The sequence below is a fragment of the Pantherophis guttatus genome, chromosome 8 (assembly GCF_059756535.1).
Source record: "Pantherophis guttatus breed Tessera chromosome 8, ASM5975653v1, whole genome shotgun sequence".
Lineage (NCBI taxonomy): Eukaryota > Metazoa > Chordata > Lepidosauria > Squamata > Colubridae > Pantherophis > Pantherophis guttatus.
Window position 1 is genome coordinate 35999492 of NC_142070.1, and position 72089 is coordinate 36071580.

A 72089-nucleotide genomic window follows, 5' to 3' on the forward strand; every position below is an offset into this window, starting at 1 on the left:
AACTCAACATCATTCACATTGAGAGGGACTCTCCCTACCACACCTGGCCCTGCCTCACCCGTCCCCTCCCAGCCACTCCTTGTATTGCCCAGTCCCTCGCCTCATCTTGCTTTGCCCGGCTGCTTGCTTCACCTCCTGGCCTTTCACCTTGCCTCACCAACCTGGCTGGTTGACAAGTATTTGTATAACCCAAACAGACAATTCATTCCTAATATTATATAAATGCAGTCAATTCTTTCTATGGTGCTGCAAAATTCACCAGCATTTACCCAACTTGCTATTGACAATGGAAACAATTTTATTAATCTAGAAGCAAGTAATCATTTGCTGGCTGACTAGATTCTCTATTTTCTACCACCATTAGCTCAGATAGCTATATGTTTGTTCCCTAACCATATATTTACAAGTAAGCAGCTCCACCCTTGGCATGTAATGTAGTCTAATAATGTAGTTTTAATTCACTCACATTATCAGAAATTTCAATTTCTTATTTAGTCATTCATTTTACGCTGCATTTAAGAGCTAGTAAAAAGCATAGTAAAGTCATCCTCACAGTAATTCTATTCTTCCTACTGAGTCCAATTAACTTGAAACTTCCAACCATCTGCTACTGAAATCATTATCCAAACTAAATAAAAGATTATAAAGTGTATCCTTAGTATCATGTTAATTTTAAATAAATTGAATTTCCATTCATTATTTCTACTGTGCCATGTTAGTGTATCATTGTACATCAAGCAACCTATATGCTACTGATCATAAAAAAAGTCTATATTGTTGTCTATCATGTACTTCCTGAAGTTTCTGTTTAATGAAAACTAATAAAATATGTACAAAGTCCCATTCTTTCTAGTTTCATTCTTGCTTTAAATATATATACTGTATGTATATGCATATATTTATATACATCCCACACAAAATGCTTTTATGATATTTGTGAATCTAACCATTTCACTGCCTCAAGCATAATGTAAATCTCTTATCCAAAAATAAGTCTTTTGCACTTTTATTCTGCAATTGCTTACATTATTTCGTTTCTGATTGCTTTATAAATTAATAACTTAGTGCTATATACCAATGGTAATCTGGTTTGTGTAACAATTATGTAAAGATCATAATCCAGATTTAGAATCTGTTTGAATTTCTAAAATAATATTACAGCAATAAGTCTTAACTTTTTATTGTTTCCATTACATTTCTTTTAACTTTTCCCTGCATCATAACAAAGAATAGGAAATTTGCCTTCTTTGGAAAAAAATATGGGCACATGTTTAGTGATGATGCAGAAGTATGAATAAATTCAAAGTTTGAACCTTGTTACTATAAAAGTGCTTTTAAATTACTAAGACCTTCAATATAATTAAGCATGGATAACTACAGTGGATAAAGAAGTTCTTCCAAAATATGCATTCATCTCCCAAAGCACTGGTTCTGATGAATTATTTTGACTTCTTTTTCTTAACAGTCAACAATGTGTTTACGTGGTCTGGACTAACCAATTAAAAATGACAACTTTGGAATTATACTATGTATTTAAATGGCAGGCAGAGACTCTTTGAATTAATGCTGTGAATATAATTTAGTGCAGTAAGCAGGGTTCAATGTTTGCTATATTGGAAGGACCATTATCTTTATTGGCCAGAGGCATCAAACTTTTTGTTTATTCTGTGTTTCTTATATATTTAGATGATTTATATTCCATCCTTAGTACTGTTGTATCATAATTTTGTTTGTTTGTTTGTTTAGTGTCTTCAAGTCATTTTTGAATATTGATGACTACCTGAGCAAGTTTTCTTGGTGTTATTTTTAGAATATTTTGTCATTGTTTTGCCATTGCATGCTTTCTGGGGCTGAGAAACAGTGACTGGCTAAGGTTACCCAGCTGACTTTATGCATAAGACAGGACTAGAATTCATAGTCTCCAATGTGCTCACATTTGCAAATTGGTAGTGAAGGTACATGAATAGCAGCCCTGTTCCGGAACCAGTGGAGGTGGAAAACAGGCCTATTTTCAGAGAGCCCTGGAGCCCAGATAGGTGGAAAACGGGCCACCTAGAGGCCCATGGAGGATAAAAATGGACCTATTTCCTGCCTCCAGAGAGCCTCCAGAGCCCAGGGAGGTGGAAAACAGGCCCTCCACAGCCCGAGGAGGCTGCAGGGAGGTAGGTAATTAGTACCTTCCAGCTAAGCGAGAAGCCTTGCAGTGTCTCCTTAATTTAGCTTTGTCTGCTAGACAAAAAATAAATCAATTCTGCCTTCATTTGCCCTTCTTTAAGCTCCCTGAATAAATTATAGCTCATGCATACACAAGCGCAAAAGTCTTAAAAACTTTTGTTTTAAGCGGCGCCCCCTGCGGTCTGTTTTTGCTCCCAGGTGGGTGCAGGAGGCCGAGTGCTGCCTGTCACACACCCCTGGCCATGCCTACCATGGCTATGCCCATGCAGCCGGTCATTAGGACAGAGAACCATTTGTTAATTTATTTGAATCCCACCACTGGCTAAAGTCCCAATATGCTAATTTATCTACTTTTATTTTTTATATTAAAAGAAATGGCATTATTAATTTAACAGATTATTTATAGTGTACTGTGTTATGCTATGCTATGCTATGCCATGCCATGCCATGCCATGCCATGCCATGCCATATCATATCATATCATATCATATCATATCATATCATATCATATTTAATGTGCTAAGGCTTGTTTCTTTAGAAGAAAAACATATTTTTCTTCCCAAACCAGATTCTTTATTAATTCAACCAAATAACTCTGAGTATTTCTCAATGGAGTCACAATGCAATTGGATAGCACAATTATTTCAGAAAAGAGTAACACAATTCAAGTATAATTTATTACAAATATTTCATGTTTGCTTGAGAGAAAGAGGAAACTTAAAATACCTGACTTTGAAGAAGTTTATTTTATATCCTGGGGCAGAGCCAAAGGAATTAATCGTCCTGAGAAATACACTTAATGGAGTGTAAGGCTCAGCAGACTACTGGATCTTTAATAAATATCTAGCTGTAGCCTCTAATTATTAAGATACAAAATTCAATTTCCTCAGCAAATTTACTACTACAATAATTCTTATTGCACTCATCTTTTCAGAACTTTATTTTAAGCAACATTCACTCTGGATTAAGGCAGATCTTCATCATATATAAATCTATTCCACTATTATAAGTTGGAACCATTGGACAGATAGACAGAGTTTGCAAGTTTGATTAGAATTCCAGGTAATAAAAACAATTCTAATTCCTTATTTTATACCTCCCTTTACTCTTGAATATTTCATTTAGTATATGCTAAGCATTCCTCATAAAGATTATAATAACTATTTTAGTTTATTAATGCCATATTAAAAATTAAATGCTAAACAGAGTTCAGAAGTACTTAAAATTATTGATCCATATCTAAGTGTCAAAAGTTAAGATATTGTACAAAAGTTAAGATATAGTAAAATATCTAAGTGCCCGAGCCCACTGTAACAATATTGCCAAAAAGACATTAAGAGTTGTTAACATAATCTTGCATAGCTTCTTCTCTGGTAATGTTGTACTACTAACTAGAGCATACAAAACATTTGCTAGACCAATTCTTGAATACAGCTCATCTGTCTGGAAATCGCACTGCATATCGGACATAAACACAATCAAGAGAGTCCAGAGATATTTTATGAGAAGAGTCCTCCATTCCTCTAACCGCAATAAAATATATTATGCCACCAGACTCCAAATTTTGGGCTTAGACAACTTAGAACTATGCCGACTTCAGTCTGACCTAAGCATAGCACATAAAATTATCTGCCACAATGTCCTTCTTGTCAATGATTACTTCAGTTTAATAATAGATACAAACTTATGGTAAACCATTCCAAACTCGATTGCAGAAAATATGACTTCAGTAACAGAGTGGTCAATACCTGGAATGCACTACCTGATTCTATAAATTCTTCCCCAAATCACCAAAATTTTAACCTTAAACTGTCTACTGTGACCTCACCCCATTCCTAAGAAGTCTGTAAGGGGCGTGCATAAGTGCACCAGCGTGCCTACCATCCCTGTCCTAATATTCCTTTTTACTTACTCTTTTCATGTATTCAAATTATGTTTATACTTTTACCTTTTATCTTATATATGCTTGACAAATAAACTTATGATTATGATTATGAATTTGGATTTTCTCATAGTATTTATTAACCATAACCTTAAGGACCAGGCTGCAGTTGGCATGATATTTCATATCATTACTCCATAATAACTAATAAAAAAGGCCAAATCCATATATTAATTCCAAGATAGGTTACAATTTTCTAGGAAAAAATGTTGAAATTATGAAAGACATTCTGGATTATGATATAAAAAGTAAATGTCCTTGTTTCACAGATTAACTCATTCTAGAATTCAAATCATTAGTTAGTTTCCTTTGTCAAAATTTAATGTATGTATATATTCCTATATATACAAAAATATATCTATATGATAATTTATTTCCAACATTTGAACTTTTGTACAGTGAAAGATAAATGTATCATTGTAATAATTTATTGTTATAGCATAGAAAATTGATGTGCCTAGTAGATGAAAATTACAAAGTAATATTTAATATGTTAAGTCTATACTGAATTTCATTAATGAGTATATTAATAGCAGCTATGAAAAACCTCTCAAAATAATTGGAAGTTGTTTTATTGAGAGAAAAGCACTGAGATTAATTACTAAAAATAATGTTACAAAATATTTACAGTATAAAAATAGAGAATGATAACTTCTGCTGTGCCTACTCATCATCTATCATAATTGTAATATTTTCTTTAATTTGGGGGGGACAAAAAGAGAAATGTTCAGAATGATTAAATACTACAATACTAAACTATATTATTTCAAACTATTGTTTTTAAGAGATACATATATACATATGTTTCAGTTTGAAGAATAAAAGGAAAGAAGTTCTCTGTCTCAATATTCTATTTTTAAAAGCCTAATATAACTTCTGTAACAATTGTAAACAAAACATAAATTAGAATTTTATTCTAAATTGGATTAACATTTGGCAACAGCAAAGTGCAATTAAAATTTGTGGAGGGAGAAGTGTATCACAGAGTGAGATAGTGATATCAAATGAATAGAACTGTGCAATATATGGACATTCTCTTAGGAGAATAAGAGAATTGGAATCTCTCTCTCTCTCTCTCTCTCTCTCTCTCCCCCCCCTCCACTCCATGTTTTCAATCTAAACATAATTGAGATTATGAACTGAACCACTGTTTTCAATGACACTTTCTGCTGAAGTTCAATAACAAGATCAGGAGGAAATCTAGTAGCATTTTTTAAAAGAATCTGCTGGTTTTTTTCTGCTGTCTCTGCCTATGAAGCTTTATGTATATTAGTAAGAATTGTTAAGGAATGGGACTAGCAAGTTATACCCAAACATATACAATTAATATTTTCATTTTCTTCATAGATTTTTTGCATTACAGATCATGATGATGATTATAATGATGATTTATGGTCAGTTAGTTTGGAAAATTATCATTCTGGCTTTATTTAAAAATAGGATTCAGTTTATTTTGAAGAGACAAAGGAAAAGGGAATATACTTCAATAAATTTGAAACTAGTTTCTATGAAAGAAAACATTACTTTTCCACTTGAAATAGCACATACATGTCAATGTCTTCTATCTCATTGCATTCCTTTAGCCTTTGAAAGCCAAAGCTTTCATGTTCATTTCATTAAAAAAGATGAAAGAATATATCTTTCCATTAAAGTAATTTTATATAGCCTTTAATAGACACTTTATAGTGTGTCTTCTATTTTTTTTTAATCCTCAAAGTTGTATTCAAATATGTAGCTATGATTGGGTAATGATAATGAAAGGATTTTTTGTCTGAAAATTCTATATTCTTTACTAATATCATACAAAGCAAGTTTTTGATATCATTTCCCAATTTTTCTTTCTGAGTTCAAGTAGTTAGGAAATAAGTTGCTTTTCTGTATGAGGACCTTTTATATTTCAATAGCCTTATATTTATCTTATATTATCTTGATCTATAATAGTTTTAACCAGTGGTGGGATTCTGCCGGTTCTAGGGAGTTCGGCCGAACCCTTTGTTAAATTGCTGGCTCGCCCCACCCCTTGCCCCGCCCCTCCGCACTACTATTTATTGCCAATAAATGGGGCGAGTAAGCCAGCAATTTAACAAACGGTTCGGTGTTTTTTTGTAATTTATTGGCCCCGCAGCACACCGAACTGTTTGTTAAATTGCTGGCTCGCCCGTCCCTCGCCCCGCCCCGCCTCCCACCCACACGGCGCCAGCCTACCGTAGCCAGGGGTAGGCAATTGTGGCTCTTTTACAACCTGTGGCCTTCAACTTCCAGAATTCCTGAGACAGCTTGGCTGTCTCAGGAATTCTGGGAGTTGAAGGCCACAGGTTGTAAAAGAGCCACAATTGCCCACCCCTTCCCTAGCCTGAGTTCCGCTGCCTGGGATCCACGTGGGCTGCCACGTGGTTCCCCACCGGCTCTGGACGCAAGAGAGCAGGATGGAGAAAGCAGCTTCCATGCCTTCACTCACCCTCGCTCTCTGCTCTGTTGGATCGCTAGCCATTTGCTTACCCCGCCCACTCCCAATCTATTGCTGCCTCCGGAGTCCCAGCTGATGGCTAGAGGAAAAAAAACTGTTCAAATTCTTGCCACGGGGCTTCAAAGGGCCGCCCTATAGCCAGTGGTGGGATTCTGCCGGTTCTAGGAGCCGAACCGTCTGTTAAATTGCTGGCTTGCCCCGCCCCTCCGCACCACTATTTATTGCCAATTTTGGTAATTTTTTTGTAATTTTATTGGCCCGCGGAGCTTCAGCATAGGCTAATTAACCCTTGCTTAGATCGGCTCCCGAGTCTCGGCTGATTTGTCTCAGCTGTTTTGCTCAGGGCTCTGCTGCTTGCTGGAGCAATTTTTTTTCCCCTAGCTATCCTGAAAAATGAAACTGAAACTGCTTTGCTGTTGCTGCAACATTGGATAATTAGGCAGGCAGATTTCTTTTCTTTTTCCTCAACAAAAAAGGTAGGTGCAAACAATGGGAAATTTAGGGAAAAAGAGGAGAGTTCAAGATTTTAAAACACAAAAGAAAAAAAGCTCTATTTAACTAGGGAATTGTAATAATTGAGATACTATTAATTGTATATTTCTGAAAGCAGAAATGGTTAAGTTGTGGTTTGGAGGAATATAGGGGGAAATTATTTGGTTTATTATTATTGGTAAATATAATTAATTGATTTGTAAGAAATTGGATTGCATGGAAATAATTGGAATATTCATGTTCATATTGATTAATATACAAAAAAGGTAGTTATATAACTAATTGATTTATATAAAAATGTTGAATTTATATTAAACAACTAATATTACATAATTAACCAATGTGAGGATGGATATAAAAATATATGACAATGGGAAGGGGTATAATATAGAATAGAAGGGAAAAAATTGAATTTGATTAAGATTAGAGATGAGGATGAAGGGTAATATTGGTTTTTTACAAAAATAGATGAGGAATAAATATGGCAAAAAGGAAATATAGAAATTGTAAATTTAATTGAAATGACTAAACACTTTAAATTTGTGAACCAGCCAAATATTCTGTTCAAAGAAAATACATTGTGTGTTTCTAATTATTGTTATTTATTCATATTTGTTCTCTTTTAGTCTTTAAAGTTTAACAATTCATTCTTTTATCTTAATATCTTTATATTTGTTTGGGGTTGGCTTTCTTCCCTTTCATCTTTTTTATTGTACAGCAATCTTTCTCCTCAAACCTACCACCTCTCTCTTTTCTTTCCTTCTTACTTTCTCTTCCTCCCCCTCTTCTTCTCCTTCCTACTTCCTCTTCCTTTCTCCTTCTCCTCCTCTCTTCCTCCCTCTCTTCCCCTCCCTCCTACTCTAATTTTCCTTCCCTTCCTTCATCCCTCTCTATTGCTGTATCCTTTTGTGCATATGGACTACTCAGAGGGCTGAAAAAGTTATTTCTGACTGGTCCTCACACTTTTGACCAGTCCTCGAACTTACGACTGTCCTCACATTTTACGTTTTTGCCCTATCTTGTCACCATGGTGAAGAGAAGCAGTTGTGAAATGAGTGACATGGTTGTTAAGAAAGCTGCACGGGCATAAATGTGAGGATGGTCATAAGTGTGAGGACCGGTCAAAAGTGCGAAGCCCAGTCAGAAATGACTTTTTTTCAGCCCTCTGAGTAATCCCTATGCACATAGGCACGCCCACCCGGTCACATGACCAGCTAGCCACGTCTACACAGTCACATGACCAGCTAGCCATGCCTACACAGTCACATGACCAGCTAGCCACGCCCACCCAGTCACATGATTGCCAAGCCACATCCCCAACTAAGCCACACCCACAGAACCTGTTGTTAAAAAAATTGAATCCCACCACTGGTTTTAACTGTTATCTTTATCCATTGTTGGAATGGATTGATGGTCAAATAATTATTCAATTTTATCATCAGACTTGTATTTATACAATTAATCTTCCACCTGCATTTAAGAACCCTTTTAGGTATTTACCAACCCTTTTCACAACTACACCTAGTCTCTTTATTGTAGACTGAAGATGTCCAGATTTTATAGTTTCTGATTTCCAGATCCCTCATCATTCTCCCAGTTCTCCTTGAAATTCATCCAGCCAGGATTCTCCGATCTTGAACATTAGATTTTTCTTACCTAAGTGCAGCATCTTAAACCCATCACTCTTGAATATCGAACTACCTGTATTGGATATGGCCCAGCATTCAACTCTGCCAAGGTTTCTTAAGTTATTATTTAACCTCTAAAGTGTTAGTCAGTAACATTTGCTTTGTTCCATCATAAACCTGATAGATATACCATTTATTCACCTTCTATATCTTTGAGAGATGATACTAGGACAATGAGAAACATTTATAAGCACCCCTAACAATCCACCAGACTTCATAGTTATAGCCATAACACTCACAAGGACACAAGATAATTACAAATATTATTATTATTATTATTATTATTATTATTATTATTATTATTATTATTATTATTATTATTATTAAATTAAATTTTTATACTGCCCTTCTCCCGAAGGACTCAGGGTGGTGAAATGCCAAGATTAAAATACATACAATATGAAAATTAAAATAGTTTAAATAATAATTAAATCAGTTTGGCTTTCGCAATTTAAAACCCATTACCCATAAAATTAACCCATTAAAATATTCTAAGCCAGCCCGGCTTGCTGAAATAAGAAAGTCTTCAGCACCCGATGGAAAGTACAGAGGTCCGGGAACAGTCATATCCCTGGGGGTAGCTCGTTCCAGATGGCGGGTGCCCCCACAGAGAAGGCTCTCCCCCTGGGGGTCACCAGTCAACATTGCTTGACCGACTGAGGAAGAGACCTTCTCTATGGGAGCGTATTGGCTGGTGGGAGGTTAATTGTGGCAGAAGGTGGTCTCGTAGATACCCAGGCCCTAAGCCATGGAGCACTTTAAAGATGAGAACCAATACCTTGAAGTGCACCCGGAAGACCACCGGAAGCCAGTGCAGCTCGCGCAGGAGAGGTGTTACATGCGAGCACAATGCCGCCCCCATAATCACCCGCACAGCCGCATTCTGGACCAGTTGGAGCCTCCAGGTGTTGCTCAATGGGAGCCCCATGTAGAGAGCATTACAGTAGTCCAGGTGGGAAGTAATGAGGGCATGAGTGACCATGCATAAGGAGTCCCGATCCAGAAAGGGGCGCAACTGGCGTATCAGGCGAACCTGATAAAAAGCCCCCCTGGCGACGGCCATCATATGCTCTTCTAAAGACAGCCGTGCATCCAGGAAGATGCCCAAGTTATGAGCCCGCTCCATTGGGGGCCAATGACTCGCCCCCAGTAGCCAGCGATGGCACCAGCTGGCTATATCGGGACGCTGGCAACCACAACCATTTGGTCTTGGATGGGTTGATTCGGAGCCTGTTCCTCCCCATCCAGACCCGCAGGGCCTCCAGGCACTGGCACATCACTTCAAGGGCATAATTGGGGTGGTCTGGGGTGGAGATGTACAGCTGAGTGTCATCAGTGTACAGATGGCATTGTACCCCAAAACCACGGATGATCTCACCCAGCGGCTTCACATAAACCGACCCTTGCGGCAGCCCACAAACAAGGCAACCTCTGGGCCCCTGCCAACACGGACTGCAACCGGTCAGAGAGATAGGAGGAGAACCACCATAACACGGTGCCTCCCACTCCCAACCCCTCCAGCCGGCGCAGCATGATACCATGGTCGATGGTATCAAAAGCCACTGAGAGGTCTAACAGGACCAGAACAAAGGAACAGCCCCTGTCCCGAGCCCTCCAGAGATCATCAACCAATGCGACCAATGCCGTTTCCATGCTGTACCCATATTGCCAAATGTTTTCCTGAGATCAGAGTACACCATATCAAAAACATTCACTCAGTCAGTCTGTCATAAAAATAGAAAAGATTAGTTTTACATGGCTTATTCTTGCCAAACCAACAAACTCCTAGAAATACATTAACAGCATAGCTAAAGATGTATATTTGAATAGAATTCAGTGTTATTGTTATTATTCTGCAGAGTAAACTGAACTTTCTTTAATTTTCTAATTCATTTAGCATACATGCATTCTTATCAGATAGCCTCAATAGCCTGTCTTCATTTTCATTTCCACAAATTGATAAGCTGTCTGAATTTGTAATTTTTAACAAAATTAAAATATGCCCATTTATTGTTTATTTTGAGAGTAAAACCTAGAAATCAGAAAAATCAAAGCAAAACCATATAGGGATGTTATGGAGAATCATTGTAACCCTTAGCAAATTGCCTTTATTTGACGGTTCTAAGAACTATAGACTCCAAATGCTCTGGACCTCTTACATACCACATAGATCTACAATAATTTGATCTTTCAAAATAATATCCATCTATATTAGCCTTTAGCTTTTGAAAGTGAAAGAAGTGAAAAAAGATTCATCAATATGTTGCAGCCTATCTATCTCATTCATTCTACCTTCATCCAGTTTCATTTTTTATTGGCTAGCATCATTCCCATCTTCTAATTCCTGGCTCAAATGCTTTGCTGGGGCTGGGCCCTTAAGGAAGCCATTTATGGAAAACAGGATCATTGTAACTATATTAACTTTCCTGCAAGAAAGAAAGTTTGGTATGATAGGGAACAACAGAAAGGAACAGAAATATCTTGAGTGTACCAAGACAATCATTTCCCTAGTGCAATCCTGAGCTGCATTCATGTGGATATCATAACTGAAATTATTATACAAAGCCAACATAATGATACAACTTTGCAATATCACCTGACGTAGAAGCACAATAGAAATTTTGATTGTGATAGGAACCCACTGAGGACAGAGAAAAGAAAAGGGAAAGAAAAAGATCATGTTTTAGGAAAAAGTCATTATCAGAAATTGACTTTCTCAGTTTCAATCTACTTGCCATATAAAAAGAAACAATGAATATGGAGACTGAAAATCTTTCATTAATTGTGATACTCATATGAGTTGTCTGTTTTAAAGCATTTTAGAATGTGCGATATATATTACATACCCTTTTCATCAGTTGCCTCTGGTATCTAATACAAGAGTAAGTATTGAGAGATATAAAACTATCTAGTATTGTTGAGAAAATGACACAGGTTTCAAAAATGACTTAAGGAAAATGATAGAACTGCACTTGAAACCATATGAGTGAAAATAGATGTGCTATGACATGTAAATAAATGCAAAGGTGACAAGAAAGTTTTATTGAATATGTACCAACATTATTTACATTCAATATCAAACAATTTACAATATGCCTAATATTATGGCAAGTCAACATTACAGTAATGTCTGGATCTGTGAATTGGAAGGAAATTGTTCAAATATTACTTGGTTAGTTTTTGTGGCAATATTCTACATTATTACTTCTGGCATTGAAATTTAAAATCTAATCAGAACAGGCCATGTATATATTTGACACTGGTACAGAAATGTGAGTTATTGCATTTCTTTATTATGCAGAAGAAGCATTTCTGAAGCGAAACAATGACATATAGCTTTCATGCCAAGTAAGATCACTTGCAATGAAAAAGAATGTCAATTTGAAACTATGAAGAGCTTTTATTAATGAACCTTTAGAACATGTAACACCAAAATAAACACACAGAGACAGAATGAATGAATGAATGTGTGTGTCTTATAAATATACTATATTTACAAAGCCATATTCTGGAATAAATATGCCATATTTTCAAAACTATTTTCTGGAATAAATATGCCATATTTTCAAAGCTATTTTCTGGAATAGCCCCAGAAAAAAGAAATTGTCTGAAGGCCATTTATCACTCCCCAATATAGTTACTCTTACTTTGTTTCAGCAATGGAGTATGGTTTTAGTCTTCTCTGAGGAAAAGTGGATTAGAAGAAAGAATATTAGGTCTAGTATTAGGGGAAATTGAAGTAAAGCAGGAAAGGGAGTCAAATCAAATAATTTTAATCCAATCATTAATCGGTAGAATGGAAAAAGGGAATAAAATAGTTTCTTGAAAATCATTCAACATTCAATAATAAATAAAAAAGTATATATACATTAAAATATGATAAAAAGTATTATTCGTATTAGTTAAAACTAATTTAAAATCTAGAATTATAGAGCCGCTGACAATTATAGAGCCTCCGATGAAGGGATTATACAGTAGCTAAGATTAAAGAAAAAGAAAAGACCAGTGGATAATGCTGAAGCTGAGCCATTCTCTGCTCAAACAACTTCAATTTCTCTTAATTATTCTTTGTCTAATTTTGTATGCCATTTTCCAGAACCTGGCAATCTTAAATGTTATTTCAGGATTAATATCAGAAAGTAAGAATTGCTTGTATTGCTGGTCACTCTATCCTGTTTTATTAGCCAAGAGTGGGGCAATTAAAACATTTTGGGATGCTGGGTAAAACTACCAGTACAGAAGAACATGTCCAGTTGTTTCTACATGTCCTGAGTCACAAGGGCATACTTGTTAAAGGTATGCTATCTTTTTTTCTTTTCCATTTAGGACTGCTGAAGGCAGTGTATTACATCAGACTAAAACAAAGGCCTAGGAAAGGGAATGCCATCTCAATCGGTGAAGACACCTGCATTACATCAGTAAGATTATACCGTACTCTACTTCATTCTGAAAATTCAGAATATCAAAATATCATGTGCTTCTTTCTGATTTGAAATCGAAGATAAAAGATTCAAAACATATTGAATCAAGATTTGATTTTTTTTAAAATTTAAAAATGGGTTACAACCATTTAGTTTGTGTCCAACTTTTGGCAACTTTATAGCAGTGGTGAAATGTAAATTTTGTTACTACTGGTTCTGTGGGTGTGGCTTGGTGGGGGGGTAATGTGACTGGGTGGCCAACTTTTTTTTTTTTACACTTTTAAAACCATTTTTTCTACAACCTCTTTGGCAGAAGAGGTTGTAAAAAATGCTTTTAAAAGGCTCTGCCAATCAGGCAACTCAGTTGGAATTGTCAGAACCTTTTAAAAGCATTTTTTTCTATAACCTCTTCTGCCGAAGAGGTTGTAAAAAACGCTTTTAAAAGCCTCTGACGATCCCAGCTGAGTTGCCTGATTGGCAGAGGCTTTTTTTTCTTTTAAAAGCCTCTGATGATCCCAGCTGAGTTGCCTGATCATCAGAGGCTTTTTTTTCTTTTAAAAACATTTTTGTCTACAACCTCTTCGGCCCCAAAGAGATTGTGAAAAAATTGCTTTTAAAAGCTTCTGACGATCAGACAACTCAGTGGGATCGTCAGAGGCTTTTAAAAGCATTTTTTTCTACAACCTCTTCAGCCGAAGAAGTTGTAGAAAAATTCTCGGCCAGTCCACCCAACTGCACTGGAAACAAGCCAACACCAGAACGGAATAAAGCAGTTGCTATCCTTTAATTAGGTTCAGCACAGCAAACACAGGCAGGAGAAAGGCACAAGCCGGAAACAAGGTTTAAAGTTAGCGCTACACGCAATCGCAGTGTAGCGCCTTTTATATACACAGCAATAAATCAAGTGGCAATTAAACAGTTAACATCACCCCTCCTTCCCCTAGCTGGCCTGAAGGAGGAGCACAATAAATCAATTAACAATCAAACAGTCAACATCATCCCTCCTTCCTCAAGCTGGCCTGTAGGAGGAGCGCGCCTCTGTTACAGCACAAGGCAGCGTCATCTGCAAACACCATGCCCCCACCATCTCCGATGAAAGAGTTTGCTTCGTTGTGTGTGCGGGTGGTAAAGACTTCTCAAACAGCTGATGACATGCCCCCGGAGAGTCCAACAGCTTGCCCCTCCTCGTCGTCCTCCCTAGTGATGGCGAGACCCAACCGAGGCTCGACAAAAATGCTTTTAAAAGCCTCTGATGATCCCAGCTGAGCCGTGTGATCATCAGAGGGTTTTTTTTTACTTTTAAAAGCATTTTTTTTGGCAGAAGAGATTGTAGACAAAATGCTTTTAAAAATTAAAAAAAGCCTCTGATGATTGCGTGGCACAGCTGGGCATGGGGGGGGGGCAGGTATTTTTGCTACCCGTTCTCCGAACCACCCGCCGCCATCACTTCCAGGTCCAGCGATCTGGCCTGAACCAGGAGCATTTTCAGCCCTGCTTTATAGGCAAGTGCTTTCCATGCTATCCTGCCAAGTGCATCTTCTTTCAGTTGTTGGATGTTCATATTTGTATCAGTTTTGATGGTATGAAGCCAGTGAGTTATTTGCTTGCCCCTTCTTCTTCTTCTTCCCATAATAATTCCTAGCATCACTGACTTTTCCAATGAATATGCATGCATGGCATGGCCAAAATAAATCAGATGTAGTCTTGTGATTTAGTTATTATTCTGACACACATACAAACATGCACACACAGCATTACACTCACACTCACACTCATTCACACACACACATGATTTCCCGGTTGAGAACACTTTCATTTAAGTAAACTTATTCTATGTGACTAAACTTCTAAGTTTAGACTGCAATTCTTATATTTCTACAGAAGTTATCAAAACTGCAGAGGGGAGCAATCACAGAAAATGCCACTCAGAGTCGAGAGAGGTGCCAGACAGGTGGCCAAATAGAGAGAGAACCAAACAGCTCAAGTGGGAGAAACAAACACAGAGATGTTTCTTTTAAAAAGTAAGCAGCTTTGTACTGTAATATTAGTCCCATTCCCCCAACTCAATTTACAACTTAGTATTTTAATGTAATACTCATTTGGAGACATTCATGCTCAATCATAAGCCCAACTCTTATAAACTCTTACAACAATCATAAAATAAATATTTAGCGAGACAGGAGGCATTTTCATGCCTTTCTTTTCTTATCTTTCTAAAGTGTAAACTAGCAGGAGTGAGAATTTATAAACCCTTATTGCTCTCATGAGCAGTAAACATTGGGGTAATAAGGTTCAGTTTTATAGCTCTATAACACAGTGCTGATATTGAAACCTCAAGCAAACAGAGTTTTTTAAAAAAGATTGACCCCGCAAGATGTGTTAATACCTGCCATAGTGCTAAAAAAGAACTAGATGGATAGCAGCAGCAGATATGATATTTTAGATAATGTAAAATTGATCAAATTAATAAATTGAAGGTGTCTATGGCTGCCCAAAGCTTGAATAGTCAGAAATGTAACATCAGGCCTGAATATATGAATAAAAGGTAATAAAAAATGGCAATGAAATGACAATTATGATGATAATGATCCAGTATGCAGATCCTGGTTAGGGTATTCCAAGAGTGGAAGATATACTGTATTTTTAAGAATATTTCCTGCTCTACTTGTTAGAATACCAAGGAACTGCAAAAGGTATACAGCAACAATACTGCTTATTCTATTAATGTCCACTTCCTTGTAAATACTGAGTGGTGGACAAGACAAATGGTAAGCAACATTATATTCTGCTACATTTGGATGTTATATATTTCACCGAACAACTTCTCTATTTCTTCTGTGGCAATAACTTCATATTGTCCACCTTCTTTGAATATGGGATTCAAAATTCCATCAAAAATAGAGTCACTAGGATCATTATAGTAGAGGCATTTATCATCTGGTAAAAAGAACCATGGCTGTTGCATGTGTTGGCATTCATCCTTGCCCATAGTGTACTACTCACTTCCTGATCTAAATTTTTAGCTGGGTAATATCCAGTATTTGTGAATATCCAGTAATTCCCTGGTCACAAAACACTAGACAAAATTGAGTATTTATAAAGTTAAGAGATTCAAGTAATATTTTTAAAAAATACAACTTGCTAAAATATTCTTTTTCCAATTTACTTATCGATAGACTGACATCAATTTTTCCCACCTAGGGACCTCATGGATTCCTTCTTCTACTCTACATTATTATGAATACAGGAAATGGATATAAATAAATGGGGACAGTAGGACAGGGATGATAGGCACATTGGTTTGCTTATGCATGCCCCTTACAGACCTCTTAGGAATGAGGTGAGGTCAAAAGTAGACAGTCTAAGGTTAAAGTCATGGAGCATTAATTCTATATTATTATCACATCTTGGAATGTTACCACAAAATGCCCCATTATCAAATGTTTGTTCTTTAGTGGCTCTCGTCTTTCATGCTGTAGTGAAAGTATACATCCTTTTTGGAGCACAGCCAAAGGTAATTTGTTCTCTCCTGGCAGTTCTCTAATATCTCCTTCCCTCCCCCAACATTCCACCTTAGCTAACATTTAAGTGATATCAATATCAGAACACCATATTGTCAAAGAAATATGAATTTTCTGAAATTCAAAATTACTCTGAATCAATTTGATTTCAAATTATTTTATTGATCAATGTAGTTTTCCAGTAGCAGTGAGGTTATAGCTGGTAGATGAGGACAGGTAACATCACACAATGTTTAGATGGCATACCTGGCAGTAGAGTAAGATGCTCATTATAAAATTTAAATATGTAAAAGCAAAAGGTTGCCTAACAAATAATAAAATAAATATGCAAGAAAATAGTCTACAAGAAAATAATATTCCATTATTTTTGTTTTGTCTAAAATTTAGCATCAGGTTACATTATACTTCTCCAGAATAATATGAAAAGTCTAAAAAAAATCTGGGCTTTAATATCAGTCCCTCAGAGCTAGAGTAGAAGACTTTTAATTCAAATGGGAAAAGAAATACATTCTTATAAAAATTTATAATACTTTTAAAAGATACACTTAAAAGTCACAAAATTTATTCTGAGCCCTGAGCTAAGAATAATTCACTTTTATCACTAATCTTCTTCCATAACTAGAAACAACATCACAGAATTTCCTCCCTCAGGTGTATACAAACAATAGCATTTGATATGAAGTTATCAGGACAATGAATGAATTTTAACTTTATTTCTTGAGAGATGAAATGCCCGTGTACTTTCAATGATAAGGCTGTAACTTGCACATACTTCTATAATAAATGAATCTTAGGGAGGTAGGCAGGTAGGGTGTCACAGAAAGACAAATAAACTAAAAGCAACAGAACACGGCTACTTCACAGAGAGATCCATCAGAAGTTCCTTGGCTCAGCAAAGGCTCTTGGCAAGATCATTTAACACACATTTTGAAAGCATTATGGAAAAAAATTGTTTTCGTGTGCTTCACAGAAATGTCTGGATAGCAATGTATTAGAGTTGTTTGATTGATTTTTGTTAAGACTTTAGCAGCATTTTGAGTTGTAAAAGGAAAACTAGAATAAGTGGTGAAATAATTTATATCCACTATATATCGTGAGCGGTTTTATTCTTTGAAGAAATAAATCTATTCCTCTGTCTGAAACTATCAATTAAAATGGTGCCCATTATTCATGAAAACAAATATATAGTGTGCTATCCATGACAGGAGAATGTATCATGTATAAGTGGTCAATAAATCATTTGACGGAAAAAAGTGATATGGGAAACGATGGCACTTAAGCTTTCAATATTCATTAAAATTATAACTGCAGCAAGCTGTTCACAAGAGATTCCACTTCAACAGCATATGCCTATGCCATCGTTTTTTAAATACTTAAACCTTGGGTCTCATTCCACAGGCCTGATTTATTTTGTCTTAAGCTCTGGCTTTCTCTGCCATTATCTATATTGGATGGAGTGATGTGAGGGAAAATTCACAATCTCTACCAATCCATGCAATAAGATCAGCTGGTATAATTGGTGAACATAATAAGGATCTGTACATTTGTGATTCTACATATGGAAGCTAAAAAGTAATAGTAAAATTAGTTCTCTGTAGCACAGTAAAGAATATTAAAATATTCCAGCAGAAATCAATCTATTTGAACTTCAGGATAGAAAATATGACTGACATCATTACCAAGATGCCATAGATCAAGAAATGTGCTATAACTACAGAAGACTAGGAAGCCCTAGCCAATACAAGTTTACCAGATACTGCTGGTTACCAGATGTTATGCCAGATTAATGAGAATAAGCTAATAAAACACAAGCTGATGTTGTTTCCTTATACAATATTCCCAGCTGCAGGGTTCCTTAACCAAGCTTATGGCAGGTAGCATTATGAAGTGCCCACATTGTTTATAGTGGGTAATTTTAACTTATTCTCTCTGGATACAGAATCATCTTTTTAAAAAAAACAAACAAACAATTTTTTATTTTAAAACAAACATAAAACATAAAACCATCATCATTCTAAACAATTACAGACAGTGTATCGCTCGGTTAACATCCTTTTGTGCTCAATCCCATCTTCAAAATGTCAATATATGACCAAAGCTTATTTTCATAAAGAAGAATTTCACATATTTTATCTTAACCTCCACTTCATATTTCATATTTTATGGATACAGAATCATCTTGAGAATTCATTGCTGTCATGACTACCATAGGATTGTGTGGTAGCCACATTTTAGAACTGGCTTTATCTCACAGAAGATAAAACATAATATAGTTCTGGGCAATATTTAATCCATTTCACTACTTCCTTTTAATGGGGTTAACTAGCCACAGAATGCCACAAAATGCCACAGAAAGAAGGCACAATTAAGCTAGTTTACCCTGGTGGTTCCAAAAAGCTTCTAGTTTGTAAAGTGCAGTTTAAGATTTTTCCAGATCTCTGAAACTAAGAGATCCCATAACAAAATTATTCCTGAGGTGTTCTACTTCTTCCCAACCCTGTCTAAATACTTGATTTTTTAGAAGATGTGTAAAATGAGAAGTTAGTTTGACCAGATGGGTTGAAGCTTAAGTCTGAATTATCCCACAGTGTTCCAAAGGTGCTTTTCAAAAGGCAAATGAACTTTTTTTGTTTTTCTTTGGAGATGTTTCCTATCTCATTCAAGAAGCTTCTTCGCCCCTGACTTGATGGTGGGGAATGGAAGGATTTATATTCCTTGCAGACAGCTGGTCATTTGCATTCTTTTAGAGAGTTGTTAAGGCCACCTGGAGCTTTATCTGTGTTGTCAGAGTCAATGGAATAGTGCAAATGGGTATGGAGCCTTCTTGGAACTGCTGAAAGAAATAGAATTGCTCTTCTGTTATTATTGCATCTGAAAAATGTTGGCAGAAAAATCAATTAGTATAAATTGTGATCATCTGGCTAAACATTTTGTGAATAAAATAATTTGTTTTTATTGTGAGTTGGAAGTCAGATGAATAAAACTGAAATTAAAGGAGTAATATCATGTGATGATTTGTAAAAGGATTTTGAGCCTGTACATCTTGAGAAAGTGAATAATTAACTGGAACTGAGTCCTTCACTTAAGTTTGATACTTGAGACTTAATTGATACTTAAACCATTTAAGACAGCTAAAACCAGACTATTATCTGATTCTAATAAATTATTATAGAATGTGGTCAATCTGCAGTTGGTAAGTTCTAGATGTAAGGATAAAGGAAAAAAGTGCCTTCACTATTGGCTGTGTTGCTGGCCTTCATGGCAAAAGCAATTCAAAGTTGGGATATCACCACAGAAAAACCCTGTACACTGTACCTTAATAACACACCTTATCCAGCTTAGAGTGTGAGAAGTATTTCTGTTTCTCTACCAGGTGTAATTTCAATGTTACATTTAAGAGAAGACACCTATTAAGTTCACTGCAAAAAAAAATAGCAAAATGTGGATTTGTGTAGCTAAGACATCCATAAGTATCTTTGAGGTTGGATATCCACAAGAAAAAGTTATAATTTGCCACGTATAAACACCATATAGCTTTAGCCTAAGGCACAGGTCCTGCATTTATTATATGATAATAAATCATATAATAAATCTTCTTGTTGTTGTTGTTAGTTGTGAAGTTGTGTCCGATCCATCGTGACCCCATGGACAACATTCCTCCAGGCTTTCCTGTCCTCTACAATCCCCCTGGAGTCCATTTAATGTCATGCCGACTGCTTCAGTGACTCCATCCAGCCACCACATTCTCTGTTGTCCCATTCTTCTTTTGCCCTCAATTGTTCCCAGCATTAAGCTCTTCTCCAGTGAGTCCTTCCTTCTCATTAGGTGGCCAAAGTATTTGAGTTTCATCTTCAGGATTTGGCCCTCTAAAGAGCATTCAAGGTTGATCTCCTCTAGGACTGACTAGTTTGATCGTCTTGCAGTCCAAGGCAGCAGTGAAATCCACTTATCTTTGCTACTGGTTTGGGTGTGCTCCTCTTCTGCACATGTGCAGATGGTTAAAAAAAATGGGATGTAACGATGTCCCGGCGGGTGGGCAGAGCCTCCAGCCACCGGTGCTACCAGTTCGGTGAGCTACCAGTTTGGGATAGAACTGGGGGGATTTCACTGCTGGTCCAAGGAACTCGCAGGAGTCTTCTCCAGCACCATAGTTCAAAGGAGTCAATTCTTTGACTCTCAGCCTTCCTTATGGTCCAACTTTCACAGCCATACATTGCATATATGAGACTAGAGAAGCTAATTAAGTGGAAATACTCTGAATAGTAGTGTTAGGAAATGATTATTACCTTTATTACCTACCTTGTTGGGTTGGCAATATATAAACCCTACATATAGCTTTAAGTCTGCTGTATTGCATCATACTGTGTCCTGATTGGTTAGCTCTGTAGCCAATGTCCTTAAGAGGGAGCTAGAAACATGGTTTGTTTCCCTTTGCTGTTCTTGCTCTCTAATATCTCTGTACACTACTGTTTGCAAATCCAGAAGAACTGTTTATTGTGAATGACTATGACGACTGGTAAGAAGACTTTGTTATTGAATTATCACTGGACTGTCGTTTTGCTATTTCCTGCTTTATATGTGTATGATCTGGACTGTTTATTGGACTGTGCCTTACTATTTCCTGAAAGTAAACACAACTCAGTGTATTTGTGTATTGGCTGTGTTTATTCGTAACTATTCTCAATCGCTTTCATGTGCACACCCTTTCTACTCAAGGGTTATTCTGCGAATTCCTTAACAAGTAGATTTATCCCAAGTCAAACTTGGCCTTCCATTATTATAATGCTGTTTAAAAAGCTTTAAAAAGTTTAAGAACCCTTGACACACTTCTCTGATATGTAAAGTGTAACTAGCAATGACTAATTAGTTGATATTTGCAGTGGGAAGAGATCGTCCCCTAGACCTCTCCCTTGTGGGATGCCACAGGGTTCTATTATGTTTCCCCTGCTTTTCAATTTCTACATGAACAACTAGGTAATGTCATTTACTAGTTTGGGGTACAGTATCACCAGTACATGGCACTCAATTATATCTTTTGACCCCGAGCGATACAAGTGAAGCTGCTGAAGTTCTGTCCCAGTACCTGGAAGCTATATGGGTTTCACTGGGGAAGAACCATTTCCTAGTAAGTTTCTGTGGGTGTTTGGACCATCGAGATCCAGGAATATTCCAACTTTGATCTGGGGTCAAGTTGGGGAGAGGGGTTCTTTCTGAATCACTCTATGAACAGGTGGCAGCTGTAGCCAAGAAGGCTTTTGTCCAGTTTCATCTAGTGTGCCTATTGCAACTTCTTCTAGATTGGGGGACCTTTCAAATAATCACTCATAATGACTACTGCAATGTACTGTTTATAGAGCTGTTCTTGAACACCACCCAGTAGCTTCAAGCATTCCAGAATGCAGTGATAGGCATGCTTCAGGGTGTCCAAGTAATACCTCTGTTTTGCAAGCCACACTGGTCATCAATTGCATCTGAATGTGATTCAAGATGCTGGTTGCTGCTATAATGCCCTGTATAGCATAGGAGCTAGTTATTTGAAGGATCATCTTCAAAATATATTATATGCATATATATTAAAATACTAGATATTCAATACTAGATGGATAAGAGATAAAAAATAGGCAAAATGCACTCATAAGCACTCTTTTATTTCTACATGTTTGCTCATCAATGTATCTATAACTGAATAGTGTTTTCAGCTATTACTTTTGATTATGCAAGCTAATTTAAATGATATAGAAACTAGTACCTTATTGCTGTTTGTGTATTTTTAACTTTTATATATTCTACTGGGATTTTGTTATCACCTTGGGTACTACTAAGGTAGAATCAAATACCTAAATGAGTATCATCATGGCACATTGTATTCTTGCTTTTTCTATCTATCTATCTATCTATCTATCTATCTATCTATCTATCTACCTATCTGTCTATCTAATTTCTATAGCCTCGAATCACACAAATGACTCTGGGTGGAGTATATAATAAATCATAAAAACAATTAAAACAGGACGAAACACACTTATATATAAAATAACTCAGATTCGGGAAGACTTGGCCGCCGACTGGGTTAGTTCAGACGAGATGACTGAGGCAGGCCTTGAGAGTGTTATCTGGGAGGAGTTCGATCCTGTGGCTCCCGAGGACGTGGACAGGATCTTGGGGCGGCTGAACGCAACCACATGTTTATTGGACCCGTGTCCCTCCTGGTTGGTGCTGGCTTCCCGGGAGGTTACACGAGGCTGGCTCCAGGGGATTATTAACGCTTCTTTGAGCGAGGGTGTCCTGCCGGCCGCCTTGAAAGAGGCGGTGGTGAGGCCTCTCCTCAAGAAGCCATCCCTGGACCCGGCTGTTTTGGCTAACTATCGTCCAGTCTCCAACCTTCGCTTTATTGCGAAGGTTGTTGAGAGTGTGGTTGCGCGACAGCTTCCCCAGTACCTGGATGAAGCTGTCTATCTGGATCCGCTCCAGTCCGGCTTCAGACCTGGGTACAGCACGGAAACGGCATTGGTCGCGTTGGTGGATGATCTCTGGAGAGCCCGGGATAGGGGTTCTTCCTCTATCCTGGTCCTATTAGACCTCTCAGCGGCTTTTGATACCATCGACCATGGTATCATGTTGCGCCGGCTGGAGGGACTGGGAGTGGGGGGCACCGTTTTGCGGTGGTTCTCCTCCTATCTCTCCGACCGGTCGCAATCCGTGTTGACAGGGGGGCAGCGGTCGACCCCAAGGCGCCTTGTTTGTGGGGTGCCGCAAGGGTCGGTCCTCTCGCCCCTCCTGTTCAACATTTATGTGAAGCCGCTGGGTGAGATCATCCGTGGTTTTGGGGTGGAGTTCCATCAGTACGCTGATGATACTCAGCTGTACATTTCCACCCCAGACCATCCCAATGATGCCTTGGAAGTGATGTCCCAGTGCCTGGAGGCCGTGCGGGTCTGGATGGGGAGAAACAGGCTTCGACTCAACCCTTCCAAGACCGAGTGGCTGTGGCTGCCGGCGTCCCGGTATAGCCAGCTGACGCCATCGCTGGTTATTGGGGGCGAATCATTGGCCCCCACGGAGAGGGCCCGCAACTTGGGTGTCCTCCTGGATGCGCGGCTGTCTTTAGAAGGGCATATGACAGCCGTGGCCAGGGGGGCTTTTTGTCAGGTTCGCCTGATACGCCAGTTGCGCCCCTTTCTGGACCGGGACTCCCTACGCACGGTCACTCAAGCACTCGTCACTTCTCATCTGGACTATTGTAACGCTCTCTACATGGGGCTCCCCTTGGGGTACACCCGGAGGCTCCAACTGGTGCAGAATGCGGCTGCGCGGGGGATTATGGGAGCGACTGGGCGCTCCCATGTGACTCCTCTCCTGCGCGAGCTGCATTGGCTTCCGGTGGACTTCCGGGTGCGCTTCAAGGTGTTGGTGATCACCTTTAAAGCGCTCCATGGCTTAGGGCCAGGGTACTTACGGGACCGCCTTCTGCCACCAATAGCCTCCCACCGGCCGGTTCGCTCCCACAGAGAGGGCCTCCTCAGGGTGCCGTCGGCCAGACAATGCCGGCTGACGACCCCCAGGAGGAGAGCCTTCTCTGTGGTGGCACCTACCCTATGGAACAATCTACCCCCAGAGATACGAGTGATCTCCGACCTTCGGATTTTTCGTCGGGCCCTAAAAACTTATTTTTTCCAGTTAGCCGGTCTGTCTTGATTTTAGGGTTAGTTTTAAAATTTTAATATTGATTTTAAATTGACAAGTTTTAAATTATGGGCCAAATTTATAAATTATTTTAACTTTATTTTTTAACTGTGATGTTTTGTATAGATGTTTTTATCTTGGCTGTTCACCGCCCTGAGTCCGAAAGGAGAAGGGCGGTATAGAAATTTGAATAAAGTAAAGTAAAGTAAATATGCCACCAAATAAAACTGTTATTATGAAAGTTAATATAGCCAGGAACTATATTTTATTTTATAAACGCTTCATTTCTGAGTCTGTAGAATGAAAGCCCAAAGTGCCAAAGCATTTTCACCCTGATGAAATGAAAATTGGAGATTGTACGTGAAAAGGTGATAGATGATTAGATAGATGATAGATGATTGATAGATGATATACGATAGATAGACAGACAGACAGACAGACAGACAGACAGACAGACAGACAGATAGATACAGGGGTAGGTTCTACTTACCTTTACTACTGGTTTGCAATGGGGCCACACATGCGCACTCTTCTGCACAAGCGCAAAAGCTTCTGCACATGCGCAGAAACGTTTTCATGATGTCAGGATCAGTGAGCAGGGTCTCCCACTGGTTTTACTACAGGTTCTATAGAACCTGTGAGAACCGGGGGCAACCCATCACTGGGGAGAGAGAGAGAGAGAGAGAAAGAGAGACAGACAGACAGACAGACAGACAGACAGACAGACAGACTATATGTATCTACATAAAAAGATTATATAGAGAGGGTAAAGTATACACACACACACACACATACACATGGGGGGAAGAGAGAAAGAAAACAAGTAGGGTGTCAACAGAACCCTGAGCTCAGTACTCAAGTATCTTGTCATTCATTGGATAGCATTCACATCTTTGTCTCTTTACATCCATTGTTAATATAATATTCTTTTGACTTCATCTCATGCTATTCTTTCATAAAATTGTTAAGAGATCTGATTCTCTTAAAATAAGTGCCCTCTCAGATAGATAATGTAAGGTCGCTATTACCATAAGAGATAAATACTGTAGATGAATAGATAAATTTGAGAATAAATAGTTTATCCAACGCACACTTCAGCAAATGAATTACTACATTGACAAATATATTTCTCCTTAACAAGAATGATATGATCGAGTTTGTTTCAAAACAAATTGTACCCGCATCTAAAATAAACTATGTTGCTTTAATTTAATTGGCTTATTTGAAATAGCTTATTTGAAACTTTAATGATACTTTTAACAATAAAAATATATGAGAAAGCAGAAGTGGGGCAAAAAGGATATTTTGTGTAATAAAACTTTACATGCATAAAAACAGTCTGCCTGGGGATTTGAGAAAGCATTTATTGGAAAAAGGAATGTGATTAAGATGAATGCATTGTGGGGTTTTTCTCTAAATTCCCTTCTGATAAATGCTAATGTCTAGAAACTGTCTAATGAAGACCAGTTTACCATGGAATAAAGTCATCTGTGATGAGCAGAGAATGGAATATTTGTAAATACAGTGCAACATAGAATGATAAAACACATCCAATTTATGCAAAGATGTGCTTGCAGCAGCACAATAAATAATATCTGCATAATCAATTACCGAAGAAAAATGTATTCAGTAAATTGTTTTCTAGCATGAATTTGCAAAAGAGTCGACAATTTGACTTTTGTCTTTTAACAGTACTGTTGCTAAGATCATGATAGTTATTTATAAAAAAAGGCAAAACACGTGCAACTGGCTATTGAGTCCAGTGACATATTAAACTGAAGAAATGCAGCAACTTTTCACTGAAATTGTACAAATCCACAGTCACGGAACAATAAGACTGAAAGGAACCAGGTACTATCTAGAGCATGACCAAGTTTTAGAGGCTTTACTTCAGAAACTGATATTAAAACCTGAAATTATATTTAAGAAGCACCTATCAGAAAGTGATTTCATTTCGGTTTCATTTTAACTTCATAGATTTTAAGTTACTATTTTTATTAAATACTGCAAAAAAATCCATAGCTATCTCCAGTTAATATGCATAAACTCTCTGTATATTGGTTTAGCATCTCTAGGAAGTTTTCAGCAACTTGTAAGATGTCGACATAATGGCCAAAATTATGGAAACCTTTTGGAAAAAGTGTATTTTTGAGGTTTGATGGCTAATAACATCACTTTCTTTTTTTCCCTCCCTTCCTTCCTTCCTTCCTTCTTTCCTTCCTTCCTTCCTTCCTTCCTTCCTTCCTTCCTTCCTTCCTTCCTTCTTTCTTTCCTTTCCTTTCCTTTTCTTTTCTTTTATTATTATTTTTTGGGGGGGAGTTTCAAGATAATCATATTCCACTGCTGGAATGGCCTGGTAATAGCCCAGACCTTAACACAATTGAAAATCTATAGAGCTGACTAAAGAAACTTGTTTGTCAGAAGTGACCCAGCAATAAAACCCAGTTAATAGAAGCAATCATTCAATCTTGGTTTCACATTATAACAGCTGCAGAACTAAAAGACTTGGTTCACTCCATGGGAAGACGTTGTAAGGCCATAATTTATGCTAAAGGTTACCCAACTAAGTATTAACTGACGTGATAATTTTTGTATATCTCACTTTTTTCTATGGTGATAATTTTTGTATATCTCATTTTTTTCTACCTGTTTCACTTTTCTTCTTTATACTGTAATTGCTATTCTAAGAGAAAATCCTTCATAAAAGTTATTGCATTACATTCTTGATTAAATTATCTTTCCATTGATATATAATTTTATGGAACTACAAAAAAAAAAGTGGTGTTATTAGCTAGTTTTAGAAAGTACACTTTTCCCAAAAGATTTCCACAATTTTGGCCCCTACTGTACTTATTCCTGAATATTCTCTACTAAGTTAGTTAATATGAGTGAGCAAAGAGTTATGTTCTAGACTTCCAGAGATGTATTTATGCTTTTGCCATGCCATTTGCTTGTTTCATTATCAATTTTGCAACTATGTCTATGTACTTAAATAATATATTTCTTCAATATGTTTTAAAGTTTTAAAATCTAATCTGCTCAGGACTACTATGCCTGCCATTTAAATGGAAGACAAGTGAAAGACTTCTGTACAATAAAAATAGGCTTATGTTAAAACATAGCTTAAAGCTTCCATTTTTTCAGTAGAAGGTAAAAAAAGATAATGTTCTCTAATCTCTCTGAAAATTCTAAGTAATCTTTTGATGCTTTACAGGAATAATAAAAAGCTTAGAAATTTAATATCATTTACAATACAATATAGTACAATAAGTTATAGAAGCATAGGCTAGATTTCCATAAAAAGTAATGAATTACAATGAATTCACGTGAATAATTTTGGGTGCATGTAACTCAGCCAGATTCTGTCAAGGATTGTATTTGATTGTAGTGGGATATGAATATATAAGTGCAACTTCCACTGGCAATTTGATTTTAAAAGTTGATTAGGTATGACCACAATTGAGACTAACATTTCTGTTGTTAAGCGAAACATTTGTTAAGTGAGTTTTGCCCCCATTTTACGACCTTTTTTGCCACAGTTAAGTGAATCACCACAATTGATAAACTAGTAACCTGGTTGCTAAGTGAATCTGACATCCCCATTGACTTTGCTTGTCAAAAGGTTGCAAAGGGGGATCGCATGACCTTGGGACACAGTAATAGTCATAAGTATGAGTCAGTTGCCAAGTATCTGAATTTGATGATACAAAGGTCGTAAGTGTGAAAAACGGTCATAAGTCACTTTTTTCAGTGCCTTTGAATGGCTACTAAACAAACTGTCGTAAATTGAGGTCTACTTGTTTAATATTCACTTTGATTCCATAAAATTAAAAATGTGCTTTCCTACAAAACTATACTGCATTTTTGGATCAAGCTAAGCTAGCTTCTTTACAAAGGAGAGGGGTTGATGATGCTCTGAAGAACTTGAGAGCTATGCTGGCAGTAGTATATTCTACTGGAGAGTCACCCATGCTAGAGAAGTTTTAACAGAAAAGCCTAAATTGTCTAAATTCTTTGATTAAATGGAGGCAAAGGTTTATTTCAAGCCAAAGAAGAAATCAAAAATATCAGAGCATGCATTAAAAGACAGTTAAGAACAACCATTGATAAAAGTTAAAAATTGGAATTTAATAAATGTTCAGGAAACAAAAAGAGAATGCACCACATTGGCATCCTTCAGTCTCAAAAGACTATGGTATCGTGCTCTGGAAAGAGGTCCTAAAACAGCATCTAGTGTGACTAAAAAGGCCAATTCGAGAGTGGCAATCCCTTCCACACTGAGGACAGATACATTCTGTCTCCTGCCCAGTCCCCAGATTTTGCTGGTTCCGGGACTGCCTCTTTGCCTCAGCCTGCCAAACAAGTGTCTCTTCGAATTGGAGAAGGCCATGCTGCATCTTTAGCTCCAAGCTGAACAATTGGAGATCAAGGTTTCCCAGCTGTTAATGTCCATTCCCAGGGCCTTTAGGTCCCTATTGCAGATATCCTTATATCGCAGCTGTGGTCTCCCTATGAGGTGCTTTCTCTGCACTAATTCTCCATACAGGAGATCTTTCGGAATCCGACCATCAGCCATTCTCACAACATGCCCATGCCAGCATAGGCATCGCTGTTTCAATAGTGTATACATGCTAGAAATTCCAGCATGTTCCAAGACTACGCTATTTGGAACTTTGTCCTGCCAGGTGATGCCAAGAATACGTCAGAGGCAGCGCATATGAAAGGTGTTCAACTTTCTCTCCTGCCATTTGTAAAGGTTCCAAGACTCATTGCAGTACAAGAGTATGCTCAGGATGCAGGCTCTATAGATCTGGATCTTTGTATGTTCTGTCAGCTTCTTAATAAGCCATACTCTCTTTTAAGTCTGGAAAATGTGGTGGCCACTTTACCAATACGTTTATTCAGCTCAGTGTCTAAAGAGAGAGTGTCAGAGATAGTTGAGCTGAGGTACACAAAGTCATGGAGTTCTTGTGCAGAGATTGTAATACAGGGAGGTGAATCCACGTCCTGACCCATGACTTGTGTTTTCTTCAGACTAATTGTTAGTCCAAAGTCTTGGCAGGCCTTGCTAAAACTGTCCATAAGTTGTTGAAGGTCTTCAGCAGAGTGAGCAGTGATGGCAGCATCGTCAGCGAAGAAGAAATCCCATAAGCATTTCAGCTGGTCTTTAGACTTTGCTCTCAATCTAGAGAGTTTAAAGAGTTTTACATCTGATCTGGTCCAGAGGTAAATACTCTCTGTTGCAGTTCCAAAAGCATGTTTCAGCATGACAGCAAAAAAGATCCCAAATAAAGTTGGTGCGAGGATACAGCCCTGCTTCACTCCACTTTGAATATCAAAGGAATCTGATGTTAAGCCTTCAAAAACTACAGTGCCCTTCATTTCTTCATGAAAGGATCTGATGATGTTGAGGAGCTGAGGTGGACATCCAATTTTATAATTTTATAAAATTATAATTTTAAAGAATTTTATAAAGGCCGTTCCTGCTAACCAAGTCAAAAGCCTTCGTAAAATCTATGAAGGCTACAAAAAGTGGCTGCTTTGTTCCCTGCCTTTCTTCTTACTGTCTAAGGGAAAATACCATGTCAGTAGTGGATCTGTTGGCTCGAAATCCACACTGATTCTGGATAGACACTCTCTGCAAGCACCTGGACCCTTTTCAGTATGACATGGGCAAGCAGTTTCCCTACAACACTAAGAAGAGAGATGACATGGTAGTTGTTACAGTCACCCCTGTCACCTTTGTTCTTGTACAGTGTGATGATATTTGCATCCTTCATGTCCTGTGGTACTCCACCTTCCCTCCAACAAAGACAGAAGATTTCATGCAGTTCAGTGGGGATGTTCTGTTTGCAGCACTTCAGAACTTCGGCAGGGATGTTATCTTTCTCGGGTGCCTTGTCAGAGGCAAGGGAATCCAGGGACGCATTTAGTTCTTCTAAAGTTGGTTCACTGTCAAGCTTTTCCAAGACAGGCAGGCACTCAATGTTATTTAATGCTTCTTCAGTTACCATATTTTCTCTGGAATATAACTCAGAGTAGTGCTGTACCCAGCATGCCATCTGCTGTGCTCGGTCCTGGATAACCTCACCTGTAGCAGACTTCAAAGGGGCAGATTTCTTCTGCGTTGCCTGCTTGATGCCATCATACATTCCCTTGATCCACTTGAAAAAGTGAATATTTAAATAATATAATAAAAACCATGAACAGAATGCTGGAAAGGAAAATCATGAATTGTTAATTTTTTTTACAAAAGATCGATAGGAAAGTGGATAAAGATAAAACCTGTTAAATACTCACACCTAGAACATTAAAAAAAACTAACAACTTTATTTTGGCTGCTCAGAAGAAGCTATTCAATGCACTTAAGGTAAGAATTGAAAAATCATTAAATGATAGAAAGTTCAGACTGGGCAAAGAAGCAGAGGAAACAGTAGCAAGAAGATCACATAAACTAACCATAAACAATAACATGACACAGTTGTCAAAATGATTCACAGAAACATGTATAAAAATTACCATATACCAGTATTGAAAAATTGGTGAGGGCATATAGTTGAAAAATAATTGAAAGAAAGCAGGTTAACATATCGAATTGGTCATCATCTGAGTCAACCGGCCTGTGCTAATTTGTGGAATTCCTGGACATCTTGTGACAAAAGGATTATAATACTCAATACAATTTTAAAATTTTAATTTGTTTTAAATTATGGGGTATTTTAAATTCAGCCAAATTATTTAATTCGTTTTTAATTCATTTTAAATTTTTTGTATTTATGTGTTTTATCTCGTGGTTGTTCACCGCCCTGAGTCCTTCAGGAGAAGGGCAGTATAGAAATTTAATAAAATAAATAAATAAAATAAGTATTATTGGCTGAGCAACCAGAGACAGCAGTTGTAGAACTACTGGAAGAAAAGGTGTTTACTTGTAACAAAGACCTGAAAATAGAAATAAAATTAATGTGGCAAAAAAGGCAAATATAGTACCAATAGTAATAGGTGCCTTGGGTGCAATCCCAAAACAACTAGAGGACCACTTGAACTCCATTGACATTGACAAAACCACTACCAGTTAATTGCAAAAAAAAAAGCAAAAAATAACCCCAACAGCTTTACTTGGAACAGTCTATATCTTGCAACAATACTTTTAACACTTTCAAACAGCAATATATGCCTATCTCAGATCCCTGAGAAGGACTTAATAGGTGAATAAAGGTAAAGGTAAAAGTAACGGTTCTCCTCGCACATATGTACTAGTTGTTCCCGTCTCTAGGGGGCAGTGCTCATCTCTGTTTCAAAGCCAGCACTGTCTGAAGACGTCTCCATGGTCATGAGCGCCGGCATGACTAAATGCCAAAGGCTCATAGAACACTGTTACCTTCCCACCCTATTTTTCTACTTGCATTTTTTACGTGCTTTTGAACTGCTAGGTTGGGAGAAACTGGGACAAGTAACAGGAGCTCACCCCGTTATGCGGCACTAGGGATTCGAACCGCTGAACAGCCGACCTTTCGATCAACAAGCTCAGTGTCTTAGCCACGGAGCCACCGCATCCCTTTCTAATAGGTGAATAAAAAATACCAAAACCAGTCTAAACATCTGTCTGACTGTGCGACCAACTATAATAAAAATAAATTCTTTAGAAACTATTAACATCATTTAAAAACAAAGTACAATACAAAAACCAAGAAAAGAACAAAAAATGGCAGAAAATGAAAACTAACCCAGAGAAGAACAATGAAAAGGAAAAAAGGCATGTCAGTCATCTTTGCTATAAAGCCTGAACAAGAGACGTTTTCAGGCTCTTTTAAAATAACAATTTGAGGGAGGGGCTTTTAAATCTCAGGGACAACCTATTCCAGAGTGAAGAAACTGCTAGAACAAAGGATCCTTCCAGAGATCCACATCAGAATGTTACCATTCAACTCTATTTGCATATCAATAAAACTTTACTGTCATTCCAGCCGTGACATTTAACTCAAAGAAGGCCACTAATTGTGTTAATGTTCCTAACCAGAAGGGCTTTCTTTTGTTTCTCGATTTAACCAATATCCTATAAAAATGATGATGATACTGCACACATTTCATTTGTGACTCTTATTTCAAGAGGTGAAACGCTAGCATACTAAGACATAGTGCAATTTCCTCTAACAATAGGAGTATTCTTTTTAAAAAGCTGATATATAATTAAATGGAAATGCAAGACTTATTTCTGCTGTTAACAAGGCATGACAATTCAGAAACATTATTTATGAAATGACAAAATTGCTGGCATTACAAAGAAGAAATAGTTTTTCAATTAGAAGAAATCCTGTCATATATGTCAGGTTCTGTATATTTTGAATTCATTATTTGTGCCTGATGAATTGCCAAATTTTCTTGTTTGTTTCACAACCATAAGAGGTATTCTTCTCTTTGTTTTCAGTGATGGATCTAAAAGGAATATAACTTTGCTTTCATTAAGATTTTGGAAATGTGCTCCCACCTTCCATAGAAATTTCATCCTATATGGTCCTCTTTTAATGTTTGAAAAGATATTAAAAGCATAAAAGCATACCCAATCACCTTTCTGACTCTCCTACAGAAATTAAGAATGGAGAGTAAAAGAAAGAGCCACAATCTTGTCAAATTCATCTTGAAATCAGCAACTCCTTAATAATAATAATAAAAAAAGCCCTGATCCTATTTTGCAAAGCCCATAGCTTCTTTTTTTCTTTTGACAAGAAGCTCATTATCCATGGAACACTAACAAATAAAAAAATGTGAGGCTACAAAGAAGAATAAGGAGTTGAACAAGCATTCCAATGTCTATTTTTCCTTGACTATTAGAACATTTAATAAAACCAGAACATTCAAAGAGCCACGTCTGGACTTTACAGTCACTATTGTTACAGCTGTGTTGAACACATAGATGGAATGCTCGGTTTTTTTTCTGTCCATGAAGTTACCATGTTCTTCAGGACCTTACACATGCATTACTAATTCAAAGAAATATATATAGGTTCAGGCTACGGGGATCATTGTCAGTTTTTATTTACATTTATTCCACAGGTAGTCTTCGGCTTATTCACATTTATTCACATTTTATTCACATTTATTCCATAGGTAGTCTTTGGCTTATCATCGCAGTTGAGTCCAAAGTTTCTGTTGCTAAGCAAGACAGTTGTTAGGTGAATTTTGCCCCATTTTACAACTTTTCTTGCTACAGATGTTATGTGAATCACTGCAATTGTTAAGTCAGTAACACGGTTGTTAATTGAATCTGACTTCCCCATTGACTTTGTCAGAAGATCACAAAAGTTTATCACATTACCCTTGGACACTGCAACTGTAACAAATACCAATTGCCAAGCATCCGAATTTTGATCATATGACCATAGGGTTACTGCAATGGTTGTAAGAATGGAAAATGATCTTAAGTCACTTTGTTTAGTGCCTTGTAACTTTGAATGGACACTAAACAAATGATTGTAAGTCAAGGACTAGCTGTATTTCAGTGAATTCCTGATATTATATATATAATTAAGCTTTCTGAATAATCAAGCAACTAAAAACAACACTATCAGGATTTCAGTGCAGTGTTATATGCTTCTTTTAAATTTAAATGTTAAATATCTTCTATGATAATTCCTTATCAGTATGCTGGCTAAGTTTAATGGGAATTGGTGCTGAACAATATCAGGATGGCCAGATATTGCCATTCTTGGCAAGCAAACTAACCTTATTCTTTAGTTTATCTCTCTTACATTTCTCTCTAAAACATGTGAAGTCAATTTTGCTTAATTAAATTCTGCAATAAGAAATTAGTTCACACTTGAAGATTCAAGCAGGGTGGCTGTGATACAACTGCTCCATTAATAGTGGAGAGAATAAAATAAAATGAGTAAAAGAAAGATGTTTAAAACTGCGACTTAATTTATGGATAACTTTCCCTTTTCCACTTCAGTTTTATCTTTGGTTCTCTTGTCTCTTCTCTTTTTCTTTTACTTCAGATGCCCAGTAATGCATACATACAACATTGCAAGATTATGATGCAGATTTTTTGGTCATCAAACTACAAATAGAATATGAAAAGTAAATCTGGATATATCTTTTGTTCCTCTAAGTTTTTCATTTTTCTGTACTGGCTTTCGTGAAATCTAGCCCTCTCTTAAGCTTCAGTATTGTACTCCTCTCCACGGTGCTCAAATTAGAGTCGGAGGACAGATTGCTTAAAAATGCACTGAAAGAACACAGCTGTGGCAGTCACTAAATGAATAATGCATTATCAACATCTGTAGGATTTTTGAAATGCTAAATACTCAGACATGAAGTCTCTGCTGAGGACACAGATGGTAATGATGCTGTTGTGCTTGCAGTGACTTCCACAAAAAACAGATTGTGTCCTGTAATCAGATTGGACTGTTAATGGTTGAAACAATACATTCCTTAACAGAACTAGCATTCAGTTGCATCTCCAAATGATAAATGCTTGCTTTGCAGGTTGCATTTAATTCCAAAGTTTGTTAAGCTACAGGAATCCATTAATGAATATAGACATCTTTAAGCATGAATACAGATGCAGAACCAGTTGATAACACACAGTTGCTGAATTTAATATGACAATCCATTTTAAGGTAGAATAATTAACATACAGTTTATAATCACTGGGGGAAAATCATAGTAGGACTTCAATTTAATTCAAAGAAATTTTCGCCATTAAAACAGCAATCACTGCCATATTTCTCTAGCTATATGGACATGACATTTTTATAGAGTCATCTTTTCAAATGTCAGATTTCAATCTGAGACTTTTATGATTTGTATCTAGTTTTATATATGATACTCTACATTTTCATCCAGTACCTGAGGCAAAAAACAGGTTCATGTATGCCGTATGTAAAGAAATGGGGAGTTGGTGTATTATTACAAGAAAAAATACAATCTTCTAGCATCCTGTTTATTAGGACCCATAGACAATATCGGAAAATAAAAGTCATTGTACCCAAAGAGTACATAATAATATATAAATAATAACTAAACAAATCATATGAAACAATTCAAGCTATTGAAGTCAAAGGAGTAACTGTCCTTGTGGCAGAGTTGAAAGACATATACAATGCATGAAAAACCGCCTAAACAGTTTCAACTTCTCCCATCAAGATGTGTTATAGGGCAGTACATGCCAAAACAACTAGGCACAAAGATAGTTTCTTCCCTGCATGCTATCACTCTGTTAAATACTAAGCACTGTCTTCTGCCCAAATATATTTACTCATGTAGTAGGCTGTATTGCTATTATCCTTGTCATCTTCTCAACCTTGTCATCTTTTCATCTTTCTCACCTCTCATCTTTCCTACAACCTTCTCTTCTTGGTATAATATGATTTGTCGATTGTTGTTGCATCTTATGATTTAGGATTGCATCTTATGATTTATGATCTACAACTTATTGCTTTGTTTGTATGTACACTGAAAGCTTATGCACCAGAAACAAATTCCTTGTGTACCCAACCAGACATGGCCAATAAAGAATTCTATTCTATCCTGTTCTGTTCTGTTCTGTTCTGTGTTATATCTGAGAAGCTCAATGCATATTTAAATAAACTGTCGTAGTTAGTAAACTTTATTCCCATAGCAATCAGCCATCTGTGCAAAAACATTTATGTAATTGATTTTATGGCTACGAAATCACATTTTGGTGGGTTGATCTTTTCCAATCTGAATCTAACCCACTTGTCTGCCTTTTAATGCTGCAAGCTTTAAACTTTCCATATATGATCCACTGAATGATATGTTCTTGGGTGAAATTTTCCTTCCTTTCTCAACTCCTGATGGCCAAGTGAGGAACTGACTGTCTTGAATCCTTGGTACTGCCCATCCACCCATCTACCCTGCAACCACCTTTTCTTTATGTGATAGCTTCAAGAAGTGGAATCCCAATTGAGAAAAGTGCAGTAGAGAAAAACATATTTTTGCTGATTTCTTACTTACACTAACTGGCAGTCTTACACTGCCAATTAAAGCTTATTTCTTATTTTCTTTCATTCTTGTAAAATGTTTCACTTTATAATCATCTAAATTCTTTTTCCTAGGCATGACTCTAAGATAAACATCTGTTTCTCTCATCTTATTAAGTGTAAGTTGGTCTGTCTGTATCAATATGTCCATATGAACCTACAACTCCACAGCTCTATACCTCTCTGGTCTCTAAGATTTTTTCCCCCATCTCTTTTCTGTTTAGCACAGACCTCCTCCCTTTTAGTATCTGATAAAGAGACACTTTGTCACTTACTTAACCTTTAGGTCTATTACCTTACTATGCAAAGGAATAGTATTTGCTCTGCTTTTTCAGGTAAAGACTTCTGTGATCAAATCTCTACTACTTAAATTAACATTTCTTATTTCTGCAACTTTTGCATGTCTGGACCAAATTTATTTATTTTTCTCAATCTACTGCAATCATCTAGGTTACACCCAGTAAAACAAATGGGAGAATAAAGACAAATTAAAATTATATCACCAGATTCAAACCTTTCCCCTTCTTTTCTAATATCTTATATTGGAAAAAGACTTGGGAGGGTTTCATATTTAATTTTATATAATTGCTTCAATTGTTCTGCTTGCTAGCTGGAAATAAAATTAACATGTTAAAATACTCCAAGTAGGAGATGGATTATGCACATAGTATGTGAGATCTGCATGGAAAATTAAACAAATCCTTTGGACAATTAAGAAAAAAACTTAAGTTGGTGGAAATAAATATACTTGCCTTTAGGATGCTTTGATATTAAAGGAGAAACCTCATACAAATATGAAAAGTATACACCAAAAAATCTGGAGAACATATAATCAAGAATATAGCAATGTATATGAAAAATGTTTTGTACATACACAAAAACCAATATATTCAAAATTGTCTCAGAAGTATAAATCTGATTTAATTTGCACATTTTAAATATCCTCTTATATTAAACATCATTTGCCTTTAAGCTGATATAGTCATTATTACTCATTTGTTTGAACTCATATTTTATTTATGTACTGTATTTTGTTTTTGTTTTTATGCGGCAATTTCTGTAATGGAATCCAGCAATTAAAATAAGCATAAATTAATTTCTTGCTCAGAGGCATCACTTTAATGCAGTGAACTGTAAGTCCTGTCAAAATATTTAATTAAAGGCCAGAGGAGTCAAATAAATTGTTTGCACTTTGGTCTACAGCTTCCAGAACATTGACTTCCATAGTAGTTAATACGCAGCAAGAGTCACAGAGAAGCCCTAAAACAATAGGACAAAAATAATGGGCCTGAATAATGTTCATGTTCAACGTTGTTAATTTATAGAGTTGTTTACTTTTGATTCCATTTTTAAAGAAAAAGGATAGGATAAAATGAAAATAAGAACCCTCACTCAGCATTTACAACAGTCTCATTTCATGCGCTTGCTCTTCCAACACGTCCCTCTGTTGCAGCTTTTATGGCCAATGTTACTTATGCAATGAAATCTGTAACCCTATATATCTGGATGGCACCAGATTGGGAACACTATCTCACAACACTTTCCTTCCTCCTTTGTGGAAACACATATCTCAAAAGCAGTTTGAATAATAAGCAACAAAAAAATTCTATTTTATGTCGTAGAAGGCTGGCTTTGCAAGATTGAAAATACTATGAATACTATGAAACAGCTGGAGAGAAAATAGCTCAAATCTGTACAGCTGCTGTTAGCAATGCCCTTAATGGTGGTGCAGTGTAGATTTTTTGATGATATTTATTACAGTTGGAACTTTAGATTTAAAGGAATCAATACCACAATCCCCATAATACCACAATGAAAAAAATCACATATATTTTTCTTTGTGAATCTTCCCCCTTTTTTAGTGAGATTAAATCCAAATGGCAGTTTCATATTCTTTTTCTTGTAGAGATAAAGAAATAGTGAATACTATTGGGGGGGGGACCCTCCTTTATTTCTTCTGAAAACTAGTTTGTAGTAGCTTTTGCTAGTGAAGGTAGTCATGATTCAATTACTACAATTCAGTAGTAAAGGTGATTTTTCTATGCAGATGATCTAGGTTTCAGTCCTTGGCACTTCTAATTAAAAAAAATAGATGATACTAAAAAATTTTGTCAAACATTCTGTAGAGCTACTGAAAGTAAAATTAGACATGTGGCTTCAATTTGCAATTTTGTCCTTGGTTGTAGGCTGTGGCCTGTCACAAAATAGCACTTGCCAAAAGTTAGTTTCCCAAGGCTAGCAGATAGGAAAAGAAAGAAAAACAGAAATTATCAAGAGCCTAAATGCAAGAGAGAAATATGATATGAATTCTAAATGCCAAATCACAAATTTACACCTACAAAATATAAGAAGGCAGGGTTTAAAAAGAAAAAAAAGAAAAATTGTGATTCTTGGACAATTTTACAGAGATATTTAAATATCCAATATGTCAGCAAATCAGATCAGGATCATAAACTCAAGATCATAAATACAGTAGAAATGTTAAACTGAATAAATACAACTATATATGGTTTCAATATTTTCTTCATGAGTGAACACATTTTTTCTTTATAATTCAATCTTTGCCATTCATTCATTTCACATATATTTGCAAAGATATACATTTTTATTCCATAGCTCTCCTAATCTTACTAAATGTTTACAATGTGTTACATTACACAATTTAGCTGAAGGATCTTTGGCAATTATACTATCTGGAAAAGAAAACTATAAATGAAATGTGTGAAGAGTTTTCTCTGGTGCAATGCAGATTGTACAAGGTTGTTCTCATGCCAGAACAACAAATAATGGCCACTCAAGAGACGAAAAATAGATGTCATTAAATTGTTAGATACCAAACAATTTAAATTGTCTTTTTCAATATTTATTTGCATAAATCATGTCTCAATTGCCATCAGCTATCACAAATTGACAAATGTGAAACAGGACTCTTTGGAAACATTGCAGTTTTTAATCTTGGCCAGTGGGGAAAAAAGTTACTTGATGTAGAACCCAAACTGTGTAAGGAAATATCATCTATCCTACAAAATTCAAGAAAGGAGAGAATAATGAAGTCAGTCAAGTTAAGGACCAAACGAATCTATTCACAACAGACATTAGGGAAAAAAAAAAAACCCTCTTTCAGTTTATGACTTAAGAGCATCTGTAGAATATAGAACCTAAACAGAATGGGACAAAGGTATGAGTGCAATACAAATAAAATTCAAGGAGTGTACCCGAGGAAAACAGGTATTTGGATATATGGCACATGGATAGTTTCCTTTTCACAAACATTATGTAGAACATAGAATAACAGGGTGGAAAAGGATCTTGGAGATCTTCTAGTCCAACCCCCTGCTCCAAATCTCTACCATTCCAGACAAACTGTTGTCCAATCACTTCTTGAAAACCTCCTGTGATTGAACATTCACAACCTCTGGAGGCAAGCAGTTCCACTGATTAATTGTTGTCACTGTTACAAAATTTCTTCTTAGTTCTGGGATAGATCACTCTTTTAAGATCTTTCACCCCTTACTTCTTGTCCTGCCCTTGGGTGTTTTGAAGAATAAGTTGACCTGTTCTTCTATGTAACAGCCCCTCAACTACTGGAAGACTGCTATCATGTCACCTCAGTTCTCCTCATCATTAGACAAGACATACCTAGTTCCCTTGATCTTTTGATCATACATTCTCCCTCAATCTTTGGCCACCAGCCCTCTATCATCTTTGTTGTTCTTCTTTGCGCTCTTCCTAGGGTTTCAGCATATATATTTTTTGTATCAAGGTGACCAGAACTGGACACATTATTCCAAGAGGGGTCTCACTAATGTTGTATAGAGTGGTACTATCACTTCACATGAGCTTGATACTATCCTGTAAATAAAATCTAGAACTGCATTAGCTTTTTGGTAGATGCAGCACATGGCTGGCTCATATGTAAGGTATTCCACTAGGATACCTAGTTCCCTTTCACAGTTACTACTGTTGAGCCAAGTATCACCTATAGCAATAGCTATAGCACTTAGACTTATATATCGCTTCATATTGCTTTACAGTCCACTCTAAGTGGTTTACAGAGTCAGAATGTTGCCCCTGACAATCTGGATCCTCATTTTACCAACCTCAGAAGGATGGAAAGCTGAGTCAACCTTGAGCCCGTCAGGATTGAACTGCTGACAGTTGGCAGAATTAACCTGCAATGCTGCATTTTAACCATTGCACCACTACAGCTCTTCTATATCTGTCCATTTGTCTTTTTGCCTATTTCTCACCATTGAATTGCATTTTGTTGGATAGGACCCATTGCTTAAGTCTGTCAAGATCCATCTGAATCTTAAGTCTATCTTCCAAAGTATTAGCTATTCCCCTCAATTTGGTGTCATCTGAAAATTTGATGATTCCCCTTATATCCCATTATCTCAATCATTTACAGTATGAAGATGCTGAAGAATACTTGGCCTAGGATAGAACTGTAAGGTACCCCACTGTATGCTTCCCTTCAAGTAGCTGTACATCCACTGAGGAGTATATGCTGAGTGCAATTGGTCAGCCAATTGCAAATCCATCTGGTGGTGGTACTATCTATCCCACATTGTTTTATTTTACTAAGAATAGGCTGTGGTTCATTTTGTCAAATGCATTAATGAAGTCTAAATAAACTATGTTCATATCATTTTCTGATGCACTTTGTCAAAGAAGGCAATAAGGTTTGGCATGATCTTCTTTTAACAAACCCATGTTGGCTTCAAGTAATAGTCTTGATTATTTCTAGATGCTCATGAATCTGCTGATTGATTATCTTTTCCAGGATTTTCCCAGGTATTGATGTCAGGTTGATTGGTCTGTAATTTTCTGGACCTAAGTTTTTCCCCTTTTTGAAGATTTGAACCATAATAGCTGTTTTCCAGATTTCTGGTAGTTCTCCCATGCTCTAGAACAGGGCTGTCAAACCTGAGGCCCGGGAGCCAGATGCATCATGTGCTGACCACACCCACACCTGGTTTAGCAAAGGGGAAAAAGTCACAATATGTCATATGACGCCATTGTGACACTGTGAGTTTGACACCCCTGCTCTAGAATGTCTGAAAGATTTTATTCAGTAGTTCCAATGTCACATTTGCCAAATCCTTCTGTAATCCATCTCATCCAATTCAACTTCATCCAGAGTAAAGAGGTGTTGTCTTACCATTTTCTTGCCTATTTTGACTTGCATTCCTGTTTCTTTGCCTAAGGTGCAGCTTTTGATAGGTTAGATTGTTTTTTTGTCTTTTGTGTGAAGACAGATGGAAAGAATTAATTCAGCAATTCTGCTTTCTCCCTGTTACTCATCATCTCCTTGCCATCTTCTCCCATTGTAGACTGATCATTTCCGTGACATTTTCCTGCTTCTTACATATTACAAGAAACTTTTTTAAATTATTATTATTATTGGCATTTGTTGCAAGTCTTAGTTCATTTTGAGCCTTACCATTCCTGATTCCATCTTGCAGATTTGGGCTATTTGATGTATTCTGGTTTAATTATATGTCTCTCTTTCCATTTTTTATACTTGTTTGTTGTTGTTGTTTTTTTTGTCTTCCAGTTTTTAAAAGAATTCTTTATGCAACCAGGGTTATTTGGTGTCTCTTGTTTTTATTTCTCTGTAGTATTGTGTTAGATGGGCTTGAGTTTCCAAAGTATTGTGTTGTTTTGCCCTTTAGGGTTTCCATTTGTAGAATCCTTCCTAAACACTGTCTTAGTTTGTTGAAGTCAAGTCTCTTAAAGTCTTAGACACTAGTTTGACTTTGTTTAATTACTTGTGCCTGCATTATGTTGAATTCCAGTATGGCGTATGCATTCTCCCACAAAGTTCCGGCAACTTCAACCCCTTCTATCATTTCACTTCTTTAATGCTTCTGCTACTTTCAAGGAAAACCTTTCTCTCAAAAAACTATCTTGTTGACTGTTGGCTTTTTCTATCAGGAAATGTAACAGCATAAGAATTAGGGGTCTGAATTCTTTGTTGCTACTGATGACTCAGAATATAGTGTAAAGACAGAAGCAAAACTGCACTTGTAATAACTTCTGACCAGTGGTGGAATTCAATTTTTTTTACTACCGGTTCTGTGGGCGTGGCTTGGTCAGCGAGGCAGGGGAAGGATACTGCAAAATCCCCATTCCCTCCCCACTCCAGGGGAAGGATACTGCAAAATCCCCATTCCCTTCCCACTCCAGGGGAAGGATACTGCAAAATCCCCATTCCCTCCCCACTCCAGGGGAAAGATATTGCAAAATCTCCATTCCTACCCCACTCTGGGACCAGCCAGAAGTGTTATTTGCCAGTTCTCTGAACTACTCAAAATTTCCACTACCGGTTCTCCAGAACCTGTCAGAATCTACTGAATAGCACCTCTGCTTCTGATTCTGCATCTCTTAATTCTGTTGCCTCACAACAGTCATTTGTAACAACAGTAATATTTTCAGTTAAATTAGCCATGAAACTTAATCAGCAATTATTTCTTTTCTACTCTTAAGCAGTTATGATAAATTAAATGTAAGGAGTTATAGGTTTTGCAATTATATATTCTCACCTACCAGAGATGAAAGATATAGCTCAATGGTTTAGCCCGTTAGCTCTATAAACCCACATAGTACCGCCTGTGTCTTCATTCTTCAATTACAGGAATCAGGCAGCTGGAACCCACATTATGTGATGCAGCAGCAAGCTTCATTTGGCCCTTGGGTAGCATATTACATATCTCTCCTTTATTGTTTGATGTGCTGAGAAATATGGGACTTCCTACTGGGTATATAAACAGATAATGACATTGCCTTAATGTTTTGCTGTCCACAGCATTATCATGAGGGTCATTTCCCAGTTTTTACTGCTTGCCACAAGGGGAGAAGGGAATCAAGTTGGAAACAATGGCTGTGAATATTTCAACAATAAAGTAATGGCAGTGATGTGGGAATATCAATTTATGCTAAAATTGTTCTTTCACATTAGAGGCTTTCTTCTTCTGATCTGCAGTAAGAAGCAATGTGATGTCAACATGGCAAAAAAAAAAACCCCAAAAAAACAAATCCAGATTTGCTCAGTACAGAACAAAGATGATTCAGTTTCATTTGGGCATTGGTAATGACAATGTGCAGTTAGTATATGGCAAGCTATATTTAAAAGAAATTATTATCTAGGCAGACAGAAATATATGCACTAAAACCACAATGCAATAAAAGTTCTAATAAATGTTTCAAGCAATTTTTACTCTTATTTTTTCTTGAGATCATTGTTATTGCTAAAGATCTCATATGCCCAGAATAGGTTATAACTAACACTACAAACTTGGCAGAAATATCTAATCTCTATAAGCTCTTCTTCCCGTTAGAGCTGATGACATTAGAAGAACTGGTAGTATAAGTACTGGAGGTAGAGACAGAAAGCAAGACAAAGCTTCAATCTTGAGGCCCTAAGATTCTTAAACTTTACCAATTTATCAAGTTTCCTTTATTATTTTGTCAATTAAGCATTAAAAGAAGTTAGGCACAATAAAGTTCCATTACTCCATCAATTTAGCCTGTTATTCTTTGTCCAAGGCTGATGTTTCTGCTACCTCTTTTGGAAGATTAACTCATTAACTTACTGAAAACTTTTACAAAAAAATCTCCACAGAATGACAGAAACATTTGCAAAGAGAGATATGAGTAAACCAGCTATCCAACTGTAAGGATGAAGATAAAATATCCATTAAGAATTTCAAGCTGCAGTTAAAGTGTTAACAGTTTTACATTAACAAATTATAGAGCCTGGAGTTTGGAAATGAAGGAAAATGCAAGAAAATGTGTACATTATTAAACCATTGTATTGATACTGATTCTAGCCAAAAAATGTTTTAACTGTTAGGTAGAAGAACACGAGAAAGCAATATCCAATGACTAGGCAGAGGAACATAATATAATTTTAATTAGTATTTCTGGATAATAGGCAGAGAAAGACAATTTAAGAAATATGTTTATTGTTATTTCATTCTGATTTTGTAGATCACTCTACAAAATTAAATGTGTTCATACTGTGCAGTTCATGTGATTATTCTTTAAGGAATAATAACAGTAAAGTACTATCACAATTGAGAGTTGAGAACAGAATGGCTCAAAACAAGACAGGGATTAATGGAATGAAACATTGTTCTATATCCATTTAACCTGTAAAACAAACATAAGAATGGTAGGTTTAGAATATACTGCACTTAGAATTAAAAATTTCAACATGGAAGTTGAAACACTATCAGTTCAAGACATAAAAGCCTAAGCAAACAATAACTAAATCTTCTGTGGTATCATCTAAAATCATCTACACATTTCTTAATTACAAACATGTCAGAAAAGACAAACAGCTAAAACAGAGAATGCATGGCTATGAATTATCATCACTATTTGAATTTGAATTAATAAAATGTGTCAACATCCCAGACTTATACAAGGTAAACAAGCTGCTAATGCATTAAGTCCCATGAAACTAATGCAGAGTTTAGAGATAATTGTTACTTCCATCAAAAAGCCATGCACAAAAATGTGGTCAGAATAGGTTAAGTTTAGCAAATCACTAATACTGTATCTAATTTGCTTAAGAGATTTCTTTTCTCTTATTAGCACTGTGTGGAATTCGTGAATATCCTATATAAAAGGCACCATACATTCATAGTGTGGATCAGGGGTGAAATCCAGCAGGTTCTGACAGGTTCTGGAGAACCGGTAGTAGAAATTTTGAGTAGTTCGGAGAACCGGCTGGCCCCAGAGTGGGGTGGAAATGGAGATTTTGCAGTATCCTTCCCCTAGAGTGGGGTGGGAGTGGAGATTTTGCAGTATCCTTCCTCTGCCATGCCCACAAGCTACGCCCACCAAGCCATGCCATGCCCACCAAGCCACACCCACAGAACCGGTGGTAAAAAAAAAATTGGATTCCACCACTGGTGTGGATATTAGATAACTCCTTGGCTGGGAGAGCATTTTAGATATATTATACATGGAAAGTGACTGATTTCATCCCTGGGATCTTTAATCCTGTATCTGGATAATCTCTGCCATGCAGTGAAGAATATGTTGAATCAGACTTGATGGGAATGATACTTCCTATAAAACAATATGTGTAAACCGGTAATAGTTTTTAAAGCAAGATCTTGCACTGCTAAAGAAATGAAAATGAAAACCAACCCATGAATATCTTTGTTTATGGGTACTTCCATCCCATAATAAAATATAAGAAGCTGCTCAGTGTTTCAAATAGTACAAGCCCTGCTTTAAAGAAAAATATGCTGTAAGAAACTTATCAAATAGTTCTACAATTCAGAAATGAAGCCAAAAATATGTGTCCCACGATAATGATGTGAAATTGAATTTGGGTTGGTCACTGGGACCAGAAATAAGATTTTACAACTCTTTTCTGGCAATATGAAGATGTTAAAATGTTCTAGTTTACAAGACCGTTCTCTGAATGTAATATAATGTAGTACAGCAAAAGCTGCCTATTGGAAAGTGTCACTGTCGTACCTATTTTATTCTCTCTCTCTCTCTCTCTTTTATTTTTTTAAAAAAGTAGGATTGGCAGCAGCAGTATCTTTTTTCCACTTTCTTAACTTCTCTTAAAGATTACCAAAACTGAGATTGCATTTGGAGATATTTATATGGAGTGGCAGCTAACTGGAATGACATGCTTCTCAAGATACTGAAGTTAAAAGTCTGATGCATACAAATGCACACACAAATACAACTAGGTTTAATCCTGCTATGCACAACTACAAACATAAACATATGAAAATATTATATAAAAGATGAAAGAGAAAATCCAGAGGGGAAGGATCAGATCAAAGCTTAACTGTTCTTTTAACCAGACATTTTCACATTTATTTCAATGAAACATATATTTATTCATGTGGAATTTAGTTAAAATGAACAAATTAAACCTGACTAATTATTCATCTGCAATCATTGGAGCAGAAGGAAGAAAATGACACTAGAACAATTTGTAACTGTCTAATATATTATCATCTTTCACTATCCCTTAATTAGCTGTTATTAATTTTATCAAATATGAAGTCCACTGGCATCAATATAACATGATATTTAATGAGAAACAGGGAATTGTTAAGTCATTAGATTTTAGCAAGTTGCTTCAACCTCTTAGCTTCTGTATAGTAACCAATGTTTGCATAATTATTTGCAATGTCAACATTTAATAACAGTCACTGAATAAACTGGTTGCCTTTTGAGGAAAAACTAGTACGTTAATTTAAATTACGAAGAATCAGTTCAAGATAGAGTTCACAAATTCATTTTGCATGTTTTTCTCTCTTTGAGACAATAAAATTGTGAAACAAAACCAGATCAGTACAAGAACTTGTAAACATAAAAAATCAGAACGTTTATCTTATTATCCACTAAAAAAAAGTTTTCAGCCAGAAAGAAGTTGAGAGGTCTGATTATTGCAGAATGCAAAATATGATGTCATTCTGAAATAAGGATAATTCAGAATGTGATTAAATCACATTTAATACCTATTAAATGTGATTTAATAGGTATCATATTGGAACTTATTGACTTGTTCAGTTGAATCAGGTCTTTATACTTACGAGACCGCCTTCTGCTACCAAGAGCCTCCCACCGGCCAGTACGCTCCCACAGAGAGGGGCTCCTCCAGGTGCCGTCAGCCAAACAATGTTGACTGGCAGACCCCAGGGGGAGAGCTTTCTCTGTGGGAGCACCTGCCCTCTGGAATGAGCTCCCCCCGGAGATACGGATGATTCCGGATCTACGCACTTTCCGTCGGGCCCTCAAAACCTTTTTATTTCATAAAGCCGGGCTGGCCTAACTCTCCAATGGTGTAATTTTAATTTGAATTTTAAATGGGGGATTTTAACTGTCGGGCCAAATTGCTTAATATATTTTTAAATTGTTTTTAAATTTTGTATTATTGTTTTTTATCTATGGCTGTTCACCACCCTGAGTCCTTCAGGACAAGAGCAGTATATAAATTTAAATATTAAATTAAATTAAATTAAATTAAATTAAATTAAATTAATTAAATTAAATTAAATTAAATTAAATTAAATTAAATTAAATTAAATTAAATTAAATTAAATTAAATTAAATTAAATTAAATTAAATTAAATTAAATTAAATTAATTAAGAGCCTGATAGTACAGTGGACTAAAGCACTGTTATTAACATCTGCTGCTTGCAATTACTGCAAGTTCAAATCTCACCAGGCTCAAGGTTGACTCAGCCTTCTATCCTTTCAAAGGTAGGTAAAATGAGGACCCAGACTGTGGGGGCAATAAGCTGACTTTGTATAAGTATACAAAAGTATAAAGGCTATTGCTTAATGCATTGTAAGCCACCCTGAGTCTCTGGAGAATGGCGGCATATAAATTAAAGCAAAAAAAATAATTAATTATTGGTTGGACAATAATGGAGATCCAGTTAGACATGTGTTAAATGTGGTCATTAATGTATTAATAATATGTAACTTTTATCTTCAGCTTTTGGTCAGCTTTTTTCTAATATACAGTATATTTATGGGGCAATTTAAATATGGACTTTAAATATGGAAATTTAATTTAAGTATGCAATTTAAGTATGGAAACATGAAAAAACAGATGTCATATGTTCATAATTAAGGACTACATGTGGCAGACACTATTAAAATATGTCTTAAAGAAAGATTCCATATTTTTTCCGGCAATATTAAGTAGCAAAAAGTATACAAGAATTTAATAAACGTTGTTGCTAATTTTGATTCCTAGCAGCCACATAAAAGTGTAATGAAAATCACATAGTAGCATCACATTAATATGGAGTGGAAACGACAAGGTGTATAACTATCATCAAAGGCAGACAATCCACCTGTTTCAGTAAAAATAGTCAGTATGATGGTTCAATCTAAACTCTTACAGTTTTTTAAGTTTCTGAGCTACTAGTTACACCTAATAATGTGCGTGTGTGTGCACGCGTGCACATATGCAGTACACATATTTTGTTGTTAGTTGCAAAGTCATGTCCAACCCATTGTGACCCCATGGACAACATTCCTCCAGGCCTTCCTGTCCTCCACCATCCCCTGGAGTCCATTTCAGCTGTCGCCTACTGCTTCAGTGACTCTATCCAGCCACCTCATTCTCTGTTGTCCCTTTCTTCTTTTGCCCTCAGTCTTTCCCAGCATCAGGTTCTTCTCCAGTAGTCCTTTCTTCTCATTAGCTGGCCAAAGTATTTGAGTTTCAGCTTCAGGATCTAGCCTTCTAAGTGCACATATACATACCAGTGGTGAAATCCAATTTTTTTTGCTACTGGTTCTGTGGGCATGGCTTGGTGGGCAGGGTACTGCAAAATCTCCATTCCCGCCCCATTCCTGGGGGAAGGATATTGCAAAATCTCCATTCCCACTTCACTCTGGGGCCAGCCAGAGGTGGTATTTGCCGGTTCTCTGAGCTGCTCAAAATTTCTGATACTGGTTCTCCAGAACCTGTTAGAACCTGCTGGATTTCACCCCCGATACGTACATATATACAAAGACACATTCAAACATTTTCAGCTTCTGTCTCATTGCCAAAACAAGCTGTTGGTGTCCCCATTAAGCAGTCAGATAATGATAGGGTTTTTACTAGAAAGCCATTCTTTCCTGGCCAGCTGGTCACGAGAGTCATGTGTTAATATAGCATCTTACATATAGACAATAAATTCTGCATTTTATTTTTCTAAGTCTTTGAATTCACTGGATTAAGAAATCTCAATTACGGATACAATACCAATGTCTGTGTTGCATTATTTTCTTGTAGTTGCTGCCATAGAAGGCAATCAAATGCAAGTATCACCAATCCTTTATGCAAATTAACAACAAACTAATGCAAGGAAAAAGTTCTGGAAACTTTGGGGGGACACTGTCAGTTTGCAACAAAAAGCGTGAGCACAGATTAGTTGGCATTTACTGCATTCAACTGGTGGCTAGGCCATATTCAGCAATGGTTGGCTCCAAGCAGTCTCTAAGACCTTCACATCGGTTCATCGAGATAGTCATGTTAGAAGTATTTGCAAAATTGCAGTTCGTAAAAAGAAATATTTCATTGGTTGAAATGTGCATTGGGATCATATGGTTTAACAATAACATAAATAAAAAGTACTTAGAAAGAGAAATCCTAAAAAAGTTATATTAATAACAGTCTCCCTTAAATTGTTCTATTTTTTTTTTCTTTACTGTGCTGTAAGCGAATAAAACCTTAGCAAAACTCAGGCTCAGGCCATTTGACAAACTGAAATTGCTGCTGCTGCTGCTGTCTTCACATTTTCCACGGTCAACACATTTTATTTTGGTCACTGTTCAGTCCTTCCTGTTGTTCTAACAATGATATCAAAGCTTGATGAATGAAATTACCTAGGTGTGATTATGTGGTGACGGATCCAAAAGAAGGCAGAAGTTATGCACAACACAGAATATGACAATGGTTCACCACTATTCTCTTGAGAGATAATATGTTGCTTCTAATCAAAACCTGTGTGCATTTCAAACAAATGTTTTCTTTTTCAGTCTCGTTTTTTAAAATAAATGTTCTTATTCAATTTTTTTAAAAAATGCAAAATATACACAGAACACCAACATAATGTACCCTAAAAACACAAACATATTTTTAATTATTATTTCTCTTTCAATCAAAGCAACTTCTTGGGATAATATATTGTAGAAAAGGTGTTTTATTTCAAGGAGTGTGGGTAGTGACAAATCTTCAGGCCATATTGAGCATAGAATGCTTTTGATAATTAGACTCATGAATATTTAACTTTTTGGAAAATTCTAGTATGAGAAAAGATGATTAAAAAAATTTGTTGTAAAGTTTGGGTAGAATACAGAATTAAAACTTTAAACACATTGCCATGTAATGATTCTTTTGAGGATTTCTTCCAACTTCAAATTGATTTTCCTAGTTCACAGCAATGAAAGTATTTTGAATTTAAGCATGTTTAACAGCTCAGTATGGACCACAGACTTTGGCTTTTTCTGAGACATCTGATATGCTTTTTAAAAAAAATAGATCCATGGCATTAGTGAATCCCACTTCTGTATTTAAAAATATGATTAAAGTAAAAATTTATGGGTTCATTGACCCATATGATACATTCTGTTTTGGAATGGTATATTAATGCATATAAATCGGATTATGAGAAAATCTATATATGGTAAAGATGTTAATGTGACACTGATTTATATATAAAAGCTTTGGAAGCTGACTATTTATCACGAATTATTACTGTGTTTGCATGGGGATAACTAAAATAATTGAACTGAAAACTGGGGAGGGGTGGAGAAATGATATTATTCCAGACATTATGAAATAGCTTTTGGAAAACTGTAACTTACCCATCTTAGAAAAAGCAATATTCTGTACTAATGAAAAGAAGGATTTTATGATAATATTTGCTTTTTATTCTATTATAATATTATATGGCAATTATTTATTAGATATTGATAAGGTTTTATTGTATCTTATTTTTCTTTCTCTTTTCATTTTTCTTTTACTTTTTTTTAAGTTTATGGATTGCTCCATTTAAATCTTATGTCAAACCTTGAAGAAGTCTCCAGTTTCTTTTTGTAAAAGCAGAAGTGAGAATCCATATTTCTATGCAAATGAGGTCTTAAGGGGTCTCTCTCTAGCTATCTTACACTTAAGGCCTCTTTTGTTAAAATATAAGGAACACATATAGGGATCCCCAGTACATGGCTCTGGGTATTGCCCCCTAAAGACTATGTTGATTGTCCATCCTTGGTTCTTGGGGGAGAGAAAGTGCCCCCCCTCAGAACAGGCTCGCGATTTGGGTGTCCTTCTAGACTCACAGCTGAGATTGGAACAACATCTGACATCTGTAGCTAGGGGGACCTTTGCATAGGTTCATCTGGTGCACCAATTGCGACCCTACTTGGATCAGGAGGCTCTCCTCACAGTCACTCATGCCCTTGTCATCTCACGGTTGGACTATTGCAATGCGCTCTACATGAGGCTACCCTTGAAAAGTGTTCGGAGACTACAGTTGGTCCAGAATGCAGCTGCACGAGTTATAGTGGGTGCACTTAGATACACCCATATTACACCAATTCTCCGCGAGTTGCACTGGCTCCCTATCGGTCTCCGGGTGCAATTGAAGGTGTTGGTTATTACCTTTAAATCCCTACATGGCTCAGAACCAGGCTATCTTCGAGACTGCCTTCTACCACATAGCTCCCAGTGACCAGTAAGATCCCACAGAGTCGGTCTCTTCTGGGTCCCGTCAGCTAAACAATGTTGGCTGGCGGGCCTGTGGGGGAGGGCCTTCTCTGTGGTTACCCTGGCTCTCTGGTACCAATTACCTCCTGAAGTCCGGACTGCCCCCACCCTATTGGCCTTCTGGAAAGCAGTGAAGACCTGGCTCTTCCAGCAGGCCTGGGGCCGTTGATCTCATTATAGTGATCTTGCGAGACCCAGCCACAAATTGGGGTGTATGTGTTTTAACATTTTAATGTTTTAATGTCTTCTTTTAACTTTTGTATGGGATATTGTTGCATTGTTTTATTCTCTGTTGTAAGCCGCCCAGAGTCCCTTGGGAGTTGGGCGGCATAGAAATGCGACAAAATAATAAATAAATAAATGCTTAAAATACAAGGTACGTTCATCATTTATCAATGCTGTTTTGCAGTGTAAAACATACTTAAGCCTTCACTCTCGGTGAGATTTATTAAGTTATCATTTCTTCATAACGTCTTTGGCATTTTTTTAAACTAAAGTATAGTCCTGCAAAAGCAATATGTGATAGACTTAATATGGAATTCTACAAGAAAAAGACCGTGACCTGAAATCTTTAAAACCATAATTGAAATCCTGGTTGACATTTTCATATTATGTAAATAACTTTCAAAATATTATTATTAGACAATATTAAGTAGTTTGTCCTTCAGACTCTGTAGGACTGATTTTTTAGCCATTGTTATTGTGTGTGTGTTTTATGTAATAGTGCTAGTTTTATATTGCTAGTTTTCACAACAATTATTGTTTATTTAGCATATGGCATACAAGGCCAGGGAGGCTACCACATTATACACATGGTAGAAATCCTGGCAGCTGACAGTTGTTAGTCCGTTGGTTGCACAGGTATACCACAGAATGTAGTCAGCATTTCCCCACCACAGAAATGGTAGTACGTTTTACAAAATAGTAATTGCTCAGCACATTCATTAAGCCTCTGTGCCACTGTGTCCCCTAACAACAATTATATAGATTTACTTTCAGTTTAATCGGTTTGAAAGAAAGATGAAGAGAAGATTGGGTATAAAAATGTTTGTAGCAAGAAATTCTGGACTATAATAATTTTGTGTTTTCTATCTGTCGAATCTTATCTATGATCAAACTGATACTTTACTACGTAGTTACTGTTACTGTCCACACTGAAACAGGAGCAGTTCAGTGTAACTCCACATACAGTTTTTGAATAGTAGCCTATGGTGCCAATTTCCTTGGTAAACTGAAAATTATTGATAAAATAACCAATCTCCTAATATGATATCTCAGAAAGATTGTGTTAATTTAGTTAAAGATTAATAGTTAGTAAATTTTCTCTGTTATTCTCTGTTAGTAGTAATGAACATTTCAATACGTATCCTATATTTATATTTAGAGAATACTGATAAAAGTTGTACCTCATTAAAACAAGATATTTATTAACATGTTGTCAAATAACCAGATATATCTTCACCTTTTTTGTTAACCACACAAAACAATGAAACAAAAAATTAAATCCTCACTTACCCAAGCTTCAGTTGAGTATATGTCTTATAAAATCCTATCATACAAAGTGTTCAAACTGGCATATTGAGTTTCTGCATTTTAATGATATTGCTATATTTTATAAATTCCCTAAATCCAATTAGATTAGCAGCATAACCATAAATGTTTCAAGAATTACCGTGTTTCCCCTAAAATAAGACCCTGTCTTATATATTTTTTTTGTCAGCAAAAAAGGCACCAGGTCTTATTTTGGGGGGGGGGATACGTCCACTGACCTACTTCACTTGATTGTGTTGTCCCCAGCCTCTTTTTCACTATCAGAGGCCTTCAGGAACTTCTTCATCCAGCAAGACCAGGCTATCAATCCAGAGCTCTGTCATCGGCTAGAGAGGCCTTCAGTAAAAGCCTTTAGGAAAAACCTATGTAGCCTTGCTGGCTGCAGCAAAAGAAATAGGCTGAGCCATGTGAGGCCTGGCTGCAACTGTCCAAAGGTAAGTAGTACAGCAGCTCCACTGCCCCCATCCCCATCCTAGCTTAATTTTTGCCTGTGCACCCTGGAGTGGGTGGGATATTAATTAGGGCTTATTTTGGGGGGGGTAAGGCTTATATTGGGCACATATGCAAAATCAAGCTAGGACTTACTTTCTGAGTAGGTCGTCTTTTACGGGCAACATGGTATATATTATTAATAAAATATTGACAATAATCATTATCTCCTTATTTTGATAGCTTCTTCCAAAATGTTGATGGCATTGTCACCTTGAAATTTCTATCAGATAAAAATTGTGGATTTAGATTTGCCTAGCATTGTTTAAATGTGAGCAACATAAAGTAAGTAATTAATTAGATCAAGCTCCTGGTGAGTATACGTATTAGTAATATGATACCTCCTATCCTTTCTAGAAACTACTTGCAGCTTTTTTTATATATTTGCAGATATTCCAAATATTCATCAACCCATCCCATTCACCCTATTCATCACTTTCTGCTTCCAAGCATAGTGGTATCATAACCTTAGTTTAAACTGCCACTATGAAGCCATAGGAACATGTGAGCTGAGACATGACACAAAACTCAAAATTGAGGGATAGCTTGAGGGAAGAAAAAGATCAATTAACAATAAAATATGTATAGTCAGGTTGTATAGGTGCTAAGCATGCCAAGGCTGAGGAAGTTATTGTCATAATTTGCACAGGCTATATGAGCCAACAAAATATAGAGACAAGTCAGCTATTGCCAGAGTTCTGGGAGATAATTAATGTATGCGTGGGTTGCACTCTTCTAATAAGTAGGCAGGAGTAGAAAGATGGACCGATTTTCACTCTCTGGAAGTTATAGAATCAATAGCAGACAGTGAAGAAAGGTCAGCTTTTGCTTTATCAGCATGCATACAATCATAATTTACAGGAACAGCCATGACCAGTTAAAGGCAAATTGCGTACTTTGGGCAGAGCAGGTAAATATTTAGCTAGACTCTCTTACATGAAGCAAAGTAGATGTCAGCACAATGCAGAGGAATCCTTTGCTGCCTACTTACTGGAAGCATTGGAAGAATTATATAGTAAAGCAGAGTTATCCAGGAATGCTGACAGCATATAACTTGGGGAGACAGGATCTGGCTGGAGTTTCCCAAAAACATCTGACATGCCCACTAACCGGAGTGTATACCCAGTACAGGGTATAATATTCTGACGCTGTATCACATTTCCCTGGAAAGGAGTTAATAAAACAGAAGCTGTTAAAAATGATCCCCCCCACTTCTGAGATAACCCAGCATCTTCATTGTGTTGTATTCTGTTTATGAAGAAGCTATTATTGTTATTATCAGTAGCAGAAGGAGCTGCATCTGTTCCTCATGTTTCTGGCTTTCTAAGATATAACTTTCAGATGGTTATTAATTAATTGATCACATTTATACGGCTACCCATCTCGTAAAAAGCCATTCTAGACCATACCAGTGGGCTGCCCCCAGAAGAACAGGCAAATCATTTCATGACACAAGCTTTATCTTTTTATACAAGTCTCATGACATCTCATATGTACACACAAAGGAAAAGTTTATACTGCAACTCTGTAATGCTCATTTTATCATTTACTCAATCCAAATATATTAATTGGCAAAGAAATATGGACCCATCAGAATGAACTACCTGATGAAACTAATTCAGAAACTGATAAAGTAGCTCTTTTTTAAAAAAAAATAGTCACTTCAATCTTCTTCATCAATGCTATTATTATTATCTGCTTAAAAATGTATAGTAAGCTTTCAAAAAGTTAAAGATAGAAATAGACAGGGAGATATAGTGTCAAGGTTCCAACTGATGAACCCAAGCAAGCAAGCAGACTTGAAACTTTCCAATCTCTTTCTATTAAAAACTTTATTGGATACATCATATCAGTACAAATAATAGAAAAACCAACTCTAATTAATCCCTAATCCTCTCATTTTTGCATAGTTAAAGAATCAAATTCCCCTCCCCTCATTAGTTCAGTCACATTGTCCAATTAGTAGTTCGAATATTGTTTTAGCAACAGTCCGAGCCTTAATAACCCAGATGGATAAACAACCTTGGTTCCCACAGAAATGGATTCTTTTTTGTTGTCTGCAGTTTGGAACCAGGATTCCACAGGTGGGTCCTCTCCCCCCAGTCTCTGTGGCAACTGAGAAGTGGTAATAGTTGAAATCAGCATAATTTTTCTTTGAAGTTGACACATAGCTTTTCTCTCTGTCCCGGCTTCTTTGTCATTTATCTCTCTCTTCTTCTCTCTGTACCCACAGTGCCCTGCTGATTCAGTTAGGCTGTTGATGACAATGATCCAATGAATGAATACATGTTCACTTTCTGGTTCTCAGATGCCAGCCTGACAGACCTTGCATATTAGTTAGAACAATTAATCAGAACATTTAATTAGAACAATAAACGACTTGCTTCCAGAAGTGGTGGGCACTCCAACACTGGAGGTTTTTAAGAAGAAATTAGACAATCGTTTGTCTGAAATAGTATAGTATTTTCTGCTTGAGTACGGGGCTGACTAGAAGACCTCCAAGGTCCTTTTCAACTCTGTTATTCTGTTAGTTCTTTTCTGATAGATTTCTTTTGCCATACTGTCCACATTACCAAATTTGTCAATCTGTTACAGCATCTGGCATCTATCTGCCTTTCTTCCATACTGTCGTTTGACCCATTTAGCAGGGACACAAAATATTGTTAACAATCCACAACCATGAAGTTGCTAACTTCATAATTTTGTTTAAAAAATGAAGCCATTTCAGATGTACTACAGTACCGTCACTGCAGTATGTGGATAAATCTTTTTTATAAATGGAATCTTGAATCTTAAATTAGCTGGATTCAAGTTTTGTTATAATTAATCTCAAACTTAAGATTCAATACTTGATTTAAATATGGTGTTCTTTGAATTTGAAATCTTCAATTTGAATCAAATCAGTTCTGACTTACACCAGCCCAATTAAAGGAGAATTTTTCATGATGTTCATCTTTGAAAAATTTGTTAAAGTGTGGAAATGAGGAAACTCATTTCAATTGGAACAGATTTGTTCCAATTTGTACAGACTGTCAACGAACTAAAGAAAAGACAAGAATCCTATATTATACTTATGAGAATTTCCCACATATCATCTATTACTTGGGTAGTGGGGGGGAAGTATTAGGTTATTTTTTATGAAACTGAATAACAATATTTCTAATACATTAATGTTGTTTCTATTTTTTATTCAGGGTTTTTTATACTGTACTTTTAGGATTATTTTATAATAATTCTATCAACTAATATTTTATTACATTCATTTTGTTTGCTTGACATTTTTAAAGGATATATTTGCTAAAAAGAGAAAATCAACTTGTTGGGCGATTTAAATAAAAATACTATTTCTACAAAGTCTTTTTGTTGTTGTTTTTTTTTGTTCAGAAAGGCTGCCACCATATTTTAAACTGTGCAAATATGAATCAATACAAATAATGGTAAAAGCTTTCTATAAACATCAATGCTAGCAATCCACCATCAGACAAATATTACTTTCTGCTAACATAATTACATGGTTCATATGCTTACAACATTGTTGATTGCAAAACCTTCATTTGTAGGCCTTAGTTACAGGGCATGTAAAAACAAATATGCACAGTTCCGGTGCAAATTGAGACCCCAAAATGACAAAGTTCACAAATAAATGTGTTTTTTTATTCACCATATTTTATATCATATTGTTGAAGTAATCAAAAGAAGATAAAGCATAAAATTAAGGTTATTTTTACGAGTATTTCTCAGAGTTCTTGGCTAAATTCAAGCATGCTATATTTTCCTTTTCATTTCAATTGCAAAGCTTACCTATTTCTTCCATCAGGTAAATTATATTCACCATCTTCTGTACTCTATTTTTGGAAGTGTTTTTAACCGAATCAGTTCCAGTTGCTCTAATTAACTGAAATGAATATTTAAAGGTTATAATTGCTGGACTCTGGCATCCTGAGAAATAATCATTACCTGTCTGAAGTGTTGTTTTACATGCCTACAGCTTTAAAAAAAAGACTGCTGCTGCTTATATTCTTGTTCATTTGAACAATATTATTATGTTGTAAGTTGATTATATGGGGTGGCTTTTAGTCAATCAGTTTCTTAAAGCACCTAAAAATAATGTTTTGTTCTGCTGTTATAAAAAGCAAAGATCTTACACTGAGAAATATGAGATAAATTCTAAAACTGAAGCAAAGATTCAACAAACTTACCCAGAAACTTCATTTCAAACAACCAAAAGATTTTATACTGAGTTTTAATTTCTCTGATGGGTGACAAGATGACAGATGACAAGCATATATTTTCAAATAACATGAGTTATTCTGAAAATAATAAGCACTAACCTATATTAAAAGGCAAGAAACACTACTTTGAAATCAGAACAAAATACAGTAGGGAATGACTGCGTTCTGATAGAATAGAACTCAAGTAAGGTCAAATAATACATTTTAAAAAAATGAAACAATAAATGTATTTGGTGACTATAAGAAATAATGAGAAATCCAAATGAGTTTTTGTCCCTTGTTTTTCACTCTAGTGTTAAAGAAATAATCAGGTGTCAGTCTATACTAAATATAGTAGTACCAGCTAAGCAACTGACTAGAGTGATTATTTGTATACATTTATATAAATTATATGGAATTTATACTTTCTATACTAGTACATTTCCTTTTCTATTTGGAATAGGATAACTGAAATAAATGAGAAGGAAGGAAGGAAGGAAGGAAGGAAGGAAGGAAGGAAGGAAGGAAGGAAGGAAGGAAGGAAGGAGGGAGGGAGGGAGGGAGGGAGGGAGGGAGGGAGGGAGGGAGGGAGGGAATCTAATGTATCTGTCTCAGTAATAATTCATACAAGCAATTTCAAACAATAATATTCCAAATGCAAGACGTACAGTAAGGTAACACATCAATCACATTGTCCAAACCAATTTGAAACATTCAAAAGAGAATCAGTCAAATATACAGACAATTTTTTTTAATTGATTAAATGCCCTCATTATAGTGCTGACTTTTAATAATCATTTCTTTAGACAGTTTCCAGGATGATTTGTTACCAAATTAGACCTTCAGGTTTTCAAATGATGTACCAGCAGAATCCAGCAGGTTCTGACAGGTTCTGGAGAACCGGTAGCGGAAATTTTGAGTAGTTCAGAGAACTGGCAAATACCACCTCTGGCTGGCCCCAGAGTGGGGTGGGAATGGAGATTTTGCAGTATCCTTCCCCTGCCATGCCCACCAAGCCACACCTACCAAGCCATGCCCACAGAACCGGTAATAAAAAAAATGAATTTCACCACTGTGTACCATATCACTCCCCTTCATGGATTACTGTCTTGTTGTGGCAAAGGGCCTTGCATAGCTCAATGAAGCTATGAGCTATACAGTGCATGGCCACCCAAGATGGACAGGTCATAGCAGAGAGATCTGACAAAAAGTGATCTACTGGAGAAGGAAATAGCAACCCACTCCAGTATCTTTGCCATGAAAATCCCAAGGACAGTACCAAAAGGAAAAAAGATATGATGCTGGAAGATGAGCTCCTCAGGTCAGAAGGTGTCCAATATGCTACTGGGGAAGAGCAGACGGCTAGTACTAGTAGCGCCAGAAAAAGTGAAGTGACTGAGCCAAAGCCGAAAGAATACTCTGCTGTGGATGCATCTGGTGGTGAAAGGAAAGTCTGATACTGTAAAGATTTTTTTTTCCATAGGAACATGGAATGTAAGATCCATGAATCAAGGCAAGCCGGACTTGGTCAAACAAGAGATGACAAGACTGAACATTGACATCTTAGGAATCAGCAAACTAAAATGGACAGGAATGGGTGAATTTAATTCAGATGACTATCAGGTATACTACTGCGGGCAAGAATCCTCAGAAGAAATGGAGTAGCTTCATAATCAATAAAAGAGCAGGAAAAGCAATACTGGAATACAATTCCCAAAATGACAGAATGATCTCAGTTCAAATCTAAGGAAAACCATTCAATATCACAATAATCCAAGTCTATGCCCCAACCACTGGTGCTGAATAGGATGAAATTGACATGGTTCTATGAAGCTCTATAGCACCTTATAGAATTAACACCAAAAAATGATGTCCTTATCATCATGAGGGATTGGAATGCTAAAGTAGGAAGCCAAAAGATAACCGGAATAATAAGCAAGTTTGGCTTTGGAGTACAAAATGAAGCAGAGTACAGGCTGATAGAATTTTGTCAAGAGAATACGATCTTCATAGCAAACACTCTTTTCCAACAACCAAAAGACAACTCTACACATGGACATCACCAGACGGTCAACACAGAAATCAGATTGACTATGTGCTGTGCACCCAAAGATGGAGAAGTTCTATACAGTCGGTAAAAACAAGACCAGGAGCTGACTGTGGCTCAGATCATGAACTTTTCATTGCAAAATTTAGGCTTAAATTGAAGAAAGTAGGGAAAAGCACTAGGCCACTCAGGTATTAACTAAATCATATCCCTGATGAATATACAGTAGAGGTGACAAATAGATTTAAGGAATTAGATCTGATAGACAGAGTGCCTGAAGAAGTAGGGATGTTTGCAACATTGTACAAGAGGTTGTGCAACTAAAACCATCCCAAAGAAAAAGAAAGGCAAGAAGCAAAATGGTTGTCTGATGAAGCTTTGCAAATAGCTGAGAAAAGAAGGGAAGTGAAAGGCAAGGGAAAAAGAGAAAGATACACCTAGTTGCCTTCTTAAATGAACAGTGCAAAGAAATAGAAGAAAACAATAGAATAGGGAGGACCAGAGATCTCTTCAAGAAAATTGGAGATATGAACGGAATGTTTCATGCAAAAATGGGCATGTTAAAGGACCAAAATGGCAGGGACCTAACAGAGGCAGAAGAGATTAAGAAGAGGTGGCAAAATTACACAGAAGATCTATACAAAAATGAGCTTAACTTCCAGGTTTGGAAAAGGTTAGTTTATATACAATTCCAAAGAAAGGCAATGCCAAGGAATGTTCAAACTATCGCACCATTGCACTCATTTCACATACTAGTAAAGTCATGCTTAAAATCCTGCAAGCTAGGCTCCAGCAGTATGTGGATCAAGAATTACCAGAAGTACAGGCAGTATTTCAAAGAGGCAGAGGAACTAGAGATCAAATTGCCAACATATGCTGGATCATGAAGAAAGCTAGGGAGTTCCAGAAAAACATCCACTTCTGCTTCATTGACTATGCTAAAACCTTTGATTGTGTGGATCACAACAAATTGTGGCAAGTTCTTAAAGAGATGGGAGTACCAGACCATCTTATTTGTCTCTTGATAAACCTATATGCGGGTCAAAAAGCAACACTGAGAACTGGACATGGAACCACTGACTGGTTCAAAATTGGGAAAGGAGTCTGGCAAGGCTGTATACTGTCACCCTGCCTATTTAATTTATATGCAGAGCACATCATGAGAAAGGCAGGGCTAGATGAATCAAAAGTTGGAATTAAGATTGCCGGGACAAATATCAACCACCTCAGATATGCAGATGATACCACTCTAATGGCAGAAAGTGAAGAGGACCTAAAGAGCCTCTTGATGCTGGTGAAGAAGGAGAGTGCAAAAGTTGACTTGAAACTCAATATTAAGAAAACTAAGATCATGGCATCCAGCCCTCTGAATTCCTGGCAAATTGATGTGGAAGAAATGGAGGTAGAGACAGATTTTATTTTCCTGGGCTCCAAAATCACCGCAGATGGGAACTGCAGCCAGGAAATTAAAAGATGCTTGCTCCTGAGGATGAAAGCTATGGCAAATCTAGACAGCATACTAAAAAGCAGAGACATCAACAAAAGCAGAGACATGCCAACAAAAGTGCGTATAGTCAAGGCTATGGTTTTCTCAGTTGCAATGTATAGCTATGAAATTTGGACGATAAGAAAGGCTGAGCACCAATGAATTGAGGCCTTTGAACTATGGTGCTGGAGAAGACTCCTGCGAGTCCCTTGACTGAAGGGCGATCAAACCGGTCAGTCCTACAGGAGATCAACCCTGACTGCTCTTTAGAAGGCCAGATCCTAAAGATGAAACTGTAATACTTTGGCCACCTAATGAGAAGAATCGACTCATTGGAGAAGAGCCTAATGCTGGGAAAGATTGAGGGCAAAATAAGAAGGGGATGACAGAGAATGAGGTGGCTGGATAGAGTTATTGAAGAAGTAGGTGTGAGCTTAAATGGACTCCAGAGGATGGTAGAAGACAGGAAAGCCTGGGGGAATGTTGTCCATGGGGTCGCGATGGGTCGGACACAACTTCACAACTAACAAAAACAATAACAAACATATCATTGTAGTCAAGTCCAACTTCCATTTTGTTGGTCATCCTCTTTTTTTCTTTCTTTCCACTTTACACAGAAGTATAAACTTCTCAGGAGAATTTTGTCTTTACATATTGTGTCAAAATTATGTATAACAAAGTGTGCTTCAAATGAGAATTTTGATTGATTTGTTCTATGCTCTTTATATCTTTTGTATGACATTCTCAGGGATCTTGTCCAACACCAAAGTTTAAAATGTTCAGCTTTCTTTCTATCTTATTTCTTCAAGTCCAACTTTTGCTTCAATAGAAAGTCACAGGGAAAATAACTGCCTTCATGATTCTTATTTTCGTCTTTACAAGCATAGAAATGTCCTGGCATGTTAATGTCTTTTTGAAGACCTTTTTTTGCTACCTGACCAAATGCTACTTTTTGACTGCTGTTCTTTTATTGTTGATACTACCAAAAGGTGGAAGCTATCCTCATTTCAGTATCTTCATTATCAGTTCTAAGGCAAGCTAAGGCAAGAATATTGGTCAGGCACTATCTTGACATATACTTCTACAGAAATCAGATATGTCTTTCTGCACCACAAACCAAAATGCCTTTAGAAGATTTTGTAGCACCCAGAAACTGGATCAAAAGAAGCCCACTCAGGACAGCCTAAAATTGTCTTTGATCAAGCAATCTTTGTCTGATCTCCAAGCTCTGACCATGAAAAAAAATATGCTAAATTCTACCAACAGTAAAAAATTATGCTGAGAGAAAGAACATGTTACTATAAACAGGGATAGCTAAATTTGATTTTGAGCTACATTAAATGTGGGCTAGATATGAAACAAAACAACTTCCCGAGGAAATAATGGATATGAAAGAATAGCTTCATGTTCATGTTAATATTTCAAGGATGTGATAATCAGCCCTAGAATAACATGGATTCAAATAATGATTCATCCATGATGTTTGAACTTTTGCAATATATATTTTTCTCTCTTGAGAATTGCTATTTCTTACACAAAGAAAAAGGAATGGCGCTTGGTTTTCTAAAGTTTTGGAGAAAAAAACAGAATAGATATATCATCAACAACACTGCACAAAAATCTAAAATAAATTTACTGATATGCAGTGCTAAATTTTAATATATAATGTAGTGGTATGCATTGGTATGCACTGGTAAATTTTAATATATAATGAAAGAACATAATCTTATTGCTACTATACTCCAATTGCAGCTGTATATAATTCTTTCTATCACTTCTTTTAGTAATTATATTTTACAGAAGGGGAAAAAAACCTGCAAAGATTTTTTAACATCAGGAACTATTATTTGATTCATGTGAGATTTTTACATAGTCAATAATATAAATTAAGATTTTGACTTAATTATTGCCCTTTGAAATCATTTCCCTGTCTTGAAACTAACTGGTGAATGGATTTTAATTGTTCCAAAAGCAAGCACTACTTTCAGTAATTAACATGTCTCTGTAATTATGGGTGCTTAGGGGTTTCAGTATTTAACTGTAAAGTGCAAATGTTGAAAGTCAAGAAATTGCAAAGGGAAAAAAGACATAAGATGTTGTAGTCTGAATAGAAAGTTTCATCCTTTTAATAAGAAAATGAGTATAATTTTATAATGTGAATCAATGTTATTTTCCACATACTGTATATGTGAAGTGACAAATAATTAATATATTAACCATAAAGAACAAGACAAATGATTTATTTTTAGATGAGTTTGTCACTATTATAAATTATTACTATTTTTTCTAATAAAAATATAGCTGGTGTAAAATATGGTGTAAAAATACACCATATTATACCTTAAATTGTTAATGTAGGTTATATTGTATATGTACATATATAGTACACATATTTAAAATTCTGCTATATAAAATATATTCAATCAAAATAAATTTGACTTCAATTTTTTTTCCACAGATATATTGAAAAATCCTAATTGCAAAAAACCCTAAAAGAAGTTATAACAGAGGGTGTGCATTGGGCAAGAACATTAAAGTGAAAGATTCTTATCACAAATAGATAATGAAGAAAAACTTTGCTATCAGCATATCTGGAATGTTGTTCTGAAATATATAAGGCTTCCTAAAGTCAAATTGGTACTTGGCCAGATGAATTCTTCTGGTTATAATACTTTAGAAACAAAAACATTTGCATTTACTGACAGAATGAGGGATATGACAGACAGGGGAATATTGCATTGCATCTGACTCAAGACCACTTTTCTTAACAATTTTGTTCAAATAAAGTTATACCTGAAAGAGATTCCTGTATCATTTTTTAATAAACAGTCATGATTATTCCACAGCAGGAGTATCAAACTGGCAGCCCGCAGGCCGGATGCATCTTGTGCACGTTACCTCAGCTCCACGAAGGGGAAAAATCGTTGTGATACATCATGTGACAGTAACGTGACACAGTGAGTTTGACATCCATGTTCCATAGATTTGTGACATGCCCCCACACTATTTATAAAACTATTTGTAGCTTCTTTTTCCATTCTGATCAGAAATACCCAAAGTGTTAACACAGAAGTTAAGAAATAATATTAATTAAATAATGTTAGCTTCAAACAAAGTAGGAAGACAAATGCATATCCCACAGTCCTATCCACATCCATGACAAATCTATGTGCAGAAATTTTGATTAAGCAAGAAAGGAGTTTGTAACATCTGTTTATAAATGATATAGAATTTATAAATTTATATACATATACATATACATATACATATACATATACATATACATATACATATACAGTACATATACATATACATATATGTATATGTATAAAACCCGAATAACCAAAGACCTACATACAAACACCCACGAAAACCTCAGAAATAGGTTGGTCCTGGTGGAGTTTTTAATCACATAACTTTTTAATGTCACAAAAAGAGAGATTCCTGTATTAATTTAATCTGCTAACAGAAACAGAAACTACAGTATGTGTGATACTCTATGCTAATGAAATAAAAGGAATGTGTATTATAAAGAATACACTGCCATCTATCGGATGTCACTGTTTTATTTATTTAATTTTCTTTTTCCTTTTTGGAAAAAGCAAAATAAATCCTATGTGTCATATGATTTTCTTTCTTTCTCTCTTTTTTTAGAAGATTTACTAACAAATTTCAAAAAAGTATTCTTTGTTTTCACAATATATATTCTACATAGCAACAATTTTGGCTCTAAATTCTATCACCAACACACTGCCACGTTTTATTTTTTTATATATTTATTTAGTAAATTTATAGACTGCCTAGCTTACATTTTGTCCATAAGCAGTTCCTAAACTTTATGGCACCAGGTACTGGTTTGGTGAATGAAATTTTTTCCATGGACCGGGGGGGTGGGGGGGTGGAGGGGGCGAAGGACCATCATGCAACCTAGATCGCCCACATGTGCAGTACGGTTCACATTTCTATGAGAATCTAATGCCTGGTAATCTGAAATGGTGCTAGTACTGGAGAGCAGCTGGAAATGCACATGAAGTTTCACTCACTCACCTGCCACTCATCTCCAGCTGTGAGTCCCAGTTCCTAACAGGCCAATATGAGTGGGGCACTCACATTGCAACACTGGTCAAAAGGGCCCAGCAGAGATTATACTACCTGAGACTTCTCAAGAAACAACAACTGAATGAAAAACTGCTGGTGACCGTCTACCGCTGCACCATAGAGAGTATTTTGACTTACTGCACCTGTGTATGGTTTGCCAATTGCACAGTGTCAGATAGAACAGCACTCCAGAGGGTTAACATCATTGCCCTCTCCCCTCTTTGGAAGAGCTTTATAGCTCCCGCTGCCTTAAGAAAGTTCAAAACATTCTTAAAGATCCATCTCATGCTGGGCACCCTTTTTTTGAACTATTACCATCTGGCAGACAGTACAGGACAATAAAAACAAGGACAAATAGGCTGAAAAACAGCTTCTATCCCAGAGCAGTAACTATATTGAATTCTACTGTATAGTGTAATATTAATACAGTATCAGAGGTTTTCAATTCAATTCAATTGTATAGAATGTGAAGGATGGACTGCATCTATACTTACCTTTACTATCGGTTCGCAGCAGGAGTGCGCGCACATGCAGAGAAGCTTCTGCACATATGTAGATCACCCATTATGACATTGTGGTGGGTGGATGAAGCCTCCCACCAGTTTTACTACCAGTTCTATAGAACCGGACCAAACTGGGAGCAATTCACCACTGGACTGCATGACTTATTTCTTAAGCAGTCAGCTGAACAGTTTCTCAGTATTGTGAAGATAATATAACCTAAAGGCTGATTATGACTTCCCATTTTTAGCAGTGCTATAAAGCTATTGTTTTTAAACTTTAAGACTATTTTACTAGGGCAGTTCTAAGAAAATGAGACTGTTTTTGAGATTTGGTGAATCATCAATTGCTACTTAACCAGTAGAGCAGGGGTGTCAAATCTGATTTCATTGAGGACCGCATCAGGTTGTGTTTGATCTTGGAGGGCTGAGGGGATGTGGCCAGGAAGGTTATGGCCACCTTGACATCACTTGTGTCAGGGGTGCCTGTGGTGGCCCAAATGCTCTGCCAGCGAAAATGGGCTCCCGATCTCCGTTTTCGGCTGTGATGGCCTCCTGCAACCCTCTGTCAGAGAAAATGGAGCTTGGGAGGGCCACACATGGTCCTTGCAAGTTCCATTTTTGGCTGCGACTGTCTCCTGCAACCCTCTGCACAGTGGTGGTATTCAGCCAGTTCTATCCAGTTCGAGTGAACCGGTAGCGGCGGCTGCAGGAGGCTTTGCCTACCCACCAGGATGTCATTGCATCCAGTTTTTGATGCTCTGCACATGTGCAGAAGGTCCTGCACAAGCGCAGAGGTGTCACACACAAGCAAAGCAAGTGTGCGCGCACACTCCCATTTCACAAGTAAGTGAATACCACCACTGCTCTGCCAATGAAAATGGAGCTTGGGAGGACCACACATGACCCTCACAAGGTCCATTTTTGTTGGCAGAGGCACCATGGGCCAGATCTAAGCACACTGTGGGCCAGATTCAGCCAGTGGGCCTTCAGTTTCACTCCCCTGCAGTAGAGAGAGAGTGTGGTTAATATAAAGATATGCAAATGCATATACATATACATATACATATACATATACACATACATATACATATACATATACATATACATATACATATACATAAAAAACAGAGCCAGTTTTGCACCAGGAAAACCAGAAACCATGAGTTCTAGTCCGTCTTAGCCATGAAAGCCAGCTGGGTGACCTTGTGCAGAAAAGTATTATGCACATTAAACCTGCCTGCTGGAATCATGTACTGTATATACAAAATAACTTTATTTGCACTCTAGCACATATTTCTTTGTCACCTGTCACTTCAGGATTATCCCAAGCAATGCTTTTGGTATTTGAAAGGAAGTAAATCTGTTTCTCAAACATCTTTGCACAGAAGTGTTTTTTTTAAATAGTATTTTAGCTACTGACTTAAGGAAAATAAAAAAGATTATAAATATTAAGGCCTAAAGAAAAGGAGATATTCTATAAAAGTAAGAAAATCCTTAACATCATTTCATTTGTCGATATACAGTGTGGCATGTAACAACAATACTACAAAACTATGCACCTTGTTTTATCCTGTCATGGGTTAGAGACATAGAACCATATTTATTACACTGCTCTGAACATACAATCTTGTGGTTGTTCCGAGATGTTTATCAGTCTGAAGATGTATTTCAACTTTCAAACTCAACATTGCTCCTGAAGGCTTCTGAAAAATATAAATCAACAAACACTTAAATTCAGCATGTATTTTTCATCACTGAAGTTTTGAATTTCAACCTTAGAAATAGATGAGCTGAATTATATCCAGTTCTATCATTCATTCAACTTTATATGAAATTGCAAAATGTTTAACAAATATTTTTAACTTCATAGAGGCAAACATTTAATAATAAAATCTTTGCTATTGAGGCTAGAAATGCTACCTAATAATGAGCTTTCATGTCAGTTTCTATGAAAGAAAATAAAGAATATATGAACAGAAACGATAAGATTCAGGTAGTATGGGACACAGACAGATTAGTTGAAAGAAGAAAGCCTGAAAACCAGAAGCAGTAAGATGAAATCACTAAGGTTATTAGAAGATGAGGAAAACAAATTATTGACAAAATGGAATCTCCTTTGTATTCTTGGAGCCCATTTTATTTTTCTTTTACTGATTCAAGAACTGAAAGAATCATATACAAATACAGCAAAGAAAAAGTTTGTTAGCACAGTGGAAATTGTTAATAATTTAGGGATTTTTTTTAAAAAAATCTTCTCATCTAGAATGCATGTGCAGAAGCCGCTTGGGACTTGGAGCAGTAAATGGTGTCCAGTCCGGGGAGCAGCTGGAGTTTGCTGTCCATTGCGGACACTAGCTTGGGCCCCTGCAAACTGTCATCTCTTGAGTGCTTGCTGAAGTGGTGTGGAATTTAAAATTATGAATTTGGTGGTCCCTGAGGTCAAAAGGTTGGGGACCCATGGGCTAGAAGACAGGGGAATTCAAGTGTTAAACCAAACAAGCTGATCCAGACCAGGCTAAGAAATGAGTCTCATTGAATTCAATGGGACTTATTTCTGTACTGACATGAATAAAAGACTGAATCTGAATCTTGCATACCTTAGCCTGTATACAAAGAATTTATGCTGAAATTGATTGTTCTTGAAATATAATCCTATATAGCTTGTTTTGAAGTCAGGATGACTTCAGTAAAACTTCAAATATATTATGATATGTTGAAATCAAAAGTATGTGTATTGACAATAAAATAAAAAACCAAAATCTGTGCTGAAAAAATGTCTGGAAGTTGAGTCATGGCAACTGGACTTCTTTTCTTTTCCTGTTGGTTCCAATTTTTGCTAACTGTCCCACAATGAGTTGTCCTGTGGAAGTTGGCCATGTTGAATTTTCCCATGGTGAGTTGGCTGGAGCAAATCAGCTTGGTGAGTTGGCTGGAATGAGATGACCAGGATGAGTTGACCGCGGTGAGAGAGCCATGACGAGTTGACCACAGCAAGGTTGTTTTTTTTAAATTTGATTTATATGCCGCCCTTCTCCGGAGACTCAGGGTGGCTTACAGTGCATTAAGCAATAGCCTTCATACTTTTGTATATTTTATACAAAGTCAGCTTATTGCCCCCACAAACTGGGTCCTCAATTTACCTACCTTAGAAAGGATGGAAGGCTGAGTCAACCTTGAGCCTGGCAAGATTCGAACTTACTTTAATTGCAGACAGCTGGTGTTAAATTACAGTGCTTTTAGTCTGCAGAGCTATCCAGATCCCTTTCAATTGATTGTTCTGCCCCAGGTCTGAATTCCCAAGGATATTAACACACACCAACGGTCCTTATCAAATTTATTAAGTAGCAACAATAAATCAAAGTCCGGCAAAGGTTGGCAACCAGTCCAGAAAACAAGATAGGATAAGACTTTTCCAAAAATGCTCTGATGGTAATTACAAGTTGTTTCTAGCAAGAAACTTACTAATGGCGTGTGACTTAAATAGGCTAAGGGAGTGGCCAATTATCCTCAAGCCTTACTCTCGAGGAGACCTCCTCCTCCTGAGTAGCCACTGCTGCCTTTTGGCAGCCCTGTGTGCTCGAGCATTGAGGAGAGGCTCCTACACTTCGCTATCTCCACTTGAAGGAGCCTCTGGAGGTTCTGAAGGCCCTGGCTGAGTCTCTGCCTCTGGCACCACATCCTCTTCAGCCTCCTCCTCGTCGGGATCAGCCACAATCCAGGCCGCTGGCGGGCCACAACATTGATAGATATTTCATTATCAGGTAGGTTTTATCAGATATTAACCAATCTTCAGTTTCAACTCCTTGAAGTATGTTGTTGAATTGCTAGGCAATGACTGGGTGAAGATCACTTAGATAATTCAACCAAAAACCAGGATCCGCTGCTGACCAATACTTGATCTTCCTATCTGTTTTCACCACCATTTCTGCTGTTATTACAAGTTTTATCAATTCAGCTTCTTTTTTTATTCTTATCCACATCCTTTATATCAGTTGCATTCTTGTTGTATTTCTTTAGAACTGCAGTGTTTCTTACTTGACAGTTATTGATTGGTTCATTACTGTTTCTTCATTGATGAATTGGCAAAAACATTTCTGATTTAACTACAATTGGAGATTCTGCCTATAATATGCAATTTGAACTATGTATTTGCTAAACTTCTTGGCTTTAGTTATTATTTGCTGCTTTATTATTTCTAATGTTTCTTTGATCTTCCTTGTTTTTAGGTGATATTTCTTGATTAGGTATTCTTTGTTCTTTCATCTATTTTAGTTGGCTTGCATCTGATCTTAGCATACTTATTTTATTTTCCAGCCTGATCTTCCATTTTAGTGCTGCATTATTTGGCTTTAACTTGTTTGTTGATTTTGCAACCAAGAACTTAAATTATAATTGTAACCATTCTGTGCATTAGTTTGTTTATTGCAGTAAACTCGTACTTATTTTTGATATTTGAAGTATTGGCATCATATAGTATTTGCGCTAGCTGTTTCTTTGACTTTGCAGGTCTCCTTATTCTGTTACTTTTGTGCTTTTCTAGATGCTCAGTTAGAAGGCTTTGTTCTTTCTGAAGAGAAGACAAAGGAGAGGATGCCTGGTTTGGGAATGAAAATGATTCAATAGCTCTGCTGGCTTCCTCTACTGCTGACTCCTTCTGGTTTGCCTCTATAATCCGAGTTATTTCTGGCAAGGCTTTTATTACCCTGGATAGACCTTTTCAGTAAATACTGCTTCTGTGAATACTTCATTTTATAGTGTAAATTGAAATTGATCTGCTAACCTCTATTCTGTTATTTCTGATTCTGGATGTTGATCTTTCCAGAACTGAGTCTATAATCCATTTGTCACCAGATGTCCAAAATCTTCAAAACCTAGTGCAGTCCTTGTTGACCGGGGTGAGGATTAGTAGTAAAGATTTGTATAAATTACATATCACCATATTGTTTATGGGAAACCCTCTTCATATAGATCTGAGACATGACCAGTATGGTTGAACCTCTAATATAATACTCCTTGGAGCATGCAAGTTTCACATCCAGCTCAAATGAATGCATCAGTGGGGGATCATTATCGTTATTCATATTTAGAGACCATCCAAGTCCAGAAAAACTCTAAGGGACTTAAACAAAGATACAAAAAAGAGAGAAAAATCTATGCATCTGTATGTATCATAAAACACAACCTCAGTTCTGTAGGCATCCTATCCCAAAGGTTTCTTAGCAGCCTATTTTTAAAAGACTTCTGGAACGTCATCAGTTTATTAGCCAAATGGATCTTTGTGGTGCTATCATTGCAGAGAACAGGTGCTATAACGGAAAATCCATCTTCCTGGATCCTGATGGATTGTTTGACTGTGGGCCCCTGAATCAAACCAAAAATTCATAATTTTATTTTCCAAGTAAAATGTATGTGCTAATTGTACAGTATTTGCCCCCCAGCCATACACAACCTTCAGACAGTTGACCTCTACATATTGATATGCCTCCATGAGGCAAGGTACCTCATCTGGGCAGTGGTTCTGCATTCCATGCACCCATTTTTGTTAACTTTTAAGTGTCTGGCTATAAAATAGGCACTGTAATCTGATTAATTATGCATAGCTTTAGATTGTTGACAACTCACTGCTCTCTGTATCTTCATTGACATGCATATTATTTCCTGTATTTCAAAATGGTTTTGGGATGGATAGTTGTATGCTGACTAAAAGCTGGTAGAATCAGTTAATGGACTTGCCATTTCATGGGAAGATACTCTCCTATCTGACCTTTAATATTAGTACCACAATGAATATGGGGTTTAGCATTTTGCTTAAAATGCAAACACCTTTATATACAAAATTTAGTATTCAGCCATGTTGGCTGTTGTAACCTATCAGTCATAAAAAAATAAAGTGTTGCCATTTAAAGTGCTTCTTTCTGATACCTTTCTACTCAGAGGTTGTTGCACCAAATTGGCAGTACACAGTATTGCTTGATTAAAATAATTTAGGTTCCAAACAGATATGACATGAACAGTAAATGGGAAGAGAAAGTGTCAGAACCCCCATTGCTACATTCTAT

At 36.6% G+C, this 72089-nt stretch overlaps 1 long non-coding RNA gene across 1 annotated transcript; it reads left to right on the plus strand.

The window, feature by feature from the left end:
- The first annotated feature begins 13096 nt into the window (after positions 1–13096).
- LOC117654623 (uncharacterized) lies at positions 13097–53624 on the plus strand. Its single transcript, XR_004588346.3, has 3 exons — positions 13097–13182; positions 15067–15206; positions 53443–53624. It is a non-coding gene; the product is annotated as an uncharacterized LOC117654623 (long non-coding RNA).
- Positions 53625–72089: the final 18465 nt, after the last annotated feature.